The sequence below is a fragment of the Bubalus kerabau genome, chromosome 1 (genome assembly GCF_029407905.1).
Source record: "Bubalus kerabau isolate K-KA32 ecotype Philippines breed swamp buffalo chromosome 1, PCC_UOA_SB_1v2, whole genome shotgun sequence".
NCBI lineage: Eukaryota > Metazoa > Chordata > Mammalia > Artiodactyla > Bovidae > Bubalus > Bubalus kerabau.
The window spans coordinates 48,843,823-48,915,911 of NC_073624.1; the positions used below are offsets into that span (position 1 = coordinate 48,843,823).

At 43.9% G+C, this 72,089-nt stretch overlaps 1 non-coding gene across 1 annotated transcript; it reads left to right on the forward strand.

The window, feature by feature from the left end:
* Positions 1–34,753: 34,753 nt before the first annotated feature.
* TRNAR-CCU (transfer RNA arginine (anticodon CCU)) lies at positions 34,754–34,826 on the forward strand. The gene has a single exon. It is a non-coding gene; the product is annotated as a tRNA-Arg (tRNA).
* Positions 34,827–72,089: the final 37,263 nt, after the last annotated feature.

Here is a 72,089-nt window from a genome sequence, read left to right on the forward strand (position 1 = left end):
GAAATTCCTGTGGTTTGAAGCCAAGGAGGTGTGTGGGAATTTGTTCTAGAAGCCACAGCAACTGCATACAAGGTATTAAGACAGAAGCCAGCGTGGAAGAGGCTACTCGGTGCCAGGCATTTTGCTGGGTGCATTCACAATTGTCTTCTCACTTTGCCATGGTCTCATAAGCCTGGTTATTATCAATGCCCCCACTGTGCAGGGTCAGGCAGCCAGGAAGTGGTAGAGCCAAGTCCAAGCTCAGGTTAGCCTGGAGACCCAGCAGGCGATCCAGCAGCTTCCCTTCCTTGGGTTCCATGGCCCTGCAGTTTCCAGGCTCTTTTCTTGAGAAATGAGACCAAGGACATAGAAATTTGCTGGGTGGGTGATCCAGGCTGATCCCACACACAGCCCTTCTTAATGAGACCTAGACAGATCACCTTATTTATTTACTTATTATTTTTTAAAGTTTGTAGAAATTTTTTTTCCCTGTACTTAAAGATTTATTTATTTGGCTATACTGGGTACAACTTAGTTGTAGCATGCTAGATCTTCCATTTTGTTGCAACTCTTTAGTTGTAGCATGCAGAGTCTAGTTCCCTGACCAGGGATCGAACCCAGACCTCCTGCACTGGGAGCTCGGAGTCTTAGCCACTGGACTATCAAGGAAGTCCCAACCACCTTATTTATTTATTTTTTTAATTTATTTTTTTATTGAAGGATAATTGCTTTACAGAATTTTGTTGTTTTCTGTCAAACCTCAACATGAATCAGCCATAAGTATACATATATCCCCTCCCTCCCATCTCCCTCCCCATCCCCCCTTGCCCCCCCAGGTTGATACAGAGCCCCTGTTTGAGTTTCCTGAGCCATACAGTAAATCCTCATTGGCTACCTATTTTACATATGGTAATGTAAGTTTCCATGTTACTCTTTCCATACATCTCACCCTCTCCTCCCCTCTCCCCACGTCCATAAGTCTTTTCTCTATGTCTGTTTCTCCATTGCTGCCCTGTAAATAAATTCTTCAGAACCATTTTTCTAGATTCCATATATGTGCGTTAGAATACGATATTTATCTTTCTCTTTTTTACTCATTTCAGTCTGTATAATAGGTTCTAGGTTCATCCACCTCATCAGAACTGACTCAAATGCGTTCCTTTCTTTGACTGAGTAACATTCCATCGTGTATATGTACCACAACTTCTTTATCCATTCATCTGTTGATAGGCATTTAGGTTGCTTCCATGTTCTAGCTATTGTAAATAGTGCCGCAATGAACAATGGGATACACGTGTCTTTTTCAACTCTGGTTTCCTCAGGGTATATGCCTAGGAGTGGGATTTGAAAGGTTGTTGTTGAATGAAAAGATGCAGGGATTCTTGGCCCCCAGAAGAGAAGAATTCAATCCGGGGCCAGAGACAAGGGTTGATCGCTCAGAGCTTTTGTGTAATAAAGTTTTATTAAAGTATAAAGGAGATAGAGAAAGCTTCTGACATAGGCATCAGAAGAGGGCAGAAAGAGTATTCCCCTGCTAGTCTTCAGCTGGATGTTATACAGTCACTAGCAGTCTGTTAATGAAAGAAAGGAATGTCTTAAAACTCAGAATGGCACCAGGCCCCTCACCCATAAGATGCATTTTGGGATAATCTTGGCACCAAATGGTTCATCCTGGGCCATAAAATGATTAACTTGAATCTTGTAAAAGGGCAGGTTACCATACAAACAGTTTCATTTACATAGATTAGGGGAACAATATCTGAGTATAACATACTGGTTTGTCAAGTAGGTTCTGAGCCATTAGGTGGAACCGACTTGAAGAGTTTGGGGTAAATGCATAGTACATTAGCATAGGTTAAGACAAATATTTCCATAAGAAAAATGCATTGGTTATCTCAAGGTTTGAGAATAGTTAACTTCAGGTGAAACCAGGTGTCATTATGGCAACACAGTATTTTAAGAAAAACCTCCTTTTAAATTTGTATAGAGAAGGAAAAAAATATTGCTAGTTTGTTTCCTCCTGCCGCTTAAGAGAGATAAAAATGTCTGACACTTGCAGGCTATTTCCTCGGTTTGGAGACCCCTGGCCTTCCTGCCTGTTACCCTCTCAGATTGCTGGGTCATATGGTGGTTTTATTCTTAGTTTTTTTTTTTAAGGAATCTCCATACTGTCTTCCATAGTGACTGTATCAATTTATATTCCCACCAACAGTGCAAGAGTGTTCCCTTTACTCCACACCCTCTCCAGCATTTATTGTTTGTAGACTTTTTGGTGATGGCCATTCTGACCGGTGTGAGGTGACATTTCATTGTGGTTTTGATTTGCATTTCTCTGATAATGAGCGATGTTGAGCATCTTTTCATGTGTTTGTTAGTAATCTGTGTGTCTTCTTTGGCAAAATATCTGTTTAGGTCTTTTTCCCACGTTTGGATTGGGTTGTTTGTTTTCCTGGTATTGAGTTGTATGAGCTGCTTGTATATTTTGGAAATTAATCTTTTGTCAGTTGTTTCATTTGCTATTATTTTCTCCCATCCCGAGGGTTGTCTTTTTACCTTACTTATAATTTCCTTTGCTGTGCAAAAGCTTTTAAGTTTAATTAGGTCCCACTTGTTTACTTTTGGTTTTATTTCCATTACTCTAGGAAGTGGGTCATAGAGGGTCTTGCTTTGATTTATGTCATCGAGTGTTCTGCCTATTTTCCTCTAAGAGTTTTATATTTTCTGGTCTTACATTTAGTAAGACTATTTTGAGTTTAATCCATTTTGAGTTTATCTTTGTGTATGGTGTTAGGAAGTGTTCTAATTTCATTCTTTTACATGTAGCTGTCCAGTTTTCCCAGCACCATTTATAGAAGAGGCTGTCTTTGCCCCATTGTATATTCTTGCCTCCTTTGTCAAAAATAAGGTACCCATAGGAGCATGGGTTTATTTCTGGGCTTTCTATCTTGTTCCATTGGTCTATGTTTCTATTTTTATGCCAGTACCATGTTGTTTTGATGACTGTAGCTTTGTAGTATAATCTGAAGTCAGGAATTTTGATTCCTCCAGCTCCATTCTTCTTTCTCAAGACTGCTTTGGCTATTTGGGGTCTTTTGTGTTTCCATATGAATTGCGAAATTTTTTGTTCTATTTCTGTGAAAAATGCCATTGGTAATTTGATAGGGATCACATTCAATCTGTAGATTGCATTTGGTAGTATAGTCATTTTCACAGTATTGATTCTTCCTACCCAGGAACATGGAATATCTCTCCATCTGTTTATGTCATCTTTGATTTATTTCATCAGTGTTTTATAATTTTCTGTGTACAGTTCTTTTGTCTCCTTAGGTAAGTTTATTCCTAGACATTTAATTCTTTTTGTTGCAATGGTGAATGGGATTGATTCCTTACTTTCTCTTTCTGATTTTTCATTGTTAGTATATAGAAATGCAAGTGATTTCTGCGTATTGATTTTGTATCCTGCAATTTTGCTAAATTCACTAATTAGCTCTAGTAATTTTCTGATACTATCTTTAGGGTTTTCTATGTACAGTATCATGTCATCTGCAAACAGTGAGAGCTTTACTTCTCCTTTTCCAATCTTGATTGCTTTTATTTCTTTTTCTTCTCTGATTGCTGTAGTTAGGACTTCCAGAACTATGTTGAATAATAGTGGCAAAAGTGGACACCCTGTCTTGTTCCTGATCTTAGGGGGAATGCTTTCATTTTCTCACCATTGAGAATAATGTTTGCTGCAGGCTTATCATATATGGCCTTTACTATGTTGAGGTAGGTTCCTTCTATGCCCATTTTTTGAAGAGTTTTAATCATAAATCCCAACTACCTTATTTAAAGTTGCATCCCTGTCCCTCTTCCATGGCCTTTCTAATCCCTCTTATCTTGCATTTTTTTTTTTTTTACTCATATCACATACCACCTTGTAGCATCATATGTATGTTAATTACATATGATTAACATATGTATGTTAATTATATGTATGTTAATGTTAATTATTTCCTATGTTTCTTGTTTGTTGTCCATCTCTTTTTTGGTTTATTATAATGAGTGCTATATTCTTCTCCAGTACTCTTGCCTGGAAAATCCCATGGATGGAGGAGCTTGGTGGGCTACAGTCCATGGGGTCGCTAAGAGTCAGACACGGTTGAGTGACTTCATTTTCACTTTTCACTTTCATGCATTGGAGAAGGAAATGGCAACCCACTCCAGTGTCCTTGCCTGGAGAATCCCAGGGATGGGGGAGCCTGTTGGGCTGCCGTCTATGGGGTCGCACAGAGTCAGACATGACTGAAGCAACTTAGCAGCAGCAGCATCTGTATTCTTGGTGTTTAAAGGATGCTTGATACTTGATAGATGCTCAGTAAATATTAATTGAATCAAACGATGCCTCTTAAGTAGATTTCTAATGCACACTCAAGGCCCTAAGAAGTCTGACAGCAGAGAAGCCAGTGTCTGTTTACCTTACCCAGAGCGTCTCATCTTGCTTGACCATGGAATCTGCTTCCTCTCTCCCTTCATCCCCCGTCAACTAAGCCCATCATGCGAAAGTCACTGTAACAACCACTTGTCTGTTCCAGTCTCCTCTGGGGGCTATTTGAGGCCAAATATTCTGAAGAGAAGAGTTGGGGAGACTTAGAACAAAGTAGTGGGGGCAGAAATACCCCCAGAGCAGCTCCATGGGGGACAGAGGCACCAGGGCCTGGCCCAGATGGGCAGTACTGGGCCTGTAGCCTGAACACCTACTGGCTGGGAGTAGAAGCTCAATTGGACAGTGCCTCCCTTGCACCTGTGTAAATATTCTGTCCTGTAAGCCCTGGAAAGAGCAAGACAGCATATGTCCAGGGACATTCTTTGGAAGAGCTGGGAAAATGAGCTCTTGCTTAATTTGCCTGACCTAACAGAAACCTGGCAGGAGGTCTGTGACACATCAGAGTGTGCATCTGGAAGACACTGACCAGCCAGTGTCTCTTTCAAGGCTCTGTGTGCTACAAAGTGCTGTCTGGGGAACCAGGACCAGATGAATTGGATGGGATGCTGGCATTCCAGTCTTCATCCAGAGGAGGGGGATGAGCTTGAAGGGCACGCCAAGGTCAAGAGGGAGTGCTGAGAATGGAGACAGCAATCATGGAGTGGACAGCAGACTTGATCACCATGGCCATACTGGCCAGAGGTAGGACCAGTGAGGGACACTAATAAGGGGAGGCAGGCTTTAGCCTGAGATAAACCAGAAACTTCCAAGCACTAGCACACCTCCCAGAGGACTGGGCAACCTAATGAAGCTGACCAGCGTTCTCCCCAGACAGGTCTGAGCGGGGCCCTGGTGGCCAGCTGGCTCTGTGTCCACACAGATCTGTACTCAGGACATCACTGATCCCCAGTGCAGGAGTGGAAAGTGGGGTCAGACCCAAGTTCACATCCTGGCTCCACATTGACTTGCTGTGTGATCTTGAGCAAGTTGGTTAACTTCTCTGTGTTTTAGTTTCCTCATTACTAAGACCAAATAATGGGCTTCCCTTGTGGCTCAGCTGGTAAAGAATCCACCTGCAATGTGGGAGACCTGGGTTGGATCCCTGGGTTGGGAAGATCCCCTGGAGAAGGGAAAGGCTACCAAATCCAGTATTCTGGCCTAGAGAATTCCATGGATTGTATAGTCCATAGTCCATGGAATTCTCTAGGCCTCTTGATGAAAGTGAAAGAGGAGAGTGAAAAAGTTGGCTTAAAACTCAGCATTCAAAACACTAAGATCATGGCATCTGGTCCCATCACTTCATGGCAAATAGATGGGGAAACAGTGAAAACAGTGACAGACTTTAGTTTCTTGGGCTCCAAAATCACTGCAGATGGTGACTGCAGACATGAAATTAAGACGCTTGCTCCTTGCAAGAAAAGCTATGACCAACCTAGACAGTACATTAAAAAGCAGAGACGTTACTCTGTCAACAAAGGTCTGTGTAGTCAAAGCTATAGTTTTTCCAGTAGTCATGTATGGATGTGAGAATTGGACTATAAAGAAAGCTGAGTGCTGAAGAATTGATGCTTTTGAACTGTGGTGTTGGAGAAGGGTCTTGAGAGTCCCTTGAACTGCAAGGAGATCCAACCAGTCCATCCTAAAGAAAATCACTCCTGAATATTCTTTGGAAGGACTGGTGCTGAAGCTGAAACTCCAATACTTTGGCCACCTGTTGCAAAGAACTGACTCATTGGAAAAGACCCTGATGCTGGGAAAGATTGAAGACGGGAGGAGAAGGGGACAACAGAGGATGAGATGGTTGGATGGCATCACCAACTCAATGGACATGAGTTTGAGTAAGCTCTGGGAGTTGATGATGGACACGGAAGCCTGGTGTGTTGCAGTCTATGGGGTTGCAAAGAGTCGGACACGACTGAGTGCCTAAACTGAACTGAAGACTGAATAATACTGTTTCTCCCTCATACAGCTATTGTGAAGATTAAATGAATTAGTATGTGGTAAGAGTCTGGACTGTCTGGCACATAAAAAGTACTACATGAACACCATTGCTGTTATTTCTGTTTTCCATTTGTACCCCCTCCCCCACTATCCTTCCTAGCCCTCGAGCCCTTGGCCTTGCCCCTGCTCTAACCTTTGGTTCAGGTTTCCTAGGGTTTGTTCCCTGGCTCCATGGACTTTGGTTCCCCATGCCTGGGTCTCCATTTCTAATTTTGGCTTACCTTGTTTCTCATGTTGGGTCTATAGTGGGTGCTGGTCACTAGCATAATACATTATTAGTATATTATCAGATGGTAAAGAATCTGCCTGCAATGCAGGAGACCTGGGTTTGATCTCTGGGTCAGGAAGAGACCCTGGTGAAGGGAATGGCAACCCACTCCAGTGTTCTTGCCTGGAGAATTCCATGGACAGAGGAGTTTGGCAGGCTACAGTCCATGGGGTCGCAAAGAGTTGGACACGACTGAACAACTAACACTTTCATTTTCACTTCTTTCATATTATCAATTAAGAGCCTGGGGTCTGTTGTGGACACAGTGAGGGAAGGAGCGTGTGTGCATGTATGCTCAGTTGCTTCAGTCATGCCCTACTCTTTGTGACCCTATGGACTGTAGCCTACCAGGCTCTTCTGTCTGTGGGATTCTCCAAGCAAGAATACTGGAGTGGGTTGCCATGCCCTCCTCCAGGGCATCTTTCTGACCTAGGGATTGAACCTGTGTCTCCTGCATTGCAGGTGGATTCTTTACCACTGAGCCACCAGAGAAGCCTGAGGGAAGGAGAGGGTGGGACAAATGAGAAAGTAGCACTGATGTATATATAGCACTATGTGTAAAATAGTTACCTGGTGGGAAGCAGCTGTATAGCGCAGGGAACACAGTTCAGTGCTCTGTGGTGACCTAAAGGGCTGGGTTGATGGGGTGGAGTGGGAGCGAGTATCAAGAGGGAGGAGATATATGTATACTTATAGCTGACTCACATTGATATACAGCAGAAAGCAACACATCATTGTAAAGCAATTATCCTCCAATTAAAAAAAAGCAAACAGCCTGGGATCTGGAGTCAGAAACAGGCTCAATTCTAGTTCTGTCACTTAGTGTCTGTGTGATTTTGGATCAATTCTGTAAACGTTGGGGCCTCAGTTCCCTTATCTACGAAATGGAAATGCAACACAATACTTACCTATAGGCTTAGGATGGGGTTTATATGAGAACAGTCCTGGAAAGTGCTTGCAGTAGTGCCTGGCACACGGTAAGAGGCCAGGAAGGGGTACCCATTACTACTCTTATCATCACCATTGCTGTTCCCAGCGGGCTGTTTGCACCGGGCTAGGAGAGGAGAATCCTGGATTCAAGTCCTCTCTTTACCACTTCCTCCCTGTGTGACTTGGGGTAAGTTGCTGCCCTTCTCTGGGTCTCAGAATCACCATCTGTTCCCTGGAGAAGCCCTTTCCTTGGCTGCTTTTCTGTTTTCGAAGCTCTAATATCTTGATCTCCCAACTGCCTTTTGACCCAGGTCTCCTGAGTAACCCAACTTGACCTGGGTGTCTGATCTCCCGACTTTAAGCCCTCGGTTCCTGAGTGTAGGTACTGCTGCTCTGTGTCTCAGGATCTGCCTTGCTCAAGCACCTCCTTGCATTGCCCAGTGGGGTTCTCTAGGGAGGACAGAAGGAGTCTTTCATTGTGAGAGAGGCTGGAGTGGTGGTCTTTATGTTTCCTTCTGGCTGTAGGCATCTAAGGCTGCTGTCAGTTTCATTGCCTTTTTTTCCAGCTCTGGGAGCTGAATCTTTGGGTATATCAGATGCCATTGAGCCCATCTTACCTGGGACTGCATCAGCCCCAGCACGCAGGGCCTTAGTTAAGTCAAGCCATCAACCTTGGGTTCTGAACCTCTATCCATCCAACAAATATTAATTGAGCACCTGGAAAAGGTCAGTTTTCATTCCAATCCCAAAGAAAGGCAATGCCAAAGAATGCTCAAACTACCACACAATTGTACTCATCTCACATGCTAGTAAAGTGATGCTTAAAATTCTCCAAGCCAGGCTTCAGCAATACATGAACTGTGAACTTCCAGATGGTCAAGTTGGTTTTAGAAAAGGCAGAGGAACCAGAGATCAAATTGCCAACATCCACTGGATCATCGAAAAAGCAAGAGAGTTCCAGAAAAACATCTATTTCTGCTTTATTGACTATGCCAAAGCCTTTGTGTGGATCACAATAAACTGTAGAAAATTCTTAAAGAGATGGGAATACCAGACCACCTGACCTGCCTCTTGAGAAACCTATATGCAGGTCAGGAAGCAACAGTTAGAACTGGACATGGAACAACAGACTGGTTCCAAATTGGGAAAGGAGTGTGTCAAAGCTGTATATTGTCACCCTGTTTATTTAACTTATATGCAGAGTACATCATGAGAAATGTGGGGCTGGAAGAAGCACAAGCTGGAATCAAGATTGCCGGGAGAAATATCAATAACCTCAGATATGTAGATGACACCACCCTTATGGCAGAAAGTGAAGAGGAACTAAAAAGTCTCTTGATGAAAGTGAAAGAGGAGAGTGAAAATTTTGGCTTAAAGCTCAACATTCAGAAAACTAAGATCATGGCATCTCATCCCATCACTTCATGGCAAATAGATGGGGAAACAGTGGAAACAATGTCAGACTTTATTTTTCTGGGCTCCAAAATCATTGCAGATGGTGACTGCAGCCATGAAATTAAAAGATGCTTATTCCTTGGAAGGAAAGTTATGACCAACCTAGACAGCATATTAAAAAGCAGAGATATTATTTTGTCCACAAAGGTCCATCTAGTCAAGGCTATGGTTTTTCCAGTGGTCGTGTATGGATGTGAGAGTTGGACTATAAAGAAAGCTGAGCAGTGAAGAATTGATGCTTTTGAACTGTGGTGTTGGAGAAGACTCTTGAGAGTCCCTTGGACTGCAAGGAGATCCAACCAGTCCAACCTAAAGGAGATCAGTCCTGGGTGTTCATTGGAAGGGCTGATATTGAAGCTGAAACTCCAATATTTTGGCCACCTGATGTGAAGAACTGACTCATTGGAAAAGACCCTGATGCTGGGAAAGCTTGAGGGCAGGAGGAGAAGGGGACAACAGAGGAGGAGATGGCTGGATGGCATCACTGACTCAATGGACATGAGTTTGGGTGAACTCTGGAAGTTGGTGATGGACAGGGAGGCCTGGCGTGCTGAGGTTTATAGGGCCACAAAGAGTTGGACACGACTGATTGACTGAACTGAACTGAATCATACTGGGCACTATTTTGGACACAGAGACAGAGGAATAGATAAAACAACATTCCTAGCCTCTGGCAGACTGGTTACTATTCCCCAAGCTCTACTTCCTTTCCTGGAGAAGGACTGTACTTCCCTATTCCACTGAATCAGCCTTGGCCAGTGGAATCTGAATGAGATGATGTGTACCAGCCAGGTCACCCTTGGCACATTCTCTTTTCCATCTGGCAAGTCACCTGCAATATTCCAGATAGTGGTTTGTCCATTAGCCTAGGTCTTCAAATGAGGATGATGGTAACATGGGTGCAGAACCCACAGCTGATCCATGTTGGACAGGGTGGGAGAAATAAACTCTCATGCTTCAAAGCTGCTGAGCTTCTGAAGTTGTTTGTGCAGCAGAATTTGCCTTTTACTGACTGAAACACTGTTCTATGAAGATTCTATTCTAGTGGAGAAAAGCAGTGATCCATGATAAATAAATGTGATGTAATATTAGATACTTTGAGGAAATAGGAAGTAAGACAAAAGATAGGAAGTGATGGAGGTGCTTTTGTAGATGGGGTGAACAGGGAAAGCCTTGTGGAGTAGGTGACCATGAGCTGAAGGAAGTGAGGGGTGGGTGAGCCAAGTGGGTAGTCGAGGGAAGGGCTTCCAGGCAGAGGTGCCAGGAGATGCTAACAGCTTGAGGTCAGCACCTGGTCCATGTGCTCAAGGAACAGCAGGGGGAAGGATGCCTGGTGCACAGAGGTGAGGGGAGAGTGGACCCTTTGTGGAGGCCAGGTCATGGAGACCCCAGTGGACCATGGTAAGGATGTGGGGTTGGGTTCCAAGTGTGCTGGGAAGCTGATAGAGTGGGGAAGTGACATGATGCAACTTACTTGACAAGATGGGCTCTCTGGATGTTCTGTGGGGAGGAGATTGTGGCGGATGAGGGACAAAGTAGGGCCACTAGTCAGGAGGCTACTGTGGTCACTCAGAGCTCTTCCTCTAGGGAGATGGAGAATGGATGGTGATAAAGGTGCCCCATTAGGTGCATCTTGTTTAATGGTGGGTATTGAGGGATATTCTGGCTTTGGTTGGCATTTATATTCTCCAGGTGAGCATGCATTTACATTTATCTTTGGATGTGATCTTTTTATGGTTCTCCGTGGTTTTCAGACTTACCCAGAACATGTAAAATGTGAAGGTAAATGACACCCTATTCTGTAGGTTTTGAGGGCAGTTCAAGCATTTGAAATAAGAAGCCTAGGACATCCTATTGCATCTGACTTGGAGATCATACCATCAGAGACAAACTCCTAGATGATAAAGAGAAATCATATAATCCAGGGAGCTGTCTGATCCATTGGGGTTGGACCTGGCAGGGGCATAAGTAATCTCCTCTATGTCAAGAAGTTGAGTGAATGATTGATTACTTGGAAATTATTCAGAGCTCACAGTGGTAGCATATAATAGGTTTATTTTTCCCCCCAAATAAGAACCCTGAGAGGGTGACTTGGGGTGAAGATTGTTGCTACCTGATATACCCCCTCATCATTTCTAGGATGCAACTTGCTTCAGAGAATCAAGATAGGGGAAGGGGCTGGAACTGTGTGAGGACTGTGAAATGTTTGCAAGGAGAGAAGTTTAAAAAAAGTTTTATTTTAACTGACATAGAAATTTTGGTCCACCTTGGTTTACTGAGAGATAGCCATGCCTTCTTCCCATCATGCCAATAGGCTTTAAGAAATCAGAAAATCTTCTAAGATCCTATTAGTCAAGACATCTTTCTCATTTCCATTCATCCCAGGATCCCAAAGACTGCTGTTACTCAGAGGGCAGTCCTGGTACCAGGGAAAAAGCACCCATTCCAAATTCACATCATCACTTGCAGTAAAAGCTGATTTGGACCCAAAACATAAGAGGTCCAGGCTAAAAGCCTCCCCACTTCTTGGGCAGAGAACAAAATCTGAAGTGTAAGAAGGAGAAAATTCAGAGAGAGTCAGCCCCAGATGATGGATCAGACCTATGCTTTCTGGGCTCTTAGTTCTCGGGGATTTGAGACAGAGATCTATTGCTGTCTTGCCTGTCTCGGAAGACTCCTGCCTCATCTATCAGGCAGTCAGCTTCCATTTTTCAAAACCCTCTGAAGTTATCCCTTCCACATTTGCTTGGGTTTGGGCTTCCCTGGTGGCTCAGCAGTAAAGAATCCACCTCCAGTGCAGGAGACGCAGGAGGCGATGGTTCAATCCTTGGGTCAGGAAGATCCCCTGGAGGAGGGCATGGCAACCCACTCCAGTATTCTTGCCTGGGAAATTCCATGGACAGAGGATCCTGGTGGGCTACAGTCCTTGGGGTTGCAAAGAGTTGGACAAGACTGAAGCGACTGAGCATGCACAGTCTTACTATTGCTTATTTATTTATTTGCCTGCACCAAGTCTTAGTTGTGGCACGCAGGATCTTCTATCTTCCTTGCGGCATGTGAGATCTAGTTCCCTGACCAGAGATCGAACCCAGGGCCTCTGCATTGGGAGTGCCGAGTCTTAGTCACTGGACCACTAGGGAAGTTGCTCTAATTGCTTTTTGAAGTCACCGACATCAAGATTGTGGCGTCAGGGCACGGGGGTGGAAAGGCGGAGGGATATGGTGTAATACCACAATAACAGGGAACCACACACCGAGCTCATGCTACACGACGAATTACACGTCTTCCCTCCCCATTTGCCCTTCCCTCTGCAGTATCTTACATGCTATGCCTGCTGCCACACCCACAGCCTTACTTTCCAGGTAAAGCCAATCTGGAGGCAGAAGGCCCTTAAGCAACCTCACCGTCTGTCAACTCACATCTCCCCATCTTTAACCAGATTCTGGTGGCGCCTCTGGCTCTATGCTGCCTTTGACGGTGCCTCCAGCTGGTCTCCCCAGTGAGGCAGCCAATTGGAATTCTATTTCAGGGTCACTCCTGGGTATCTGCTCTTGCCCATTCCTGCCCTCTGCTGTGTTGTAACAACACGCAGCCCCCACATTGTTCTCCACTCTCATCCACAGGTACCAGACCCTAAAGTGAAAGTCACTCAGTCGTGTCCGACTCTTTGCGACCACATGGATTATACAGTCCATGCAATTCTCCAGGCCAGAATACTGGAGTGGGTAGCCTTTTCCTTCTCCAGGGGATCCTCCCAACCCAGAGATCGAGCCCAAGTCTCCCACATTCAGGTGGATTCTTTACCAGCTGAGCCACAAGGGAAGCCCAAGAATACTGGAATGGGTAATCTATCCCTTCTCCAGTGGGTCTTTCTGATGCAGGAATTGAACTCGGGTCTCCTGCATTGCAGGCGGATTGTTTACCAACGAAGCTACCAGACCCTAGGTTATCCCCAATTTATGTAACTGGGATTTTCTCCTTGACTTCTGTGCTTCTGTTCTCTTTGAGTCAGTGGGAGGCTGGGCCCTGGGGCGGGAGGTGGAGGGGGCACAGGAATGAGACAGGTGATAGCGAGACATTCAGGTTGACTCAGTTCATTCACTGAAAGCTTACTCTGTGCCACATCCTGGGGTAGCTGCTGGAAGACACCGATAAACAAGACCTTGTCAAAACAATCACACCCAGGACAAGTCCTTGCCTGTAGGAAATATGAACCAGTTGGGGAGAAAAACTAGGACAAAGAGAATTCTAGTCTGGGAAGATCATAGCCATAAGAGAGAAAAATCTGGCTATGGTGGAGGCTAGGAGAAGCCCCGAATCTGGTCTGGGGATAGAGGAGGGGAGGATGATGAGGCAGACAACCTACAGGAGATACTTGAGCAAATTATCTGTGAAGTCTGTAGTCACGTGGTTGGAAAGGTTTGGAGATGAGAAATTTTGAGCAAACCCAAGAGCAGGGACTCAGGTGAGTCCCCGAGGCCTTAGTAGGCTGGATCTAGGAGGGGACTGATGCTGAAGCTGAAGCTCCAATACTTTGGCTGCCTGATGTGAAGAGTTGCATCATTGGAGAATACAGTTATGCTGGGAAAGATTGAGGGCAGGGGGAGAAGGTGGTAACAGAGGATGAGATGGTTAGATAGCATCACCAATTCAATGGACAAGAATTTGAGCAAACTCTGGGAGATAGTGGAGGATGTGGGAGATGGTGGTCTGCAATTCATGAGGTAAAAAAGAGTTGGATCTGACTTAGTGACTGCACAACAACGAGGGGACTATGTGTGATTTGGTGTAGCCAGATGGAGGAGCCTGGTGGGCTGCAGTCCATGGGGTCGCTAAGAGTCGGACATTACTGAGCGACTTCACTTTCACTTTTCACTTTCCTGCATTGGAGAAGGAAATGGCAACCCATTCCAGTGTTCTTGTCTGGAGAATACCAGGGACGGGGGAGCCTGTTGGGCTGCCGTCTGTGGGGTCGCACAGAGTCGGACATGACTGAAGTGACTTAGCAGTAGCAGTAGCAGAACACAGAACATTCTGAGTGGAAAGATGTGTGTTGGACAGGGCTGTAGGCTCCTCTAAGAAGTTTGAGCTTTATTTCATAGACCAGGGTCGTCAAAACTTTTTTTTTTTTTTTTGGCAAAGGATCAGACAGTATTATTTTTTGGCTTTGTGGGTCATATTGCTTTTTCCTATTGTAGTGTGGAAGCAGCCATTGGTGACATGTAAACAAATGAGTGTGGCTGTGTTCCAATAAAACTTTATTTACAAAAACAGGTGATGGGTTGGGTTTGGCCCATGGGCTGCAGTTTGCTGGCCCTGTTGCAGACAATGGGGGTGGTGCAGAGGACATTTGAGAGTTTTAAGTATGAGAAACAGTCTTGGTTTTAGTGTTGATTGAGTCATTGATTCAATAGCTTAGCAAGCATGTATTATGCTCCTACTGTGTGCCAGGTGTTGTGTTAAGTCCTGGGGATCAGGGATGAAGACATAGATTCCTTCTTCCAGAAACCCACCATTCAGTGAGGGTGTGGACAGACTCATACATGAGCAACTAGATGATTGGCTCTGTAGGGTTCATGCCTGTTTTGGTGAGTATTATGTCTATAGAACATAGTGCATAATATGTGCTTAATAAATATCTGTTGAGTGAATGGGAAAATCAATGAATAAATGAGTTCCCTAATCCAGGCTGACTCTGACTGGTGCTGTGATAGAAATGCAAGACATTTGGAGGAATGAGAGATTCATTGCCACTGGGATGTCCGTGCCTTAGTATACGTGCGTGCATGTGTGTGTGTGTTGTGGGGATGAAATCTGACTTGGACTCTGCAGGATGGATGGGATTGACATGTCCAGGGGAGGAGTGGGTGGAGGGAAGGGGATTAGCTAATTTCTCTCACCATATCTCTCCTGGTTTTTTTTAGTTCTTTTGTTAGAATTCTTGCCACCAAAGCAGGTGGATTGTTAAACACTAGAGGGATGGAAATCCTTGGGAAGTATTTATGATCTGAAGAAAAAGTACCCTCATTCCCAGCTGCCTGGACACTATTAATTGGGATCCTCCCCCTGCCCCCCGCCATGTCATTTGGAATCATCTTGGCCAGCTGTCCCTGCACTAGGGGAGGCCAGGTCACAGAGTGGTGGGTGGGCTGAGTCTGTCAAATGAAATGATTTACTACAGCCACCTTAAGCCTGAGCAGACTGCTCTGTAATAATGATGCCATCAATGTGAAAGCAAATATTATTAAATTTTAGAATTGAGATTTATGGTGCTGATTTCTGAGCCATGGAGAGACTGTAGTTTCTTGCTTTTAGGTTTTCTAGGCATAAACCATGAAGTTCAGCAGCTGGAGCCTAGAGTAGGGCAGGGGAAAATTCCCAGCTCTGACATGGCTCTAACCCTGATGCTCGGAGGGGAGTGAAGTCCAAGAACAACAAGCCTTGGAGTAAAATAAAGTTGGATGTACAGACTTTGCCTCTTTTGGCTTCAAATTCCTAATATGCAAAGAGGATTAATTGATCCAGTTAATGCATATTTACTGAGAACCTGCAATGTGCCAAGTAGTGTGTGATACACTCCTCATGGCGCAGCTGAAGGGACTGGAAGAGATGTGGGAACAGCCAGTTGGAAGACAGGTGTCCCATTAGTTCCTGAACCCAGACTTTTTATTCATCACTCACTCAATAAATTAAAAACATAAACTTTTAACTTTAGAATCATTTTGGGTTTACAGAAAAGTTGCAAAGATAGTATAGAGAGATCCCATGAACTCTTCCTCCATTTTCTCCCATTGTTAATGTCTTGCTTTGTCAAAGCTAAGAAACTGACATTGTAAATTACTTTTAACCAAAGTCCAGACTTTATTTGGAGTTCATCAGTTTTCCACTAATGTCCTCTTTCTGTTGCAGTATCCAATCCTGGCTACCATACTGCTTTTAGCTGTTGTGTCTCCTTCCCCCTCTGATCCATGGCAGTTTCTCAGAATATGCTTTTACTGAGTTCATTCTACACCTGTTTTTAAAAAACAAAACTTAAAAAAATTGAAGTACAGTTGATTTACAATGTTGTGCTCGTCTCAGGTATACAGTAAAGTGACACAGTTAGACATGTGTATAGCTTCTCTGTCTCAGGTTCCTTTCCATTATAGATTATTGTGAGGCATTGAATACAGTTCCCTGTGCTATAGAGCAGGTCCTTGTTGTTTATGCATTTTACATGTAGTAGTGTGTATCTGTTAATTTACATGTAGTAGTGTGTATCTGATATATGCTTGGAGCTTCTGCTTTTGCTGTCTTAAAGCATCTCACAATCTGTGTCTTAAGGGTCCCCTGTGTCTCAGGTGTGACTTGAGCTGACACGTCTGTGACTTGGGCTCACACAGCACTTTTCCCGCAGCACAATGTCTCAGCACAGTGATTCGTGACAAGCACGGGGCGTACATATCTGACACCAGGTTTTAACCCTTCCACTTGCTATTGAGAACTTCAGGACAAATTACTCAAATTGGCTTGAATTCAAGAGACAAAACTCAGATGATGTAAGCAATGAAGAAAATTTGAAACCTCACCCAATGAGAAGTCTTGAGGTTGGAGGAGCCAAGGCTGGTTCATTTACAGTCCATGAGCTGATTGGTGCTCAGGTTCTCTCTGTCTGGAATTTTTCTCTATTTAGCTTGTCTCGGCTCCCTTCAGAGCCACAAGATGCCCTCCTGCCCATTTGGATTTCCTCCTGCCTGCTTGGATTTCCTCCCTCTGCACCTGGGAATCTGGTGGTCTCACCTGTTCTTGGGGTCACCTTGGGAGGTTTCTGGGCTGGCTCTCTCCCTGTGGCCCAGACCTGGCCCAGCCTTGCCCACACCTGTGTAGTGAGATCCTGATGAAGTACATCTTCCATTCCTGCCTCCCTGTCCAGGCCCATAGCTTCAGCCTCTCACTCCTAGACTCCTTAGACAACCATCACACAGAAGGTATGGACCAATCCAGGGGGTGGTCTCCATTGGCCTCCCTGAAGCCCATCTCTCTGGCTTGAGGGGAGAAGGAAGTATCTCACCTCCATTCCATCATCTTGGGTATCTGTCAGTTCACAGCTCCACAAGCACTCCGAAAATGTTATTTAATATTCATATGGAGCTTCCCAGATGGCGCTAGTAAAGAATCTGCCTACAAATGCAGGAGCCACAGGAGATCTCAGTTCTATCCCTGGGTCAGGAAGATCCCCTGGAGTAGGAAGTGGCCACCACTTCTGTATTCTTGGCCTGGAAAATTCCATGGACAAAGGAGCTTGGTGGGCTACAGTTCATGGTGGTCTCAAAGAGTTGGGCATGATTGAGCGATTGAACATACACTCTCCATATAACTGAATCACTTTGCTGTACAACGGAAATTAGCACAACATTGTAAATCAACTATACTTCAATAAAATAAATTTTTAAAAAGTAACCAATAACTAGGCTTTCCCAAGGCTCCTCCATCATTGAACATGTCAGCAGGGGGTGGTCAACCAAGTATGGCAAAGCTGATGCTCAGCTACCTCCTGGAGGGGTGGTCGAACACTCACTTAAAAATGTAGAATGCCTTGGGGCCGGAAATTGAAATTGAGCTAGAAAAAACCCATTTTAGCTCCTGTCGTACTGTTACTGATTCTGTTGCTATTGACTATAATTGAAGGTGCCGTGTGGACCAGAGTCCAAGTCTCCTGACTCAAAGGGAGATCTCTTTAGCTCACCCTACACTGCTTTTGGGGATTGGGGTCGTGGACAGGCGTTCCAAGGGACAGGTCCATCTTCTGAAATCAGCTTCTTTTCTGCCCAAGCCATTGAGTGAGCCTTTCCCAGGGAACACAGGCACACACACATACAGATGCTCTCACGCAGGGAAGGCAATTAAAGGAACACAGAGGCAGTCTGTCAACTGTGCCAAGTTGACAAATTTTGCATTGTAAAAGCAAAAACAGGAGCTTAACCCCCTCCCTCCTCCTGCTAAGAGTGGAGCAGAAAAAGCGAGTCTCTGCTTTCACAGAGCAGAGGCGGTGAGGTCTGGCAGAGGACTGTGGGGTCCCTACTGGGATATGCAGCCATCACTCCATCAGGAAGGTCAGGAGATGCACGAGGTGGGGGAGGCTCTGCTGGGACCCTGATGGGGGAGACTGAAATTTACTAGTACCTGCAGACACTAGGCAGGTGATCCCTTCTGTCCCCCGCCAATACCCCTCCACACAGGATGAGAGCCCTCCACTTCTCAGGTGAGGAAGCAGGCTCCCGTACGTAAAGGTCAGTACAGTGGCCCACCTCCAGAACACAACAGTTTGAGGGCTCAGGCCCAGTTTTATCTGACCCCAAAACCTAGGTTTTTGGGTCACGGATGTCTGCACCTCACACTTTGACAATCTCTTCATATTTCTTCCTAGTAGACAAATTCCTTTGCTTCTACTGCCTTCCCAATCCTTTTGCCTCTGCCATGTTTTTTGCCTGGCAGAGTTTGTGTTCAAAAAATATTCTACAAGTTGGCCTCAGATCAGTGGAAGGAACTATTCTAGATGTTAAGGATCCAGTGATGAACAAAATACAATCCCTGTCCTTGAGGAGGAGAGGTTCTGTGCCAGGGGAAACACAGAAAGTAGCATATAAGAATCGAAGTGGGGGCAAGGGGGGACTTGCCTGGCGGTCCAGAGGTTAAGAATCTACCTTGCAATACAGGGGAGGTGGGTTCGACCCCTGGTTGGGGAACTAAGATCCCACATGCTGTGGAGCAACTAAGCCTGCCCACTGCAAATAGAGTCCATGCACCACAGCAAAAGATCCCGCAAGCCAAAACTAAGACCTGACATCGCCAAATAAGTAAGTAATTAAAAAAATAAAATCAATTAAAAAAAAAGAATCTAAAGGGGACCAACTCTTGCTGTGTGCCAGGCGTCATTCTGTCTTTACATCTTTACTCATGTTATCTTCATGACAGCCCTGTGGGGCAGGTGCTCTGATTTTCTCCATGTTACCAAGGGTGTCGAGGCTCAGGGATATAGGGAACCATCCAGCCAGCTGGAAACAACTGGGACTGGGCCACGAATCATGTGGTCCTGGACCCCTTGCCCTTGACACCTGGGTTCTCTTTCCCTGCAATGGAAGGTGCTCTAAGGAGAAAGCAGGTCTAATCCTCACTCTACTCCATGCTAACATGTGAGTCCTTCCATGCCTCGGTTTCCCTACCTGTAAAGTGGAACTGTAAGAGTGGAAACATCTAATGTGCACCTGGGAATGGTGTTGGGGGAGAAGAGCTGCCTTGAGACAGATTTTTGGGAGTCATTGGTGCAGAGGAGGAAGTTTGGGGAGCAAAAGAGAGTCCTCTGTGAGTATGTCCAGCAAGGAGGAGAACTAAATAGTCCAAGGAGGGGACCTTAATAAATAGGAGGAGAAGTGGAGAAATAGGACTTGCAGAGGGTGTGGAAAGAGACACCCAGTCATTAGAAGAAGCAGAGGAGTGATATTTCATTATGTTGTAAGTCTTATTTACATGCATGTCTCCTTCATTAGATTTCATTTTTGAAAGAAAGCATTATCTTCAAAAAAATGAATTTTATTGAAGTATAGATTTACAATGTTGTGTTAATTTCTGCCTTACAGCAAAGTGACTTAGTTGTGTATATATATATATATATATATATATAATACATTTTTTCATATTCTTTTCTACTATGGTTCATCATGGAACATTGAATATGATTCCCTGTGCTATACAGTAAGGCCTTGTTGTTTTTCCTTTCTATATATATTAGTTTGAGTCAGCTAACCCCAAACTCCCACTCCATCCTCTTTTCCCTTCGGCAACTGCAAGTCTGTTCTCTGTGTCTGTGAGTCTGTCTCTGTTTTGTAGGTGAGTTCTTTTGTGTTGTATTTTAGATTTCACATATAAGTGGTATCGTATGTCATTTGTCTAAGAAAGCATTATCTTAATCATTTCTGTATTCCTCAGATTTAACAGCTTGTCCAATACCTAGACAGCATATTAAAAAGCAGATACATTACTTTGCCAACAGAGGTCCATATAGTCAAAGATATGGCTTTTCTGGTAGTCATGTACAATGTGAGAGTTGGACCATAAAGAAGGGTGAGTGCTGAAGAATTGATGCTTTTGAACTGTGGTGCTGGAGAAGACTCTTGAAAGTCCCTTGGACAGCAAGGAGATCAAACCAATCAATCCTAAAGGAAATCAACCCTGAATATCCATTGGAAGGACTGATGCTGAAGCTGAGGTTTCAATAATTTGGCCACCTGATGAGAAGAGCCGACTCATTGGAAAAGTCCCTGATATTGGGAAAGATTGAAGGCAGGAGGACAAGGGGGAGGATAGAGGACAAGATGGTTGGATGGCATCACCAACTCGACTGAATTGAGTTTGAGCAAACTCTAGAAGATGGTGAAGGACAGGGAAGCCTGGCGTGCTGCAGTCCATGGGGTTGCAAAGAGTTGGACATGACTGAGTGACTAAACAAGGACAACCAACAGAGTAGATGCTCAAAAAAATGTTGGTATTCAGTCATGTCCTCTGTCACTCCATTCTTGGAGTGCCTCTCAACTGCTTGGCTGCTCTGCAGTTTTATTCCCATTTCCCATTCTCAACCCTGCCTGCCTCACTATGCCTCGAAAGCCCTGTTGTAAAGCTATAATCCAGAATATGAAGCATGACTCTTCTTAAAACAGCATGACAGACATCACTTCTCCTAGGTACCCTCTCCCATGGCAGACATTGCTAATTGATCACGGCACTGTCCTCTGAGTCTGGTCTCGGATCTCAGATCCTGGATTTCAAATTCTTAACTTCATGTCCCAGTAACATCCAGTACCAGTCAATAAACACTGAATTCGAGGTGAATCTACTTGGCATTCTTGCTCCAACAGTGTTGTTTCAGAGAAGCCAGAACCGGTTTAGTCTCACCCTGGCTCCTGAGCCTGCACTGAGCTGGGCCTTAGGGAGTCCATCGTGGCTCTGGCCATAGGCAGAGTCTGCACTCTATCTGGAGTTTTCTGGCCCAGTTTTTTTTCAAACCATGGTGGCTCTTAACAATACTTTCCTGGCAGCAAATGGGTGTCTTCCTGCTGGGAGGAAAAGGGAAGAAGAATTAGCAGCTTCCCATCTGAAAACTTCCACTGGAATTGATTTATCCCAGCAGAAAGAGCCCCGCATTTTCCTTCCAAATTAATATGCAAATAAGCGTTAAGCAACACCTCCCACGGGCAGGTTCAGAACACAGCGGTATTATCCTGGAACATTTATTAGCACTATTAATAGAGTTCACTGCCTTACTCCTCCTCCCTGCCTTTAATACCATTCTAATTATGGACCATTTGGCTTCATTTAATTTTTTCCTGTTTCTGGTGAAGGCCCGTTGTCCTGGGTGGGGAAGGATGCTCTGTCATGAGAGTGGGCTTTGAGGGTGGGGGCCCAGATTCCTGGCGGGTCCCGCTCTCAGGACATCCCTCTTCTCACCTGGTGCCCTGAATTTTCAGAGGATGCTTTCTCCATACCTCTGAGACCCTAGTAAGATGGAGACAATGGTACTGAGCTTGGGGAAACTGCCATGTGGAGTGCTGTTTAAACCAAGCAGGCTAAGAAAAGGCTTTTGGGGTGTTTTTAGGGAAAGAAGCATTCGGTGGAGATGAAATCCGCTGGGAATGTCAGACCCTGGGAGTGCCAGACCCTTGGGGCTCTTCGCCATGGATGAGGTAGTATTCCAGGTGTCCTGTGTGTATGAACTCATTTCATTCCCACCACAATTCAGTGAATCAAGGACCCATTAGCATTCCCATTCCCACAGGAGGAAACTGAAGCACAGAGAAGTGAAGTGACTTGCTCTGGGTTACTTGAGTCTGGGTCCAGACCCTGTGTCTCCAGTTACCTGTCCTGTCCCAGATGTCCTCCTGGGGCCTCACTGCCTCCTTCCTATTCCTTGGCAAAGCAGTTAAGCTCAGCCTGGGCTCCTCCTAGGAGGCAATTGCTCTCCTGCTCAAAACCAGAAGACCCTTGGGGTCACTAGGATTCACCTCTTCAGGGGATACAGGGAGTTGTAAACAACAGATCAATTACTTTGCCACTGTTGTGGGAAAACTGCTTTTGCTCCAAGCTGCAGTGCCCCAAATTCTTCCTGCGTTGTAACCTGTTCACACCCTCCCCGATTCATCCTGTCCCATCTCCTGTGACTGTCATAGCCACATCCCATAAGAGGCAGCCTGGTTATATTCGGGATGGTACCTGGACCCTTCCCCAAAGCCCAGGGTCACAGAATTTCAGACTCAGCTGGAGTCAGGTGCTTTACTCTATTCACACACACACACACACACACACACCCCTCAGAACAGTTTGTTTTGCTGTTGTTGTTGTTGTTGTCCCCAGAGGAGGAAACTGAGTCATCAGGCAGTTAAATACCTTGCCCAGGTTTACACAGAGGGAGTGGCAGATTGGCTGCAGGGCCTCTGGTCTCAATGAAACAAGATTTATGTTGCCTCTGTTTCCCTGATCTAATTGGGATTTGGAAGCTGATGAAATGGTTTTGAGGTTCCAGACTTTGATAGGGGCTTATGACCTTTGACTTGGCTCCAATGGAAGAGCCCATAGTGGGGGGCCTGCATGCTCCTCCCGTCAGGCAGGGAACAGCCCCATGCCTGGAACCCCCTCCTCCCTGACCTCCTATTTGCAGGGAAGGGATGGAGATGTGGATGTAGAGAATGACCTTGTACACATGGGGGAGGGAAAAAGTGGGACAAATTAAGAGAGTAACATCAGCAAATTAAGAGACTAACATCAACTATCAGGTGTAAATAAGATGGATAGCTGGTGGGAAGTTGCTGTGTAGCACGGGGAGTCCAGTTCAGTGCCCTGTGATGACCTGGAGGGGTAGGATGTGGGGAGGGGAGGGAGGCTAGAGAGGGAGGGGATGTATGTATAATTATGTATGTGCAATTTGCATTGTTTGTATGGCAGAAATCAACCAACATTGTAAAAATTTTTTTTAATTAATAATAGAAAAAAATACATAGTTTTTTCTGTTCATCCATCTGCCACCCACCCATCCATCCAGGAGTCCACTTGCGTGGAGGCTTTAGAGCTATCAGTACCCATTCACAGGTTATTTTCCCTACCCCCACTTGATGGGGGCCATATAAGGATGTAGTCAGGTGCACAGGATTGACCTTGGGCAGGTTTCTCATTCTGCAACTGGGAAGCTGATGACCTTTGACAGGCTGTTGAACTAGCCCTGGTGCCTCAGTGTCCTTGTCTGTAAAACAAGGCTGTGGATGGGATCTTCTTTATGGAGTGATTGTGAGGAGTAAGTGAGCACTTAGAGTTTGAAACGGTGCTGTATATTTGATGGCTGCTTATCCTTTGTTACGCGGAGAAGGCAATGGCACCCCACTCCAGTACTCTTGCCTGGAAAATCCCATGGACGGAGGAGCCTGGTGGGCTGCAGTCCATGGGGTTGCTAGGAGTCGGACACGACTGAGCGACTTCACTTTCACTTTTCACTTTCATGCATTGGAGAAGGAAATGGCAACCCATTCCAGTGTTCTTGCCTGGAGAATCCCAGGGATGGGGGAGCCTGTTGGGCTGCCATCTCTGGGGTCGCACAGAGTCGGACATGACTGAAGCGACTTAGCAGAAGCAGCAGCAGCATCCTTTGTTACAAATCAGTCTCAGAGAACTTAGCCTGAGTTCCCAGAGTTTGTACATTGTAAGTGGCAGAGCAAGAATTTTAATCCAGATCTTTCTGACACGGCATCCATTGCCCCTTTTCATGATACCACACAGTCTCATGCAGAGAGCGGCAGTGGGAGATGACCCTAGAAAGTCATGCAGGGGGACAGACAGATCTTCAGTTCAGTTCAGTTGCTCAGTTGTGTCCAACTCTTTTTGACCCCATGAACCGCAGCACACCAGGCCTCCCTGTCCATCTCCAACTTCTGGAGTCCATCCAAACCCATGTCCATTGAGTCGGTGATGCATCCAACCATCTCATCCTCTATTGTCCCCTTCTCCTCCTGCCCTCAATCTTTCCAGCATCAGGGTCTTTTCAAATGAGTCAGCTCTTCACATCAGGTGGGCAAAGTATTGGAGTTTCAGCTTTAACATCAGTCTTTCCAAAGAACACCCAGGACTGATCTCCTTTAGGATGGACTGGTTGGATCTCCTTGCAGTCCAAGGGACTCTCAAGAGTCTTCTCCAACACCACAGTTCAAAAGCATCAGTTCTTTGGGTGCTCAGCTTTCTTTATAGTCTAACTCTCACATCCATACCTGACCACTGGAAAAAACCATAGCTTGACTAGATGGACATTTGTGGACAAAGTAATATCTGTGCTTTTTAATATGCTGTCTAGGTTGGTCATAACTTTCCTTCCCAAGGAGTAAGCGTCTTTTAATTTCATGGCTGCAGTCACCATCTGCAGTGATTTTGGAGGCCAGAAAAATAAAGTCAGCCACTGTTTCCACTGTTTCCCCATCTATTTGCAATGAAGTGATCTTGGATGGCCTTGATGCCAGCTGGGGCCCTGGAGGTGTCCAACCGGGAGCTGGGTGGTAGTCTGCAGTCTGACTTTAGTCAATGCAGAATTTCAGCAGCTACTGGGAATTAAAAGACTGAACAGTTCCATATTGGTGGTCCATAAACAACCAGTGACATTCTAAGCTCCATATTGCCCTCTCTCACAGCGTGGTCACCCTGGACCCTTCCTCCAAGACCGCCTAGATCACTGCAAGATCAACTAGAGGGACAAATTCCTGCTCTAGTCCTCTGGCTCGTGGACAGGGTGATGGCCAGGGTCAGTACTGTGCCTGTTATTGAAGAGTTTTAGATGTCCAGCTCTGGACCCAGCTCCTTCTGATTTACCCAGTGTCCCTTTTAGGAGGCTACGACGTGGCAAACAACGGTGAGAGGGAGGAAAGATAATGGAAGATATTCAGCTGAAAAGGAGGGGAGGGTAGCCAGCTCCAAGGAGCACCATGCCAACCCCCGGCCGGGCTGGAAGACTCAAGCTGAGGTCCAGCTTGCCAGCATTCAAATCTCCCCATTGCTTGTCAGTTTGTTCCAAGGACTGATGTCCTGGGCTGCTCCCGGCAACAGGAAATTCCATTTCCTCTTCTCTTCGCATCATTTCCCTCCCTGGCTTATGGAGGTCATAAATGCTTTTTTTTTTTTTTTTTTTTTGTGATTCTTTTATTCCCTGCATCAAAAACAGCAAAGTCCTGCTCTCAGCCCTGCTAGGAGCTGGTTATATGATCTTGGGGCTGTGTAATCAGTTTCCTCCCTGAGTCTCAGTTCCTTCCTGTATAAAACGGTTGGGTTGGACTGGAAGTGGTTGTTTCCATGCTGGGCTCCACTGTGAGGATGGGGAGAGAGAAAGGAGTGAGGAGGAGGACTTCTTCCAGCTCCCTTATGTGATTCTATGGCTTAAAGCATGATGGATAGCCTTGGAAGAGACAGAACATCCTAGGGAAAGTTGGGTGGCTCCAAGCCCATCTTTAGGACAGGACTCCTCTGGTTTTCTTAGAGTATGTGTTTCCCCATCTAGAGGACAACAGAAATAATAAATAATATTCATGGAGAACTTACTTTGTGCCAAGTGCTGTGCTCCAGCAGTGTGACACATGGCGCGGCACCAGATTTGTTTAGTGAGTACTTACTATGGTTTTCACACTGTTCATGGGGTTCTCAAGGCAAGAATACTGAAGTGGTTTGCTGTTCCCTTCTCAGTGGACCACATTTTGTCAGAACTCTCCACCATGGTCTGTCATCTTGGGTGGCCCCACACAGCATGGCTCATAGTTTCATTCAGTTAAACAAGGCTGTGGTCCATGTGATCAGTTTGATTAGTTTTCTGTGATTGTGGTTTTCATTCTGTCTGCCCTCTGAGGGATAAAGATAAGAGGCTTATCCATTTGAATGCAGAGTTCCAAAGAACAGCAAGGAGAGATAAGAAACATTCTCTGGGATCAATGCAAAGAAATAGAGGAAAACAACAGAATGGGAAAGACTAGAGATCTCTTGAAGAAAACTTGAGATACCAAGGGAACATTTCATGCAGAGATGGGCACAATAAAGGACAGAAATGGTATGGACTTAACAGAAGCAGAAGATATTAAGAAAAGGTGGCAAGAATACACAGAAAAACTGTACAAAAAAGAGCTTCATGACCCAGATAACCACAATGGTGTGATCACTCACCTAGAGCCAGACATCCTGGAATGTGAAGTCATGTGGGCATTAGGAAGCATCAATACGCACAAAGCTAGTGGGCGTGATGAAATTCCAGTTGAGCTATGTCAAATCCTAAAAGGTGATGCTGTCAAAGTTCTGCACCCAATATGCCAGCAAATTTGGAAAACTCAGCCATTGCCACAGGACTAGAAAAGGTCAGTTTCATTCTAATCCCAAAGAAAGGCAATGCCAAATAATGCTCAAACTACCGCACAGTTGCACTCATCTCACACACTAGCAAAATAATGCTCAAAATTCTCCAAGCCAGGCTTCAACAGTACATGAACTTTGAACTTCCAAATGTTCCATCTGGATTTAGAAAAGGAGGAGGAACCAGAGATCAAGTTGCCAGCATCTGTTGGATCATCGAAAAAGCAAGAGAGTTCCAGAAAACATCTACTTCTGCTTTATTGACTAAGTCAAAGCCTTTGACTGTGTGGATCACAAACAAAACTGGAAGATTCTTCAAGAGAAGGGAATACCAGACCATCTGACCTGCCTCTTGAGAATCTGTATGCAGGTCAAGAAGCAACAGTTAGAACTAAACATGGAACAACAGACTGGTTCCAAATTGGGGAAAAGAGTACATCAAGGCTGTATCGTTACCCTGCTTATTTAACTTATATGCAGAATTCATCATGCAAAATGTTGGGCTGGATGAAGCACAAGCTGGAATCAAGATTGCTGGGAGAAATATCAATAACCTCTGTTATGCAGATGACACCACCCTTATGGCAGAAAGTGAAAAAGAATAAAGAGCCTCTTGATGAAAGTGAAAGGAGAGTGAAAAAGTTGTCTTAAAACTCAACATTCAGAAAACTAAGATCATGGCATCTGGTCCCATGACTTCATGATAAATAGATGGAGAAACAATGGAAACAGTGGCTGACTTTGTTTTTTTTGGCTCCAAAATTACTGCAGGTGGTGACTGCAGTTATGGAATTAAAAGACGCTTGCTCCTTGAAAGAAAAACTATGACCAACCTAGACAGCATATTAAAAAGCAGAGATATTGCTTGCCAACAAAGGATTATCTAATCAAAGCTATGGTTTTTCCAGTAGTCATGTATGGATGACCCACTCCAGTTACTGTTGCCTGGAAAATCCAATGGATGGAGGGGACTGGTAGGCTACAGTCCATGTGGTCGCTAGGAGTCGAACATGACTGAGCAACTTCACTTTCACTTTCACTTTCATGCATTGGAGAAGGAAATGGCAACCCACTCCAGTGTTCTTGCCTGGAGAATCCCAGGATGAGGGAGCCTGGTGGGCTGCTGGCTATGGGGTTGCACAGGATCAGACACAACTGAAGTGACTTAGCAGCAGCAGCAAGCAGCATGTATGGATGTGAGAGTTGGACTGTAAAGAAAGCTGAGTGCTGAAGAATTGTTGCTTTAAACAGTGGTGTTAGAAGAGACTCTTGAGAGTCCTTGACTGCAAGGAGATCCAACAAGTCCATCCTAAAGGAAATCAGTGCTGAACATTCATTGGAAGGACTGATGTTGAAGCTGAAACTCCATACTTTGGCTACCTGACGCAAGAGACTCGACTCATTTGAAAAGACCCTGATGCTGGGAAGATTTGAGGGCAGGAGGAGAAGGACGACAAAGGATGAGATTATTGGATGGCATCACCGACTCAATGGACATGGGTTTGGGTGGACTCCTGGAGTTGGTGATGGACAGGGAAGCCTGGTGTGCTGCAGTCCATGGGATCGCAGAGGTTGGACATGACTGAGCAACTGAACTGAACTACTATAGTTTAGGCCTTGTGGTATTTATCTGAAATACTTCATTAAAGTTTTACAGTATTTCTAAGGAGGAATGGATACATGGGAGGAACCAGAGGGAAGACTGATTAGGGGGTTCTTCTAAGATCCTTTTGCTGGTAAACGAATTCACTCCTTCATTCAATCAGCAAATATTTACTGAGTATCACTATGTCTTAGGCTTGATGCTAGGGGATCCAAAGGTGCCAGGTTAGGCATGGTCCCTGCCTTCATGGAGACAGAGGCCAGCAGTGGGAAAGAATTCCAACTCTTGTCTGACTTACAAAACCCAGACTTTAAAAAAATTGAAGTATAGGTGATTTGCAATGTTGAGTTAGTTTCAGATATTCAGCAAAGTGATTCAGTTATACGTATATATCTATTCTTTTCCATTATAGGTTATTACAAGATATTGACTATAGTTTCTTATGCTATACAGTAGGTCCTATCTGTTTATCTATTTTATATGTAGTAGTGTATATCTGTATGTATAGAAGTATGTATATACAGTATATTAATATATAGTAATGTGTATCTATTAACCTCTAACTCTTAATTTATCCTCCCTCTTTCCTCTTTGGTAACCATCAGTTTGCTTTAGATTCCACCTATAGTGGCCCAGACAATAAAAAATATACCTGTAATGCAGGAGACTGGGGTTTGATCTCTGGGTTGGGAAGATCCCCTGGAGAAGGGAATGGCTACCTACTTCAATATTCCTGCCTGGAGAATTCCATGGGTAGAGGAGCCTGGCAGGCTATAGTCCATGGGGTTGTGATGAGTCAGACATGACTGAATGACTAACACTCATTTTTTATAAGTGATATCATATAATATTTGTCTGATTTATCTGACTTACTTCATTTAGTGTGATAACCTCTGGGTCCATTCATGTTGCTGCAAATGACATTATTTTATTCTTGTTTATAACTAATATTCCATTCTGTGTATATATGTGTGTGTGCATATATATATGTATGTGTGTATATATATATATTATTCCTTTATCTATCTTTATCAATCTTCCTTTGTCTATCTATGCCTTCATCTTCCTTTATCCATCTATTCCTCTTTCCACGGACACTTAGGTTGCCTCCATGTCTTGACTCTTCTAAATAGTGCTGCTATGAACATTGGGTTGCACGTATCTTTTTGAATTAAAGTTTTCATCTTTTCCATATATACATCCAAGAGTGGGATTGCTAGATCACATGTAAAACTCAGGCTTTTATCACCTATTTTAGAGTGACTTTTATGAGAGCAGAGCAATTTTCAGGTATTCATTTTCACTTTCATCTACAGGAGTGACATTGCAGAGTGATTAAGAGCATAGACTCTGAGCATTGATGCTGTAGGTTCAAATCTCAGCTCTGTTATTTACTAATTGGGTGACCTTGGGCAAGTGACTTAGCCTCTCTGAGCTTCAGTTCATCATCTGTAACATAGGGGTGCTGATAGCTCTACCACCTCATAGGATTTTTGAGAGTATTAAGGGACATCATTTAAGTAGAGTTTAAATTGGGTGGATATGAGAACCAGGAGAGAGGTCTTTATCTCAGGTCCCTAGAATGCTCAGAAAATATCTGCTGAATGAAAGATTCCACACATTACCCGAGTGGGTACTGAATTTAACGTTCTTAAACTAAACACTTAAATCAAGGGAATGGCATCTCCTTATCTGGCTCCAGGGACTGCCTGCCCCCTCAGTCTTCTGTTCTCTTGCATGGTGGGAGGACAACAGAAGAGCTGGGTTGAGTCTCAGGGTTTCTTCTAACAGGATGGATTTTTCTGTGCTAACCTCTGCAGTCCTAATCTTTCACCTGAGGGTCAGATCTTTCGTCACCATCTCCCTTGCCCCCGCTCTATTCCACGGAGCACGAATTGATCTCTGCTCTCTCCCATGCGATGGTTTTATCAGGAAGTGGGCTTTTTGCTTCTTAATAGAATCTCTTACTTCTGAGACAGACCCAGAGGAAAGAGGGCTTAATTACTACTGACTCAGTACTTTATTTTACTTTGTACTTTTATTTTACTTTGGCAGACAAAGTTTAATAACGTTTAAGAATTAGAACAATTTTTTTCCTCAAGTCATGTTCTGCTGACCAGCACAAAGTTTTCTCTGATTCATCACATCTTCTAAATCAAAATGACTTAATATGGTTTTTGTTGTCTTCTTTTTCTAAGAAGAGATGTTTATAACCAACGTGTATCACCCAAGCTCTCCTACTTCCATCAGATAACTCCCTGAAAGAAAGGAATGGCTACTTACTCCAGTATTCTTGCCTGGAGAATTCCATGGACAGAGGAGACTGGAGGGCTACAGTCCATGGGGTTGCATAGAGTCAGTCAGTGACTAACACTTTATTAAACACAGATAAATCCTGGGATTCCATGTGGCTCAGGCTCAAGGCAGTGTCTCACTCAGAGACATCCTCAGTCAATTTTTAAATTAATTAAGCAATTAATTAATTGTTAAATTAATCAGGTGGCTCTAATTCCATGGCCACCTCTGTAAGCAAACCAAAATCTAACCCTGTGCTTGCTTCGGTTACAGAATTGAAACCAAAGGACAACAAATCACAAAATGTCAACTGTGCTTTAAAACCACAGCGAATCAGCAATTTCTTACTTTGCTTCTGCTCTTTTCTTTATTTATTTCCTTATCTTATGGATTTATTGAGAGGATTAAATGAGGTATTAAATGAGGAATATAAAGCACCTAGCGCCTGACCAGCACAGAGAAGCACTCAATAAAAGCTGTTTTTATTAACATAGCTTTTTCTAAACTTTCTGAACTGAGCCTGTTTTTGAAAAAAATTTTGTTTGTTGGAGCATAGTTACTTACGATGTTGTGTCAGTTTAAAATGGGGGATGTAAGAACCAGGAGAGACGTCTCTATCTGTACTCTATCTGTATAGAGTTCTGCTGTACAGAAAAGTGAATTAGTTATAAATATACATGCACCCTCTCATTTTTGGATTTCCTTCCCATTTAGGTCACCACAGAGCACAAGGGCTTCCCTTGTGGCTCAGCTGGTAAAGAATCTGCCTGCAATGAGAGAGACCTGAGTTCAATCCCTGCATTGGGAAGATCCCCTGGAGAAGGTAAAGGCCTACCCACTCCAGTATTCTGGCCTGGAGAATTCAAAGGACTGCATAGTCCATGGGGTCGCAAAGAGTCAGACACTGAATGACTTTCACTTCACTTTCAGAGCACTGACTAGTTCTCTCTGCTGTCCAGTAGGTTCTCATTAATTGTCTATTTTATGTGTAGCATCAGTAGTGTGTATATGTCCATTGTGATCTCCCAACCCTTCTTTTCCCCCTTTGGTGTCCATGCATGTGTTTTCTACGTCTGTGTCTCTATTTCTGCTTAACAAGTAAGGTCATACGTACCATTTTTCTAGATTCCACGTGCATGTGTACTCAGTTGCTCAGTCATGTCCGACTCTGTGACTGCATGGCCTGTAGCCCACTAGGGTCCTCTGTCCATGGGATTTCCCAGGCCAGAATACTGGAGTGCGTTGTCATTTCCTCCTCTAGCAGATCTTTCTGACTCAGGGATCGAACCTACGTCTCCTGTATTGACCAGCGTGTTCTTTACTGCTGAGCCACCAGGAAAGGCCCCTAGATTACACATATATGTGTTAATATATATTTGTTAAAACTTCCTCCAAGCTTCTATCCCACCGATGTCTACTCCTCACCATTTCTTGTTTCTGGCTGCCCATTTGAATTGCTTTTGCTCAAATAAACTCTTAAAGTTTTCAACACAACCTGAAGGTAATGAACAATGCTTCATTTTTTCTCTTGATCTCTTGATGGGATGCCAGAAAAAGAGAATCCTCTTTATTTGTCCCTTTGAAAGAAAATGTAAGATAACTATTGATTGTAAGATGAATCACTATTTTTTTTCTAACATCAAGAAAAGAAAAACTCTGACAAGTGTGTTTTATAATCAATGGTAAAATGCATCCTTATTTTAGAGATGCTAACGTGAAAAAAAAATGCACGTCTTAGATTCAGGGCAAAGTGATAGTACATACTATAGTACTATGCTGCTGCTGCAAAGTCGCTTCAGTCGTGTCCGACTCTGTGCGACCCCATAGACGGCAGCCCACCAGGCTCCGCCGTCCCTGGGATTCTTCAGGCAAGAACATGGAGTGGGTTGCCATTTCCTTCTCCAATGCATGAAAGTGAAAGTGAAAGTGAAGTCACTGAGTCATGTCTGACTGTTCGCGACCCCATGGACTGTAGCCCACCAAGCTCCTCCGTCATGGGATTTTCCAGGCAAGAGTACTGAGTGGGGTGCCATTGCCTTCTCCACTATAGTACTATAGTAGCCAGAAAAAAACCAACAGTGTGTAGAAGAACTTAGCTTGGCCTTTTATATTCCTCGTCCTCCACTCCAGAGGCAACTTAAAAATAAAAACAATCAATTCTTTGGTTTTAATCTCTACCACTAAACAATCTTTTCATCTTTTATTACATATCGGCTTATTTTCTTTAGATAGATAAATTTTTAAAACTGTAACAAATCATGTATTACTGCTACAGTTCCATCTCCCCTTTCCTCTTATTTCCCCCGTTCATTTTGTCTTGAATTTGGTGCATATTACTCTCAGATATGGGCTTACCTAGTGGCTCAGTGGAGGAGACTCAGAGGCACGGGTTTGATCTCTGGGTCAAGAAGATCCCCTAGAGGAGAGCAAGGCAACCCATTCCAGTATTCTTGCCTGGGGAATCCCTGGACAGAGGAACATGGGGGCTATAGTCCATGCAGTCACAAAAAGTTGAACACAACTGAGCAACTAAACAACAACTCTCATATATGCTTTTAAAAATATTTATTTGGCTGCACTGGGTCTTAGTTATGCATGCAGAATCTTTTGTTGAGTCATGCAAACTCTTGGTTGTGTTGTGTGGGATCTAGTTCCTTGATCAGGGGTTGAACCTGGGCACCCTGCATTAGAGGCACAGTCTTAGCCACTGGACCATCAGGAAAGTCCCTCTCTTATATGTTTTAATATTTTTACTATATATGTTTGTAATCATAAGAAAAAAGATTACTGACTTCTGATCAGAACTATTTTCAAAAAGGGGTTTCCTTGGTGGCTCAGTGGCAAAGAATCCACCAGCAATGCAGGAGATCCCTTGGTGGGGAAGATCCCCTGGAGAAAAAAAGGCAACTCACTCCAATATTCTTGTCTGGGAAATCCCTTGGAGAGGGGAGCCTGGCAAGCTACAGTCCATGGTGTCACAAAGAGTCCAGTGGCTAAACAAATAACATTCTCAAACACTAAAACATTCTGCAGACCCTCTGAAATGCTCTCAATATTATTATAGTGGTAGTGGCTGATTCCCCTCACCTCTGAATATCTTTGCTTTCCCTTAAGTTCCCCCAACCCCCCACATTCATCTTGACACTCAACTTGTCTGAATTCTGTACTACCTCTCTCTTAGCTTATCATATTAGCTCAGATGGTGAAAAATCTGCCTGCATTTTGGGATACCTGGATTCGATCCCTGATTGGAAAGATCCCTGGGAAGGGAATGGCTACCTGCTCCAGTACTCTTGCCTGGGAAATCCCATGGACAGAGGAGTCTGGTGGGCTACAGTCCTCGGGGTTGCAAAGAGTTGGACACGACTGAGTGACTAACACTTTTTCTCTCCTAGCTTATCATGTAGATCAGGGTTGGCAAACTTCTGTAAAGAGCTAGACTGGAAATAGTTCCAGCTTTGCAGACCACACAGTTTTGATTCCAGCTACTCAGCTCTGACACTATCTCTGCAGCAGCTTTGGACAAGAAGGAAATGCGTGAGCATGGCTGTGTTTCAGTGCAACTCTGTGGACACTGAAAATTTAATTTCATGTCGTTTTCATGGATCATGAATGATTATTATTTTTTATTTTTGTCTCAACCATTTAAAGTCAGAGAAGGCAATGGCACCCCACTCCAGTACTCTTGCCTGGAAAATCCCTGGACGGAGGAGCCTGGTGGGCTGCAGTCCATGGCGTTGCGAAGAGTCAGGCACGACTGAGCGACTTCACTTTCACTTTTCACTTTCCATGCATTGGAGGAGGAAATGGCAACCCACTCCAGTGTTCTTGCCTGGAGAATCCCAGGGACGGGGGAGCCTGGTAGGAGGCCGTCTATGGGGTCACACAGAGTCGGACACGACTGAAGCGACTTAGCTTAGCAACCATTTAAACATTTAAAAACTAGTCTTAGCTCATGGAATGTATGAAAAACAGGAAAAGGGTTGTAATGGGCCCAGTTTGGAGACCCCTGATGTGGATGATTTTAGCTTCTCAGATATCATTAGTATTCCTTCTGCTTCTCTCCAGTGAAGGAGGGTTGTAGTAGCTGAGGTTGCAGGCGAGATTCCCCCAACTCAGCATCAAGATGGAGCGGGGACCCTGGGAATACTCATATATTTATCATGTTGTATCTGCTACACCAAAAGGGTATTGTGTACTCACACACACACTGACACACACACACACACTTTAAAAGATTACCTTAAAAAAATCTGCTTTAATAAAGATGCTGACAGAGAGAGCAGACTTGTGGACACAGCGGGGGATGGAAAGGGTGGGAGGAATTGAGAATAACATTGACATATATACACTACCACGTGTAAATGTCCCAATGGCCTAATGGATAAGGCACTGGCCTCCTAAGCCAGGGATTGTGGGTTCAAGTCCCACCTGGGGTGGTGTCAGGGCAGGAGAGCTTGCCCCAAATTAACTTTTGGGCTTCCCAGGTGGTGCTAGTGGTAAAGAACTCACCTGCCAATGTAGGAGACATAAGAGATGCGGGTTCTATCCCTGGGTTGAGAAGATCTCCTGGAGGAGGAAATGGCAACCCCCTGCAGTATTCTTGCCTGGAGAATCCCATGGACAGAGAGGCCTGGCGGCCATAGTCTATGGGGTTGCAGAGTCGGACACAAATGAGCACACACACTACTGCCATGTGTAAAACAGATAGCTAGTGAGAAGCTGCTCACAGGGAGCTCAGTCCAGTGCTCTGTGATGACCTACAGGGGTGGGACGGGGGCAGATTAAGAGGGAGGCTCAAGAGGGAAGGGATATATACACACACACACAGAGCTGATTCACATGGTTGTTCAGCAGAAACCAATGTAACATTGTAAAGCAATTATACTCCAATAAATAAATAAATAAAATAAAACTACTCAGGAAAAAAAATCTGCTGTGCTACCACCTGAATTTGACTTGGGAGGCGGCTCCCCTTTCTTCTCTTGTTTCCCTCAATCCCACTCTCCTTCACTGGCAAGCCCTGGGATTCCATTCAGAGCAATAGGTAGGGATTGATTCTAGGAGAAAAGGGTTCTGACTCAGCATTATCCGCTCAGCACCCTTTAAGGGCCCAGGGCTTGACTAGTTCATTTCTCGTATTGTCTCCATAATCAGGCCAGGAAACCAGGCTCAGTGAGGATGACCAACCAGTGAAAGCAAAGGCAACAAAAGCCATACCCCTTTTCCTCCTGGGAACTCTGAACATGGAGTTCCTCTGAGAACAAGTAGAACATGTGCATGCTCAGTCATGTCTGACTCTTCGCAACTCTATGGACTGTAGCCCACCAGTATCCTCTGCCCATGGAATTTTCTAGGCAAGAATACTGGAATGGGTTGCTATTTCCTCCACCAGGGGATGTTCCCAGACTAGGGATTGAACTCGTGTCCCTTGTGTCTTCTTTATTGGCAGGTGGATTCTTTACTGCTGAACCACCTGGGAAGCCCAGGAGCTCTGAAGGCCTCCACAAATTCCTAGGAGAGTTGAGCACAAGAATTCATAGGATTTGTACACATAACGAGGCATAGAAGTAGTAGTAAGAGTCCTGAGGTTGGAGAGGAGGCCCCTACAGTCTATTTCTGTCACCTGTTCTGTGAGTCAGTGTCACCTGGGGCAGGTCTCCTGGCTTCTCTGGGAGTTTAAGCCATGAAATGGGATGATGTGACATCACCCACCTTAAGACCGGGAGTAGAACTTTCTCTTCTACACCATACCACCCTCTGGGTGTCAAGAACCTCAGCTGTGTTTTGAAGGTGTTTAAAAAACACAGGGCCATTGAACAGAGGGATTTCCATGCAGGAAGCTCTAGATGGGCACAGCCAAGCCTCTGGGCCTGGGCTGTTGTCCTGCTGCTGGACAGATCACAGCGCCCTGTGTATGCTGTGTGGGGAATCTGTGTGCTGTCCTTGTCTGAACAATGAAGGGTGGTTTGAGGTACTGACTTCATCCCCTCACCACCCCCCCCTACAGCTCCATGCACTACACACAGTGAGAGCGTGGCGGCCGTCTCAGTGCTGCCTGGGTGTCCTCAGCGTGGTCCGGGCCCCTTGACTTTCTCCTCGGTCACTCTTCACCTCTTTCTCTTCTACGCCAAGCCCTGTGTTGCTGCTGCTAAGTCACTTTAGTCGTGTCCAACTCCGTGCGACCCCAGAGACAGCAGCCCACCAGGCCCTGCTGTCTCTGGGATTCTGCAGGCAAGAACACAGGAGTGGGTTGCCATTTCCTTCTCCAATGCATGAAAGTGAAAAGTGAAAGTGAAGTTGCTCAGTTGTGTCCGACTCTTAGCAACCCCATGGACTGCAGCCTACCAGGCTCCTCCGTCCATGGGATTTTCCAGGCAAGAGTACTGGAGTGGGTTGCCATTGCCTTCTCCAGTTTACTAAAGGGAACTTAAAAAAAGTTATTTATTTAGCTGTGCCAGGTCTTAGTTGTGGCACATGAGGTCTTCAGTCGTAGCATGCAGGATCTTTAGTTGCAACATGCAGGATCTAGTTCCTTGATCAGGGATTGAACCCAGGCCTCCTGCATTGAGAATGAGGAGTTCTAGCCACTGGACCACCAGGAAGGTCCCTAAAGGGTAAGTTTTTAAAAGTTAAAAATACAACACTTGTACAGATATAATATGAACAAAGATTTTATTTGACTCATTAAATAATATAGGGCCAGTAAGATATTAAAACCACACACACATCTCAAACAAGAATGCTGAGATGAAATTTCTCATAGAGGCAAAATTAGTTAGTATAATGCAAAATTAGTTAATATTCTGTAGGGTAGCAGTTCTCAGAAGTTTCCATCTCAAGATCCCTTTACACTCTTAAAGCTTATGCAACACCTCAAGGAGCTTTTGTTTATGTGCGTTAGATCTACCAACATTTGCCACGTTAGAAATTAAAACTGAGGACATTTAAAAACACAGGAGCATACCAACAAGCACTCATTCCATAAGCCATCAGAGCAATGACAGTAACATTGCAAGTCATGTAGCCCCCCAAAAGGCTCTGTATACCTGTGAGGAAATGAGAGAAAAACAGGCAAATAATATTAATATGAAAATGGTTTTGATCTAACAGACTCCCTGAAAGCATCTTGGGCAACTCCTAGATGGACACAGATGATGCATGGGTGAGCTCCACTGCTACTGGGCAATAAAATGGAATGTCTGAGGTTAGATTTTCCTTATTGGGTAGAAATCAATTATATTTCTACCAGATAAAATTCATTTCCATTATCATGGACAAGGATCATTTGCATCACTATGAGTTTCCTACAACTTCTATAAAGCTGGAAAATAACTTTGTTGATTGAGATCTGTTTAAGGTGTTCATCCTGGTAGAAGAAGATAATCCCTTTGAGATCTACTAGGTAAAACCCAGAACTCCACTGGCAAGACACTTGATTTTGCCCATTTCCGAGTCTTTGCAAAATTTTCCCTGACATGAGGGAGCCATCCTCTGGTGTCCCAGGTGACGCGGTGTTTTGGCTCTCTGTTCTTTTTCTGGCTTGCTGTTATGGCATAAGCAGCATCACCAGCTTCCCTTGGGTCTGTCTCTTTGGTTCTAAAGAGCTTACTGAGGAAGTAAAAAGACTGCAGTAGAAAGATCATCATAATTCTAATTATTCTCCAGGCAATGCAAAGAGAAAAAGCATGAAGATAAACATATTGACATTTGTTCCTGCTACAGCGTGATTCCAGGAAAGGCCTCACTGGAGCTTGATCTTCCAGGTGGTGTAGTGTTTTCAACGTGGACAGAGTTGTCAGGAGGCAGCACTAGATGGAGCTGCAAAATCTGGGTCACTACAGTGTGTAAGCCATCTCTTCCTCGAGTCTCACCCTGATAAGGACATTATTTCTTGTGCCCTAGTCAGAAGGCCAAAGGGACTATCTTGGTCACTAGGCCAGGATGATGGTTTGGAACTGAAGTCTAAATCTTGTGGGAGCAGACGGGGGGCATCTTGAGGACTCCAGTTGTAAACGTCTAGAAGATTGGTCTAAGGAGAAGAAGAGGCAGGGAAATCAGCAAAGATCTGGCCAGAGCAGGGCAACTTAGATAGGATGACTGGCCAGTTTTTGTGTGTACTGGGCTTGCTTTTGGCTACAAAGGATACAAAACCCTCCATCATGACTTAAAGGATTATTTGTCAGAGAGAGCAAGCACTCCACCTTGCCTACCACGTGGTGCTACACCTTAATGCTTATCACTTCATAGCTGCACAGTGGCTGCTGCATCCCCAGAAGTCTCCTAGTAGGTTAAAAGGGGAAAGAGGCAAATGAAAAAGAGATACATACAATTGCATGTGCACACATACATGTATACACACAACTTTTCTTAGAAAAGATCCCTTGGGGCTTCTGTTACTTTTCGCTGGCCAGAACCATTTAAAAAACTCTCCAGGCAGATGGCAAATAGATTGTTTTAGCTTTTCAACCTTTCTAATAGAGGAAGTCAAGGAGAAATTATAAATAGGTTATAAATATCCTTTAGTGGACAACACACAGTGTCCACCCCAGCAGCCTTGCGAGAAATGTGAGAGTGGGCAGATAGGACACTCAACTCCAGGTAAGGAGCCAGGTAGGAAAAGGCAGATCCTTGGTATGGTCCATCCTGCCTGACACCCCATCCTCTGTTGATGACCCTGCCTACCTTCCCCCATGAACCTTCTTAGAGGCAAACATGACTGCTGCGTATTTTGTTTCCAGTTTTATGAGTGTTGATAACTCCATGACTTTTCTCATGCTTTCCTCTGTGCCTGGAGCCTGCCTGTCCCACCCTCCTCTTCCACATGGTGCCCATGCCATGTGCCAGCCATGAGGAGCACCACAATAGACAAGAGCTTGGAGTACTTGCCCTCATGGAACACAGACTTCAGACTCCTTTGCCTTACACACCTTGGGAAGGGGCAAGACTAAGGATGAAGCCCACTTCTGATTGGCTGTGAGCAATCTATGGAGGGCTTATCATGTCCATTTTAGAGAAAAGGAAACAGACTTGGAGACATTAAATGAATTCCTCAAGATCACAAAGCTTGAAAGTGGTGGCGGTGGGTTTGAACCTGGCTTTGCCTGACTTTAAAGTCCACGTGTTGTGTGTTGTGCTACCTTATTGTGTTGCCTTCCCTTTTCAAATGACAGTCCTACATCTATTTGTGAAGACTGTAAGGTTCCCCAAGAGTCCTTCTTTGCAGGAAATACATCTTCATTCTAATCACCCAATCCTCCCTAGGCTGTGTGTCTTCAGAGGAAAGGCTTGAGCCCTATTTCGTTTCGCATCTTTGGAGTTAAACACATTGTTTAACACAGACTGAGAACCCAAGAACCGAAGAAAGTTGGGTTTGAATCCCAGCTCCATCTAGACTGTTGACTTTGGGCAATTTGCTTAACCTCTATCTGGTGAGTGACCCCTATCTAAAAAGTAAGCATCATATGGAAAGCATCTGATCAGCCTCCCAAATGCTTTATTCATAAGCACAGGGTATGAGCTTGCGAGATTTTTGTCGTGGACGGCCAAGGCTCAAGCTTAGTTCTGACTTCTTGCTATGTGATTTCCCCTGACTTTCAGCTCTATAAAGTGAGAACAGAATACCTGCTTCAGGGAGAGTCAGAAATAACATCTGTTATAATAATGAGACTTGCTACCTATCACTGAATGCATTCCATAGGCTGAGATCTCTGCTCAGTCCCTTTCACACGTTACTGCATAAAGACTTTCAGAAACATAGGAAGAAGTGCATCACTATTGTTCCCATTTTTCTGATGGAAAAAGAGAGGTTAAACAACTTGCCTTAGTTACATCGATGGTCAGGTTTGATTTCAACTCATAGTTGGCTCACAGCAAGTAAGCCAACTCACTTGCCTCATAGTTGGCTCAGTCAACTCACAGTAAGAAGATCTTGCTTTTAAAAGGCTGCTATTTCAGATATGCAGATGACACCACCCTTATGGCAGAAAGTGAAGAACTAAAGAGCCTCTTGAGGAAAGTGAAAGTGGAGAGTGAAAAAGTTGGCTTAAAGCTCAACATTCAGAAAAAAAGATCATGGCATCCAGTTCCATCACTTCATGGCAAATAGATGGGGAAACACTGGAAACAGTGAGAGACTATTTTTTTGGGCTCCAAAATCACTGCAGATGGTGACTGCAGCCATGAAATTAAAAGATGCTTACTCCTTGGAAGGAAAGTTATGACTAACCTAGACAGCATATTAAAAGGCAGAGACATTACTTTGCCAACAAAGGTCCGTCTAGTCAAGGCTATGGTTTTTCCAGTGGTCATGTATGGGGTGTGAGAGTTGGACTATAAAGAAAGCTGAGTGCCAAGGAATTGATGCTTTTGAACTGTGGTGTTGGAGAAGGTTCTTGAGAGTCCCTCGGACTGCAAGGAGTACCAACCAGTCCATCCTAAAGGAGACCAGTCCTGGGTGTTCATTGGAAGGACTGATGCTAAAGCTGAAACTCCAATCCTTTGGCCACCTGATGTGAAGAGCTGACTCATTGGAAAAGACCTTGATGCTGGGAAAGATTGAAGGCAGGAGGAGAAGGGGATGACAAAGGATGAGATGGTTGGATGGCATCACTGACAATGGACATGAGTTTGGGTGAACTCCGGGAGTTGATGATGGACAGGGAGGCCTGGCGTCTTGCGGCTCATGGGGTCGCAAAGAGTCAGACACGACTGAGTGACTGAACTGAACTGATTGATATAAAATGAAACCATGGAAATACAACGTGATGTGAAACACTAATCCAGGTCCCCAACACAGGTGAGTGAGTGCATGAATCAACAAACAAATCTGTCTTTTCCATCTTTTATCTCCTCCCCACTCATATCTAGCAGAATGCTAGACAGATGTCAGGCATGCAGTGTTTATTGATAAATAACAACTAAATGAATGAATAGGCACATGCACTTTTGCATTCTTCTCTTACTGCGTTTACCCTGCTCATTCATTCCACTGATACTTACTAGGTGCCTACTGGGTACAGAATCTATTTTAGAGGGGAAGGATGAACCCAGAGTGAGGGATAAAATAATTGCTCAGGAAGTAGTTTGTTGAACTATTAATGAGATGGAGAGACCACAGGGACTTCCCTGGTGGCCCAATGGTTAAGACTTTCAATGCAGGGAGTGTGGGTTCCATCCCTGGTCAGGAAACTAAGATCTCACATGGCACAGCTGAAAACAAACAAACTAACAAACAGACCACAGAGGACTTTACTCAACAGACATCACACACTGGAATCCCAAGCCAGCTCCTGAGATCAGCTGATGCTTTTGGGAAAACAAACTAGCCGCCTACCCTGTTGATCATGTCATTTGATATGCCATTTCCATCTCCGCTGTTCTCTGGACATTTGAAAGCAGAGAGGTGCTCCCCTGTTCAGAGAGCATCTCCCTTCCTTTCTGGTAGTCTGGCCTCAGTTCAGATGATCATCTCCATCTGGTGATGCTGCAGTCAGCTCTGTGGGAGTTGACTGTGATGTTCCTCTGGGAATATTATGATCCTGAGTGGGACTGAATGGGAGGGAGAGGTGCAGTGAAGGCTGCTCTCTGACAAAGACCTTGGGACACCATTTACTACATCACGATCCATTTGGAGATGCCTGTTTAATAAATGCCACTCAAAAATTTCCCTGAGATCTTAGCCAAGTTGCTCCAACTTACCAGGCCTCAGTTTGCTCATCTTTCAAATGGGATAACAATTCTTGCCCTAGCTTCCTGTTGGTCTTCCACTCCTGCACTCAAACTTTCCTGGCTTGGAGGCTTTGGCTTCCCTTGTGGTGCTATTCTCTCTTCTGTTTATACAAATGGCTCCACTCCATCCTTAAGGTCTTGGATGAAAAGTCACCTGCTTAGAGAGGTCTGTCTAAACTAGTAGGCTAGCCCTCCTTAATCTCCTAGTTCCTTTCTGTCAGAGGACCCTCATTATTATATGTGTCACATTTGAAATTATTTTCATTTGTTTATAAACATGTTCATTATTTATCCTCCGTGAACTGTCTTATCCCTGCTGTGTCCCCAGGATGTGGCTCAGTGCCCAGAACATAGTAAACACTCAATAAATATTTGTTGGGTGAATCAATAGTAGGCAGTTGGGAAATTAGATTGTTTTCAGTGCCGCCGACATCATCATTATAGAGGGTTGGAGATCTGGCTTGAGAGATAGTGGACATCTGGTACCTGAGTGCTTCCTCAGCTGCCACAGAATGACATTCTCTGCTAGTGCATCAGCGGATGTGTCTTCATTCTCTGAGCAGCGGGAGAAACAGAGATGAAACAGCACAGGCCAAGGGAATAAGTCATGTTATCAGGAGACAGGGTCTGATGTAGCTGAGTTGCCCTCTCAATCCACGTGGAAGACTGGAATGTCTGATCGCAAGACAAGGAGATAGATTTGCTTCTAGATGGATTTGTGTGGAGGAATGGAAAGTGGGCTCAGCTGGTACAGAGGTCTGACTTGAGTCTTAACTTCATCACTTAGGAGTTGTACGATCTTAGGCATTAGCTTACTTCCTTGAACCTCATTTTTTCGTTCTTTATGAAAATGAGGATACAGTGAGAGGTAAATATAATAACAGTATATATAAATGTGTTTGTAAAATGTCAAATATGATGCATACACAAAAGATTCCTTCCTCTCCCATTTCTTCCTCCACATCCTCCTCTTCTTCCTGCTTATCCTTCCTCCATCTCATCTGCTCCCTGATTCTCATGTATTACTATCTCCTAAGTCTGGACTTTCATTATGGGAATGCAGATAGCAGTTTTATGAACAGTAAAGGAGAGAAGGGATAGCAGGATTGCCTGTCTCTCAGTTATCTGGCATAGAGGTGATTAAACATCAGACTGGACACCTGGATGTTATTGGATTCTCATACTATATGGCTTGGCTAGAGGATTTAAAGGGATACAGAAAAGATGGAAGTGGGAGGGTGGAGCAAACATCTTGAACTAATCTCTCCTACTCTCTGGGCCTTGTTTTCACCTTCTGTGAAGAGATGAGGGTCTATTGAGGATGGCCAAGGAGTGACTCTGCTAGGAAAGAGTCTGGGGCCATCATGGTACCCAGCAGCAAATAGTGCTGTGATGGACTAGTAATATCTGCTGTGAACCCATCAAGAGGAGTCATGGCACAGGTGCCTTGGACTGGTCCTTCCTGGTTCAAAGTGTCTTCCTATAGTGATTCTCTAACTGCATTGTCACAGGGAATCAACTTGGAGATATATCAGATCAGATCAGTTGCTCAGTCGTGTCCGACTCTTTGCGACCCCATGAATCACAGCACGCCAGGCCTCCCTGTCCCTCACCAACTCCCGGAGTTCACTCAGACTCACATCCATCAAGTCAGTGATGCCATCCAGCCAACTCATCCTCTGTTGTCCCCTTCTCCTCCTGCCCCCAATTCCTCCCAGCATCAGAGTCTTTTCCAATGAGTCAACTCTTCGCATGAGGTGGCCAAAGTACTGGAGTTTCAGTTTAGCATCATTCCTTCCAAAGAAATCCCAGGGCTGATCTCCTTCAGAATGGACTGGTTGGATCTCCTTGCAGTCCAAGGGACTCTCAAGAGTCTTCTCCAACACCACAGTTCAAAAGCATCAATTCTTTGGCACTCAGCCTTCTTCACAGTCCAACTCTCACATCCATACATGACCACAGGAAAAACCATAGCCTTGACTAGACGGACCTTTGTTGGCAAAGTAATGTCTCTGCTTTTGAATATGCTATCTAGGTTGGTCATAACTTTCCCTCCAAGGAGTAAGCATCTTTTAATTTCATGGCTGCAGTCACCATCTGTAGTGATTTTGGAGCCCAGAAAAATAAAGTCTGACACTGTTTCCACTGTTTCCACATCTATTTCCCATGAAATGGTGGGACCGCATGCCATGATCTTCGTTTTCTGAATGTTGAGCTTTAAGCCAACTTTTTCACTCTCCACTTTCACTTTCATCAAGAGGCTTTTGAGTTCCTCTTCACGTTCTGCCATAAGAGTGGTGTCATCTGCATATCTGAGGTTATTGATATTTCTCCCGGCAATCTTGATTCCAGCTTGTGTTTCTTCCAGTCCAGCGTTTCTCATGATGTACTCTGCATAGAAGTTAAATAAGCAGGGTGACAATATACAGCCTTGACGAACTCCTTTTCCTGTTTGGAACCAGTCTGTTGTTCCATGTCCAGTTCTAACTGTTGCTTCCTGACCTGCATACAAATTTCTCAAGAGGCAGATCAGGTGGTCTGGTATTCCCTTCTCTTTCAGAATTTTCCACAGTTTATTGTGATCCACACAGTCAAAGGCTTTGGCATAGTCACTAAAGCAGAAATAGATGTTTTTCTGGAACTCTCTTGCTTTTTCGATGATCCAGCGGATGTTGGCAATTTGATCTCTGGTTCCTCTACCTTTTCTAAAACCAGCTTGAACATCAGGAAGTTCACGGTTCACATATTGCTGAAGCCTGGCTTGGAGAATTTTGAGCATTACTTTACTAGCAACCTCATAATTTTGCCTATGACAGAGGTGCAGACAGAAGTATTATAAAAAGGACCCCTGTTTTCTAAGATTTCAGCCTTAAAGTTTAAGGAGTTGCTTCCTAACAGGCTTTGACAATCCTTTAGGACTCAATCACTCATGAACTTAACTAAGCCTTTTGGGAAATGATTGAAAATTTCCACCTCAGCAGCCTCCTGGGGAAATGAATTCCATAAGTTATGTGCTGCATCACCTGATGCTTCTTTGTAAATTTCTGCTAAAATCGTCCAAGCTACTGAAAAGATGGAAGTGGAAAGGTCCCAGTCTCTAATCAGGAGCTGGTGAATGTGCTCACTGTCACCTCTCGGCCTGTCCTGAATTCTGTGGATTTCCTCCCTCTGCTCTCATTTGGTACCTATCCAGGAAGAAACCTTTTGGTTTTTAAGTAACAGCCCATGGAGTGAAGATGGCTCTGATCCTTCAAAGCTTGGATTAAATGCTGTCTCCTCCAGAGGACCCAGGGGAAGACTCTGAGACCCAGGGGATGCCACAAGATAGCAATAGCCTGGGTCCCTGAATGACTAAGTGAAGCAGAGGTCCCTTCCTTTCCTGCTACTCTACAGATTGCACTGGACTCTGCTGGGAGTGAAAAGTCAACCTTTACTGTGGTCATCCTCATTAAGGGTTTGGGTTGTTAGTTACAGCAGTTGGCCTACCCATATGAATAAGTCATCTCCACCATCTCTCAGAATAATTAGATAGAATCTGCATAAACAGAGCTTAAAATAGATATATGTGTGTTGAATCTGTCTTGGTCTGTCCCTTTTCTGATTAGAAATTTTCTCTAATTTCCCATTCATTGAGTCATTATCATTTAATACTTAGCATATATATCAGCTATCTACCACTGCATAAGAGTAGTACTATAAAGTTGTGATTTAAAACAACTTGAATTTGTTATGTCACAGTTTCTGTGGGTTAGAAGTCTTGAATTTGTTATGTCACAGTTTCTGTGGATTAGAAGGACATTGCTGTTCAGTCACTCAGTCGTGTCCGACTCTGAGACCCTATGGACTGAGGCACGCCTGGCTTCCCTGTCCTTGGCCATCTCCTGGAGTTTGCTGAAATTCATGTTCATTAAGCCAGTGATGCCATCCCACCATGACATGGTTGGACATGACATAGGTGTGTCTTTATGAGATTATAACTGAGGGGTTAGGGCTGGGGTCTCATCTGGTTGCTTGACTGAGGAAGGGTCTGCTTCCAACTCAGTTCTTGGCAGGTTTCAATTTTTGAGCTATAGGACTGGGAGCTTTAGTTTCATGATGGCTGTTAGTGAAGGTTGCCCTCAGCTCCTAGAGGTTGCCTGCAGTTCTTTGATGCATGACATGCCCTAAGGTGGCTGTTTGTTTGTTCAGAAATAGGAAGAGACTAAGAGATTCCACTAAGAAGGGTGCTGTAATCCAGTGTAACTCAATCACATAATCACTTATATGTAATCATTTATATCCAAACACTCTTGCCATATTCTATGGGTTAGAAGAATTGATGCATTTGACTAATTGGTGCTGGAGAAGGCTCTTGAGAGTCCCTTGGACTGCAAGAAGATCAAACCAGTCGATCCTAAAGGAAATCAACCTGAATATTCATTAGAAGGACTGTTGCTGAAGCTGAAGCTCCAATACTTTGGCCACCTGATGCAAAGAACTGACTCATTGGAAAAGACCCTCATGATGGGAAAGATTGATGGCAAAAGGAGAAAGGGGCAGCAGAGAATAAGATGGTTAGATAGCATCACTGACTCAATGGACATGAATTTGAGCAAACTCTGGGAGACAGAGGAGCCTGGGGTGCTGCAGTCCATGTGGTTGCAAGGTTAGACACAACTTATCTACTGAATAACAACAATAACATTGGTTAGAAGCAAGTCACAGGTTATAGGCACACTCGAGTTATTTTTTATTATTTCCCTCATAGTTTGTAATCCCTAGCTGTAGTAGGATGACAAGCGAAGTCGATCAGTCATGTCCGACTCTTTGCGACCCCATGGACTGCAGCCTACCAGGCTCCTCCGTCCATGGGATTCTCCAGGCAAGAATACTGGAGTGGGTTGCCTTTTCCTTCTCCAAGTAGGATGACAAGCCCTGAGTAAATACTATGTGAGAGAATTAATGGGCGGTGGGAGCTTCATGTTTCTGGGGAACGACAGTAATTTCCTAACGTCTAGGGGGTCTAACCAATGCCCCAGCAGTTAAAGAGGTAAGTCTAACTTCTATAAGTGCCATTTGCTTCTTCTTATCCCCTCCTAACTGAACTCATGGCCCAGTAGGGCCTAACCAGTAGCCGGAGGCTTCCCAACAGCTGTGGTGTCCTGCGAGGAGGCTTGAAACAGTTAGTAATTGTCACTGGAGCCAAATGTAATGAATTAGACAGCTTGATTATTTGCATTTAATTTATCACAGTTGCATCACAAAACTGGGGCATGATGAAGGATTCTGTCAAAAAGGAAAATAGGTGTAAAGAGGTCCTTAGGATTGGGAGGAAAATGGAACTCCTCTCCATTGAGCTCCCTCTGTGTGCCAAATGCTGTCCCCACCTTCACAAGCACAGTCATTTAAATCTCACAAGTGCTCTGTGAGCTAATGTAATATATTTTTTCAAATGAGGAAATGGAAGTTCAGAGAGGTTAAGTAACTTGCTCAAGGACACACAGCTAATAAGTGGCAGGGCAGGAATATAACCTGGCTCTATTTGACTCTGGGGCACTGTGCATACCCTAGGTGGTGCCAGCATGAGTTCTCTACACTTAGCTTTATTATCCACACAAATTTATGCAACTCATCTACATATAGATTTCACAGCAGGGGCCCATTGCTGGGAGAAGCTTGGCTGGAGTGATGGTAGGGGAGCAAAGGGGAAGGGGAGGAGGTGAGTACAATATCGCTTTCCTATTGTGGCTTTTTGCAACCCATGGTGGAAGAGCAGAGAAGCAGCAGACAGCTTGGAGATCTTCCTGGTGAAGGCTTGAAAAGCTATCGATAAATCCTGGTCTGTTTTGAGAATGCTTGGATTATGCCTACAAATTGTCAAATACTTTTAATTTTTCCACCCCCACTGTCACCTTCATAGACCTCCATCGTGTCTCTCCTAGGGACAATTGTAATACCTCATGGGTGGCCAGCTCCAGTCCTATTGCTCTCTGGTCCATTCTAAATAAGGTAGTTAATAGGAGTTCTTTAAATCAGGTTAGCCATTTAAATCTCTTGCTTGGAATGTTTCAAGGGCTTCCCTTTGCTTTTAGGACTACATCCAAATTTGTAGACATGATGTATAAGGCTCACAAGGTTTGGCCTCTGTTTACTGTCCCATTTCTCATCACTCCTTTCTTGTTCTTTCCAACTGAGTAGAAATTCTTTTTTTTAATACTCTTTCTGGCCTCAAGCACTTTCTTAGGACAACTCTCACTTTCCATGTCTCTGCATTCCAGATGCTTACATAAATAAACATATATGTTTTTTTAATTCTGTGTAGCATTCCCTCTTCTAGAAATTGCACCTTGATTTTCCCTTGAGGAAACCCCACTCTCAGACCATGTGGTTTACTGGAGTGAATATGCATTCCAATGCCAAGAATGGTGACATGACCCAGACCTGACCAATCAGTGCTCTGCATCTTCCTGGTCACAGTGAATCCATCCAGGAATTGGCTGTGAGCCTGGCCAATGAGCATAGCATGATCTGGAGTGCCTAAGCTGAAGGGACACAAAGCTAAAAATTCAGGATCCTTCTTAACTAACCCCTGGAGAAAGCCTGCTTGAGAATGAAGCTCATGCAGATACTAGAACCCAGAGAAAAAGAGAGAACATTTCTTGAAGTATATTTTCAGCAACTAGATCTAGACGTAGCCTGAAGCATGAAGCCTTACACTTTTCAGTTATGTAAACCTATACATTATCTGTTTTTCTTATGCTAAGTCACTTCAGTCGTGTCTGACTCTGTGCGACCCCATAGATGGCAGCCCACCAGGCTCCCCCGTCCCTGGGATTCTCCAGGCAAGAACACTGGAGTGGGTTGCCATTTCCTTCTCCAATGCATGAAAGTGAAAAGTGAAAGTGAAGTCGCTGAGTTGTGTCCGACTCCCAGCGACCCCATGGACTGCAGCCCACCAGGCTCCTCCATCCATGGGATTCTCCAGGCAAGAGTACTGGAGTGGGGTGCCATTGCCTTCTGTTTTTCTTAGGCCATTTAAATTTCACCTGTACTCAAAGGAGACCTGCCTGATGTACTCATCTTTCCAATTAGAGCCAAAAGCTCTTTATTCATGCCTGTCTCTACTTTTTAAGAAATTCTCCTTTACTTGCAGACAAACTTCACAAGCCTGTTTCTCCAAGGTGACCTGCACCAAGATCACGTGACTGTGAGTGATGAAATCAGAACTTGAGCTAGATGGTTAACCTCGGGTCCCCCTTCCATCATACCCAGAGATCTCCTCCTTCTCTGGCCTGACCCTCCATGTTCCCTGATGCCCATACAGATCCTCACTCTCCTCTCTTACTTCAGGAGACTCTCTGCTCTTCAAATGTATTTCATGGAGATATCTTGGAAGTGGAAGTTCTGATGATAAATCATGAGGATCACTGGTCATGCCCGCCTTTACTTAAAAAAAAAATGTTATTTATTTGGCTGTGCCGGGTCTTAGTTGCAGCATGTGGGATCTAGTTCTCTGACCAAGGACTGAACCTGGGCCCCTTGCTGGGCCACCAGGAAGCCCCACCTTGCTTTACTTTTGAGTAGGTTTAAATCTCACTATTTGTTAATCAGTGATATTTATTGACAGCATTATGTTTTCAGTAGAGTTGTCAGTGAACAAATTGGTAAAAAAAAAAATTAAAATTTCCTCCCAGCAAGGAATGTACATTCTAGCAGAGGGGAGAAGTAATCAAAAAAGAAATGGGAGTTTCCTGGTGGTCCAGTGGTTAGGATTCAGTGCTTTTGCTGCCTTGAACTGGGTTCAATCTCTTGTTGGGGAACTAAGATCTTGCCCTAGACTGAGATCTTGTCCCTAGATCGTTAGCTCTTACGCTACGAATCTCTCCATCTCCCTCTCCTCTCTCTCTCTCTCCTTACTCTTTTCTCTCTCTCCATGTTTTATTTTCTCAGTGTTTCAGTTTTGGGTATTTTATACTGATGGCTCTTTGAGTTCACTGATCTTACAAGCCGTGTGGCATGGCAAAAAAAAAAAAGTATATAGTTTATTAATAATAAGAGGTAAGGAAAATATAAGGCACATGGTGAGAAGAAATTCCAGCTATGAGTGGGACAATGGAAATTTTGTATAGTGTGGTCAGGGATGACCTCACTGAGAGGGAGAGCTTTGAGCAAAACTTTGAAGGATGTGGGGGAATGATCCCTGTGACTCTGAGATCCAGGCACAAGGAACAGCATTTTTAAAGACCCGAGAGGAAAATACACGGATGGGTTACATACCCATATAGTTATTATACTTTACTTTTTCAATTATAAGTATGTTAGATCATTAGCTTTTTAAAAAAGTCTTCAACGAATTTGTTACAATATTGTTTTTGTTATATGTTTTATTTTTTTAGCCATAAGGCATGTAGGATCTTAGCTCCTAGACCAGGGACTGAGCCTGCACCCCTTGCATTGGAAGATGAAATCTTAACCATTGGACCACCAAGGAAGTCCCTAGATTGTTAGCTCTTATGCTACAAATCTCTCCATCTCCCTCTCCTTCTCTCTCTGTCCCCTACTCCTTTTTCTCTCTCCATGTTTTATTTTCTTAGTGTTTCAGTTTTGGGTATTTTATACTGATGGCTCTTTGAGTTCACTGATTTGTTCTTCTATTGAATCTATTGTTATTAAGTCCTGAATTCTTCATTTCAAATATTGTATTTTCAAGTTCTAGAATTTACAATTAGTTCTTTTTCTCATCTTTCCTTTATTTTCTAAAATTCCCTGTCTGTCCACTTATTCTGCATATGTTTTCTTCCAAAATTCTTTTTTTTTTTTTTAATTTTATTTTATTTTTAAACTTAACATAACTGTATTAGATTTGCCAAATATCAAAATGAATCTGCCACAGGTATACATGTGTTCCCCATCCTGAACCCTCCTCCCTCCTCCCTCCCCATTCCATCCCTCTGGGTCGTCCCAGTGCACCAGCCCCAAGCATCCAGTATCGTGCATCGAACCTGGACTGGCAACTCATTTCATACATGATATTTTACATGTTTCAATGCCATTCTCCCAAATCTTCCCACCCTCTCCCTCTCCCACAGAGTCCATAAGACTGTTCTATACATCAGTGTCTCTTTTGCTGTCTCGTACACAGGGTTATTGTTACCATCTTTCTAAATTCCATATATATGCGTTAGTATACTGTATTGGTGTTTTTCTTTCTGGCTTACTTCACTCTGTATAATAGGCTCCAGTTTCATCCACCTCATTAGAACTGATTGAAATGTATTCTTTTTAATGGCTGAATAATACTCCATTGTGTAAATGTACCACAGCTTTCTTATCCATTCATCTGCTGATGGACATCTAGGTTGCTTCCATGTCCTGGCTATTATAAACAGTGCTGCGATGAACATTGGGGTACACGTGTCTCTTTCCCTTCTGGTTTTCTCAGTGTGTATGCCCAGCAGTGGGATTGCTGGATCATAAGGCATGTCTATTTCCAGTTTTTTAAGGAACCTCCACACTGTTCTCCATAGTGGCTGTACTAGTTTGCATTCCCACCAACAGTGTAAGAGGGTTCCCTTTTCTCCACACCCTCTCCAGCATTTATTACTTGTAGACTTTTGGATCACAGCCATTCTGACTGGTGTGAAATGGTACCTCATAGTGGTTTTGATTTGCATTTCTCTGATAATGAGTGATGTTGAGCATCTTTTCATGTGTTTGTTAGCCATCTGGATGTCTTCTTTGGAGAAATGTCTATTTAGTTCTTTGGCCCATTTTTTGATTGGGTCATTTATTTTTCTGGAGTTGAGCTGTAGGAGTTGCTTGTATATTCTCGAGATTAGTTGTTTGTCAGTTGCTTCATTTGCTATTATCTTCTCCCATTCTGAAGGCTGTCTTTTCACCTTGCTAATAGTTTCCTTTGATGTGCAGAAGCTTTTAAGGTTAATTAGGTCCCATTTGTTTATTTTTGCTTTTATTCCCAATATTCTGGGAGGTGGGTCATAGAGGATCCTGCTGTGATGTATGTCAGAGAGTGTTTTGCCTATGTTCTCCTCTAGGAGTTTTATAGTTTCTGGTCTTACGTTTAGATCTTTAATCCATTTTGAGTTTATTTTTGTGTATGGTGTTAGAAAGTGTTCTAGTTTCATTCTTTTACAAGTGGTTGACCAGAGTTCCCAGCACCACTTGTTAAAGAGATTGTCTTTAATCCATTGTATATTCTTGCCTCCTTTGTCGAAGATAAGGTGTCCATATGTGCATGGATTTATCTCTGGGCTTTCTATTTTGTTCCATTGATCTATATTTCTGTCTTTGTGCCAGTACCATACTGTCTTGATAACTGTGGCTTTGTAGTAGAGCCTGAAGTCAGGTAGGTTGATTCCTCCAGTTCCATTCTTCTTTCTCAAGATCGCTTTGGCTATTCGAGGTTTTTTGTTTTTCCATACAAATTGTGAAATTATTTGTTCTAGCTCTGTGAAGAATGCTGTTGGTAGCTTGATAGGGATTGCATTGAATCTATAGATTGCTTTGGGTAGTATACTCATTTTCACTACATTGATTCTTCCAATCCATGAACATGGTATATTTCTCCATCTGTTAGTGTCCTCTTTGATTTCTTTCACCAGTGTTTTATAGTTTTCTATATATAGGTCTTTAGATTCTTTAGGTAGATATATTCCTAAGTATTTTATTCTTTCTGTTGCAATGGTGAATGGAATTGTTTCCTTAATTTCTCTTTCTGTTTTCTCATTATTAGTGTATAGGAATGCAAGGGATTTCTGTGTGTTGATTCTATATCCTGCAACTTTACTATAGTCATTGATTAGTTCTGGTAATTTTCTGGTGGAGTCTTTAGGGTTTTCTATGTAGAGGATCATGTCATCTGCAAACAGTGAGAGCTTTACTTCTTCTTTTCCAATTTGGATTCCTTTTATTTCTTTTTCTGTTCTGATTGCTGTGGCCAAAACTTCCAAAACTATGTTGAATAGTAATGGTGAAAGTGGGCACCCTTGTCTTGTTCCTGACTTTAGAGGAAATGCTTTCAATTTTTCACCATTGAGGATAATGTTTGCTGTGGGTTTGTCATATATAGCTTTGATTATGTTGAGGTATGTTCCTTCTATTCCTGCTTTCTGGAGAGTTTTGATCATAAATGGATGTTGAATTTTGTCAAAGGCTTTCTCTGCATCTATTGAGATAATCATATGGTTTTTATTTTTCAATTTGTTAATGTGGTGTATTACATTGATTGATTTGCGGATATTGAAGAATCCTTGCATCCCTGGGATAAAGCCCACTTGGTCATGGTGTATGATCTTTTTAATGTGTTGTTGGATTCTGATTGCTAGAATTTTGTTAAGGATATTTGCATCTATGTTCATCAGTGATATTGGCCTGTAGTTTTCTTTTTTTGTGGGATCTTTGTCAGGTTTTGGTATTAGGCTGATGGTGGCCTCATAGAATGAGTTTGGAAGTTTACCATCCTCTGCAATTTTCTGGAAGAGTTTGAGCAGGATAGGTGTTAGCTCTTCTCTAAATTTTTGGTAGAATTCAGCTGTGAAGCCATCTGGACCTGGGCTTTTGTTTGCTGGAAGATTTTTTATTACAGTTTCAATTTCTGTGCTTGTGATGGGTCTGTTAAGATTTTCTATTTCTTCCTGGTCGAGTTTTGGAAAGTTGTACTTTTCTAAGAATTTGTCCATTTCTTCCTCGTTTTCCATTTTATTGGCATATAATTGTTGATAGTAGTCTCTTATGATCCTTTGTATTTCTGTGTTGTCTGTTGTGATCTCTCCATTTTCATTTCTAATTTTATTGATTTGATTTTTCTCCCTTTGTTTCTTGATGAGTCTGGCTAATGGTTTGTCAATTTTATTTATCCTTTCAAAGAACCAGCTTTTGGTTTTGTTGATTTTTGCTATGGTCTCTTTTGTTTCTTTTGCATTTATTTCTGCCCTAATTTTTAAGATTTCTTTCCTTCTACTAACCCTGGGGTTCTTCATTTCTTCCTTTTCTAGTTGCTTTAGGTGTAGAGTTAGGTTATTTATTTGACTTTTTTCTTGTTTCTTGAGGTGTGCCTGTATTGCTATGAACTTTCCCCTTAGGACTGCTTTTACCGTGTCCCACAGGTTTTGGGTTGTTGTGTTTTCATTTTCATTCGTTTCTATGCAAATTTTGATTTCTTTTTTGATTTCTTCTGTGATTTGTTGGTTATTCAGCAGCGTATTGTTCAGCCTCCATATGTTGGATTTTTTAATAGTTTTTCTCCTGTAATTGAGATCTAATCTTACTGCATTGTGGTCAGAAAAGATGCTTGGAATGATTTCTATTTTTTTTGAATTTACCAAGGCTAGCTTTATGGCCCAGGATGTGATCTATCCTGGAGAAGGTTCCATGTGCGCTTGAGAAGAAGGTGAAATTCATTGTTTTGGGATGAAATGTCCTATAGATATCAATTAGGTCTAACTGGTCTATTGTATCGTTTAAAGTTTGTGTTTCCTTGTTAATTTTCTGTTTAGTTGATCTATCCATAGGTGTGAGTGGGGTATTAAAGTCTCCCACTATTATTGTGTTATTGTTAATTTCTTCTTTCATACTTGTTAGCATTTGTCTTACATACTGCGGTGCTCCCGTGTTGGGTGCATATATATTTATTATTGTTATATCTTCTTCTTGGATTGATCCTTTGATCATTATGTAGTGACCATCTTTGTCTCTTTTCACAGTCTTTGTTTTAAAGTCTATTTTATCTGATATGAGTATTGCTACTCCTGCTTTCTTTTGGTCCCTATTCGCATGGAAAATCTTTTTCCAGCCCTTCACTTTCAGTCTGTATGTGTCCCCTGTTTTGAGGTGGGTCTCTTGTAGACAACATATGCAGGGGTCTTGTTTTTGTATCCATTCAGCCAGTCTTTGTCTTTTGGTTGGGGCATTCAACCCATTTACGTTTAAGGTAATTACTGATAAGTATGACCCCGTTGCCATTTACTTTATTGTTTTGGGTTCGAATTTATACACAATTTTTGTGTTTCCTGTCTAGAGAATATCCTTTAGTATTTGTTGGAGAGCTGGTTTGGTGGTGCAGAATTCTCTCAGCTTTTGCTTGTCTGAAAAGCTTTTGATTTCTCCTTCATACTTGAATGAGATCCTTGCTGGGTACAATAATCTGGGCTGTAGGTTATTTTCTTTCATCATTTTAAGTATGTCTTGCCATTCCCTCCTGGCTTGAAGAGTTTCTATTGAAAGATCAGCCGTTATCCTTATGGGAATTCCCTTGTGTGTTATTTGTTGTTTTTCCCTTGCTGCTTTTAATATTTGTTCTTTGTGTTTGATCTTTGTTAATTTGATTACTATGTGTCTTGGGGTGTTTCGCCTTGGGTTTATCCTGTTTGGGACTCTCTGGGTTTCTTGGACTTGGGTGATTATTTCCTTCCCCATTTTAGGGAAGTTTTCAACTATTATCTCCTCAAGTATTTTCTCATGGTCTTTCTTTTTGTCTTCTTCTTCTGGGATCCCTATGATTCGAATGTTGTAGCGTTTAATATTGTCCTGGAGGTCTCTGAGATTGTCCTCATTTCTTTTAATTCGTTTTTCTTTTATCCTCTCTGATTCATTTATTTCTACCATTCTATCTTCTAATTCACTAATCCTATCTTCTGCCTCTGTTATTCTACTATTTGTTGCCTCCAGAGTGTTTTTAATTTCACTTATTGCATTATTCATTATATATTGACTCTTTTTTATTTCTTCTAAGTCCTTGTTAAACCTTTCTTGCATCTTCTCAATCCTTGCCTCCAGGCTATTTATCTGTGATTCCATTTTAATTTCAAGATTTTGGATCAATTTCACTATCATTATTCGGAATTCTTTATCAGGTAGATTCCCTATCTCTTCCTCTTTTGTTTGGTTTGGTGGGCATTTATCCTGTTCCTTTATCTGCTGGGTATTCCTCTGTCTCTTCATCTTGTTTAAATTGCTGAGTTTGGGGTGTCCTTTCTGTATTCTGGCAGTTTGTGGAGTTCTCTTTATTGTGGTGTTTCCTCACTGTGTGTGGGTTTGTACAGGTGGCTTGTCAAGGTTTCCTGGTTAGGGAAGCTTGTGTCGATGTTCTGGTGGATGGAGCTGTATTTCTTCTCTCTGGAGTGTAATGAAATGTCCATTAATGAGTTATGAGATGTCTACGGTTTTGGGGTGACTTTGGGCAGCCTGTATCTTGAAGCTCAGGGCTGTGTTCCTTTGTTGCTGGAGAATTTGCTTGTTATGTCTTTCCCTGGAACTTGTTGGCCCTTGTGTGGTGCTTGGTTTCAGTGTCGGTATGGAGGCGTTTGATGAGCTCCTGTCAATTAATGTTCCTTGGAGTCAGGAGTTCCCTGGAGTCAGGGTTTGGACTTAAGCTTCCTACTTCCAGTTATCGGTCTTTATTTTACAGTAGTTTCAAAACTTCTCCTTCTATACAGCACCACTGATAAAACATCTACGTTAAAGATGAAAAGTTTCTCTACTGTGAGGGTCACTCAGAGAGGTTCACAGCGTTACATGGAGAAGAGAAGAGGGAGGAGGGAGTTAGAGGTGACCCAAATGAGATGAGGTGGAATCAATAGTGGAGAGAGTGGGCTAGCCAGTAGTCACTTCCTTATGTGCACTCCACAACTGGACCGCTCAGAGATGTTCACGGAGTTATACAGGGAAGAGAAGAAGGAGGCAGGAGACAGAGGTGGCCAGAAGGATAAAAGGTGGAAATGAAAAGGAGGGAGACAGATCCAGCCAGTAATCAGTTCCTTAAGTGTTCTCCACTGTCTGGAACACACAGAAATTCACAGAGTTGGGTAGAGTAGAGAGGGGTTAGGGAGGAGATACAGGTGACCTGGTGGAGAAAATGGAGAGTCCAAAGGGAGAGAGAGCAGTCAAGCCAGTAATCTCGTACACTAGTGAAAAATGGGTCCTGAAGATTGGGTTCTTAAAGGTATAAAATTGGTAACAAATACATAAAAACAAAAATTAGAAATCTAGAGTAGGGTTTGGAATTTCAAAAATGCGATGTTAATGAAAAGAAGAAGGAAAAGAAAGAGAGAAAAAACAAACAAAGAAAAACAAACAAGGTCGTGAAAGTAATAAAGAAACTACAGGTACAAAATTGATAACTAATACCAAAAAGCAAAAATTAAAAATCTAGAGTAGAGTTTGGAATTTCAAAAATACAACGTTAAAAAAAAAAAAAAAAGAAGAAGAAGAAGAAAAATAAAGAGAGAAAACAAACAAACCAGCAAAAACAATGTCACAAAAATTATAAAGAAAATACAGGTACAAAATTGATATCAAATACCAAAAAGCAGAAATTAAAAATCTTGAGTAGAGTTTGTAATTGCAGATATACGATGTTATATAAAAGAAGAAGAGAAAGAAACAGAGGGAAAAAAAAAGTCACAGAAATTATGAAAAAAACTATAGGTACAAAATTGATAACATATATCAAAAGGCTAAAATTAAAAATCTAGAGTAGAGTTTGGAATTTCAAAAATACAATGTTAAAGAAAAGAAGAAAAAGAAAAAAGAAAGAAAAAAAAAAAAAAACCACGGTCAAAGAATTATAAAATATATATATGAAGTTTGCTGAAGAAGAAAAAAAAAATAGGGTCTTTTTTTTTTTTTTTTTGCAAAGTAATAGTTATAAAAGTGAAAATTAAAGGATAATAGAGGACTTAAAAAAATTTTTTTTAATTAAAAAAAAAAAGAAAGAAAGATTGATCGTAAAAATAGTAAAAATATATCTAGGTCTTTCTCTAGTTTTGTTGTGAGTATTGTGGGTTCAGTTCATTTTTGGCAGTTCCTTAGTCCAACTTATATTTCTCAAGATCTATAGGCCCCTTCTTATGTAATCCGTAGTAACCACAGGGTTTTAATCTATGGCCTGTAGCTTCCAAGGCGTTTCCCTCTGTTATAGCTTCTTCTGTTTGCTGGTCTCTTCAGTGTCTGGTTCCCGCCCTGACACAAAGGGGATGGTTGAGGACACTATTTTTTTTTTTTTTTTTTTTTTAGGCTCACTTGTTCAGCCGCGCTGTGGGGAGGGAGGGAGGGAGGGATGCTGCAAACAGATAACACTGGCGTGCGCTCGCAGTGCCTCAGCCACACTGGGTCTGCCCCTGCTCACGGCGCGTGTAGCCTCTCTGCCCACACTGCTTGGGCTCTAGGTTGTTCCGCCGGGAACGATCAGAGGCCTGCCCTGGGCTGAGCTCCCAGGTCCAAGCCGCTCAGGTTCAGGGACTCGGGTAGTCCTCAGAGGCGCAGACTCGGTTGGGCCTGCGTTTTGTGTTCTTCCCAGATCCGAGCAGCTCAGGTGATGAGGTGTTTGGCGGGCGCCAATGCTGCGACTTATCGCCTCCCCGCCACTCGGTTATCTGGGTGTAAAACCGGCGCACCTTCTCAGGCAGATGTTGACCGTCCAGACCCCCAAGAAGTTTTAGTTAGCAAAGAAGCCTGCTTACAGTTTTATAGATAGTGTCTCTCTGGGGCTGCGATTGCCCCCTTCCGGCTCTGGTTGCCTGTCACCGGAGGGGGAAGGTCTGCAGCCGGCTATCTCTGTTCAGTCCTTTGTTCTGTGCGCGGGCCTGGCGGTGTCTTAGGTTAGGGCTGGCTTTTCGCGTGGTAGATATCCCACAGTCTGGTTTGCTAGCCCAAATTATTTCGCTCAGATAGCGCTCAGGACATTCGGCCGGATTCTTACTCTAAGGGACACAGCCCGCGCCGCACTTCCCTGCCCAGCCCCCGCTTGCTAATGGCGTGTGCAGGCGTCTGCGCTGCTTCTCCGCTGGGGGAGTTACCGTAGGGCTCACAATCCGCGATTTTTAATTGTTTATTTTTTTTCCCCTCCCTTTTATGTTGCCCTCTGTGCTTCCAAAGCTCAGCACAGATTCAGCAGTGAGAGGGTTTCCTGGTGTTTGGAAACTTCTCTCTTTTTAAGACTCCCTTCCCGGGACGGAACTCCGTCCCTCCCTCTTTTGTCTCTTTTTTTGTCTTTTATATTTTTTCCTACCTCCTTTCGAAGAGTTGGGCTGCTTTTCTGGGTGCCTGATGTCCTCTGCCGGCATTCAGAAGTTGTTTAGTGGAATTTACTCGACGTTTAAATGCTCTTTTGATGAATTTGTGGGGGAGAAAGTGTTCTCCCCGTCCTACTCCTCCGCCATCTTGGCTCCTCCCCCCAAAATTCTTTCATATGTTTATACTAATTATTTCAAAGCCCTGGTTTGCTCATTCTCATGCCTTGGCCATCTGTAGGTCTATCTATATTGGCTATCTTTTCTCTTCATTATGGGTCATATTTTCTTGCTTCTTTGCATATCTTCTAATTTTTAATTGTATGTTGGATATTTTGATTAAAAGAACAGTAGAGACTGAACTAGAATCTATCTATCTGTCTGTCTGTCTGTCTACCCATCTATCATCTATCTACTCCCCTACTCAAGAGAGGACAGCTTTTTCTCTAACAGAAGGCTAGGATGAGAGGCTAATCATTGAGATTCCACCATGAGCAAGCTGAGCTGGGCTAACATGAAGTTTGAATTAGTTTTAAGTTTACCTCTGGTTTTAAATGAGATAACAGAGATATCTCTTTGTCCTTCATCCCTAAATCCAACTTCCTATGCTGCCACTGCTGATGGACTGGTCCTTTGATATTATCAAAATGTGAGCTAGGATGGAATTGGTTTGCAGCTTTCGTTAGTTTTAATTCACCTCTGGATTCAACCTAAGCACTGCACAAAACTGCAAGATCCATCTCTGTTTCAAGCTCCACCTCCACAACTGCTTACTCAGCACAGTTCCTATGAGGGACAACTGCTTGGCCAAGAGATTTATTATTGCATTTGGACCCTTCTAGATTCCAATCTGCCTTGCCAGCCCACATTGTCAGTAAAAGTTTCCTGGTTTATCCTTGTTTCAGCAACATTCCTCTGCCTGTGGCAGGCCTACTCTTCTGCCTGCACAATCCCAGGCCCGGTAATTTATCCCAGGTACTTTTCTTCACAATACAGGGCTGTTCTACCTGCGTCCACCACTAGATGCTGTACTGCATCTAGCACTCTTTGGTGACTTTATTTTATCTGATGTTTTCTTCTGCTAATGAGGGAAACAATTCTTTGTAACTCTGTGCATCCTAGCTGGCAGTGAATCTCCTATGCTACTTTTCATAACAGCGATAACATTTGTGATTACTTATAAAATTCCTTGCCTGGTGGCTCAGATGGTAAAGATTCTGCCTGCAATGTGGGAGACCTGGGTTTGATCCCTAGGTCAAGAAGATCCCTTGGAGAAGAAAATGGCAACCCACTCCAGTATTCTTACCTGGAGAATTCCATGGACAGAGGAGCCTGGTGGGCTGCAGTCCATGGGGTTGCAAAGAGTTAGACACGGCTGAGTGACTAACACAAACTAACATAAAATTCCTGACTTCCCTGCCAGTCTGTAAGCATCACAAGGGCATAAGCTGTATTTTCTTTGTTTAGTGAAATACACCTAGTGCCTGGCATATGGTGGGCCTCAGGTATATCACTGTGACAGATTCTGGGGCAGTAAGTTGCTTAAGAACATCCTGATCCTCTAGGTGCTCATGGTTGAGTGTGGGCCTGGGTCAGAGCACACCCATTTCTTCACCTGGAAAAGGATCATCAAAGCCCAGGATTTCTGGGCAGTGTCTCCAACTTCATTATGATTTAGGGAAATCATCACCTTTGTCATTGGACACAGAGGGACCAAACTTTCTTTCATCCAACTGGGCCTCCTTCTGTGATTCATCAAGTAAGGGCTGGTCTTCTCTCTCGATGGAGGAATAGCCCAATTGTGGTGGGAGGGAGCCAAGTCTCTGGGAAGATAGATGACCTGTTTTTCCTAGAACTTGTGCATCTGAACTTGGAGAGAATCATAAGCATAGAAGAGGCTCTGCTGAGTGGTGACCACTGAAATTCAAGTTCAAGAGCCCCTACTAGGGGAAACAAAGTCAAGATGAGGGAGACACAAACCTTCAGGCATGCAGGAGAGATACTTTCTACCCAATCTCTAATGAGGACTATTTATTGATGCGCTCTGTGCTATCACTATGCTAAACACTTTACATATATTATTTATATTTATTCTATTTATTTGGCTGCATCAGGTCTTAATTGCAGCTCAAGGGCTTCTCTCTAGTTGTGGCATTTGGGCTTAGTTGCCCTACTGCATGTGGGATCTTTGTTCCCCAACCAGGGATCAAACCCATGTGCCCTGCATTAGAAGGCAGATTCTTAACCACAGGATCACCAGGGAAGTCCCCATACACACTTTATACTGTTGTTAATATCAGTCTGAATCAGGTGTTCTTACAATATCTATGTGGTAGGTGACAAGCTTGGGTTCAAATCAGTTAAACTGCTTGCCAAAATCACACCATTAAGGGGTGATGGAGCCAGGATAGGAAACCTAGGCATTTGATTCCAAAGCCTGTGATATTTTAGCCACCTCCATGTCGTCAATTATTGACTTCATCTGTGCCAGTCCCCTATACATGATCTTTACAAACATTAGTTCTAGTTTTTGAAACTGGATAATATACCATTATTGACAAGGATACCAAGGTTCAGAAAAGGTAAGGAATTTGTCATCACTTGTATCATATGTGCAAGAGTTGAGATCTAATCCCAAGTCAGTATTACCAATACCAAAAACTTTTTCCTCTGACCTGGATATCTCTTATTGCCCCATATCCATCTTCATCCCTTCCTTGGCTGGCTCCATGCTCCGGGAGCCTGCTTCTCTGGACTGCACCTGCAAGGCTCTTGACCTTTAACTTCTGGTTGGGTTCAGCTGGTAGAGGAGTAGGAATCTGAAGCCTCCTGCTCCTCTCTGCTTGACTGTGGGTTTCCAGTGGCTGTAAGTAGCCTCCTTTCCAGGCTCCAGCTCTCAAATGGACTCTGATAGTAACTTTCTCTCCCCTTGAACTTTTGCTGGTCCCTGGGTGCTCATACTCCCTGTGGACTCTCTGAATCCTGCCCATCCTTGGGTGCCCACCTGAGTTCCTTCATTAAAAGTCTCTTCAGTATACCAGCTGAGTGAGCTTCTGTTTCCTGCCAAGACCTTGACTGATATAATTTCTCATGAGAGATCCAAAATTCAGGAATAAGATTTCAAAACCTAGCTTGGCTCAGAGCCTATTTTGAGAAAATGTTCACTTCCCTCCAGAAACCCAGTTCCCATCCTGGTCTCATCTCATGGTGCCCTCTGTAAGACTCTGTGGTTGTACTCCAGTCCCTTGACATCAGCCAAGCACCCATGCCTGGGGTTGGCAAACGTGTGGCATTTCGGGCATCTGTGCCTGGAGGCATCATGTTGCTGCACTTTGGTGGCACTGATCATCAAGGCAGCTGAAAGAAGAGACAATCTAATTAGGCTCATTCTGGGGGTTGGTGGGAAGGAAAGGGACAGATGTCTCTTCCTTGTCACTGTGGGAGCTGTTCCTACTTGGAGGATGATGTCTGAGTGGGATTTTTGGGCGGACCCTTCAGGAGAGCAACTTTCCAGACTGCCTGAGCTGAGACATGGGAAGATTTGGCCAAGGATCCCATCCTGGGGAGGCCTCCTCGCTGCCCATCATGGAGACGTGTTTCTTTTCTTGTCTCTGTCTCCTGACTCACCAAGTGGGTTTGACACATTTTGGGCATTCAGGAAGGCTTGAAAGTGCAGGTCGGGGATGGAGAGCATGGTGGAGTGGGAACCTGCAGTAAATCCAACCAGTGATGGGGACTTCTTGGCAGAGAGTGGGTGCTCTGTATCAGTTGACTGACAAAGGGCAGGCAAAGGAAGTGATGTTTACGGCACAAGCGTCACTGATGGATTCTTCTTGGTTGTCTCAGGTGGTCTTCATTACAGCCTCTGAGATGAGTGGCAGCGCTATTTTACAGTTGACAGGCTCAGAAAGAGAGGTTATGTGACCTGCTCACAACCACACAGCTTCAAGTGGCAGGGCCAGGATGGTGAACCCAGGTCTTTGTCCTGTCCCTTCCACACACACCGCTGCAGTTTGGGTGACTCTACAGATGATGAGGACCAACTGGCAAAACTTACAGCCCTGACTTCTTCTCCCCGTATCTCCCTGATGCACTGAGCCAGGCACGTGGCATGCAGAAAGCACTTCATCAGTTCCTCAAGTCCTAGGTGCCTGAGTCCTCAGAGATCATCTGGTGTTTCCCAGCTGGGATGTCTAGAGAAGGTGACCAAGGCCAGAGAGACAGAGATCATGCAGAGCACTGAATTTGATCAGAGCCCCACAAAGGGCACCTTTAATACCAAGAGTGATGTCCTCCCTTCTTCCCTCTGTTGAGCCAGGCTCCATCTGCTCTTCATCCAGACCTGGAACGCTTCTCTCCACTTTGTACTTTTATTAAATATCTCCAGGCCACAAAGGTATAGACAGCTCACCTATCGACAATGATCACAACTGCAGGTTTCCATCAGTACCAAGTTTGAGAGAATAGGCCGATTGGCTTTGAGCCCCACTGTCTGGGTTGGAATTTCTCTTTGTTTTAGAAGTCATCTGAAACTTCAATTTCTTGAGCCATGAAATAGGAATAAGGGTACTTGCTTCAGTGCCCGGTTGTGAGGATCAAAGAGAATGGTTTTGTTAAAATTGAAAAAATTTTAAAATGTTGAACCAATATGAGAAGCTGTAGTGACACCAAAATACTTGAATAAGAAGAGGTAGGGACACAATGTAATTATACAAGCCAAGTAAATGGTTACATTTTTTTTTTAATTAAACTTGCTCAGTAGAATTGCTTTACAATGCTATATTAATTTCTGCTGTACAATGAAGTGAATCAGCCATATGTATGCACATCTCTCTCTTTTGATCCTCTCTTCCATCATTCCCATCCCACCCATCTAGGTCTGAAATTGGATCATTTGCAGTGATATAAATGGACCTAGAGTCTGTCATACAGAGTGAAGTTAAGTCAGAAAGAGAAAAACAAATATTGTATATTAAAGAATATGTATGGAATCTAGAAAGCAAATAGTTTTGAGACTTGTTTGCAGAGGAAATATTTTTTTCCAGAAAATTTATATCTTTTTTCCTGATGTCATTGCTGGGTGGCTGATGGAGGTTGTGACGGGGTTAAAGCCTCTCAAGCCACCCTGTGGGTACCCTATGGGTTGTTATAGTGATGTTACTCATAATATGGAATGGGCTTCCATATCTCGTGAGACCCAGCGGTTATCTTAATATCAGTTCTAGAATGGCAGAGCCCAGAATGATAGCCACTAGCCACAGTGAAAATCTGTTAGAAATCTATCAGACTTAGAAGGAATTAACAATTCTGTTCCTTTATCACATCTGGCAACATTTCAAGTGTTAACAGCCACATGTGGCTCAGGCTGCCATACTGGACAGCTCAGATTTAGAACACTATCATTGCAGAAACTTCTGTTGAACAGTGCCGTTCTAGAAGACCCAGCAATGTCAAACTGCCAGAATTATCAGAATCCATGTAGTCTGATTCCCAGTTTCACCGAGAAAGGAGGTCCAGAGAAATACAGTTGTCTTGGGATTCAGTGTGGTAAAGTGCCCGAGCAGTGACCTAGGGATCCTAAATAGTCAACAGAAGCTGGGTGATGGATTCAACAGCCCAAGTTGTTTCTGAAAGGTAGAGACGTTCCTTCCTGCTGAATCCTTCGAGAGTCAGAGCAGGTGTAGCTGGTGCTGCGAGAGGTAGACACTTCTTGGGTGATAGGGAGGAGGTGGGCTGTTTGCTGAGACTACTGGTTGTACATGGCTCCCCTCAGGAGGGGGGATGCCATCTGCTTTCTTGGAGCTTGCCAAGAAGCCCTGGTATAGTTCTGTGATTCTGGGATTCCTGGCTTTTAAGCTCCTACCAGTCAGATGACTGGCCAGCCAAAGGTGGGCTTGGCTCTTACTCTGGCAGAAGAACACGGAGACACAGGGGTCACACAGACCTGGGGTCAGATCTGTGACCCATCACCTGTGGATAGGAAACTATGTGCCAGCCATTCGAATCTTGGTTTTCTCACCTAAAGACTGAGAGTAGTACTGACAGTTGTTTCCTCTTTGGGTTGTTGAAAGCTTCCTATATCAGATTATGCCTGTGAAGTGTTTAGCACAGAGCCTAACTCCAATGAGTGCCCAATAAATATGAACCCTTATTAGGTGTGATTTAATTGGCAAGACTTCCCAAGATGTCAAAATCTGATTGTTTTCCTAGTTAATGTCATCTCTATATGAAATGAATGCATAAATCTGTTGCAGGGCTTAGCATATTATGCCTTCATCTTTTTGACTTTTTCATCTTGAAATGATTTCTGTGGCTGTAGCCGGCACCTGCAAGAAGGCACTTCTTCTGCCCTCCTGGGGTAATTGTCACAAGCTTTGGGGAAGGGGCAAATTGGGGAAACCCTGAAGGGTGGACCTGAGAAGGGGCTGTCTGTTAGGGGCCAGGATTCCTGCAAGTCTTTGAAGCTCACTCACCTCTTATCTCTGGTGTGTAACTAGCAACAATATCACCTAACGGTGGTTTTGAGACTGAGCCCAGAAGCTCTTATCCTCACACCCCAGCCACGAATCTGCCATAATCACTGTTTCCCAGCCCCCGGCTTCAAAGAGAAGCTGCGAAAGAGCAAATCCATTTCAATCTGTGAGGACACTGGTCACAGCATTCCTGTTGAAGGCTCTTGCTAACCAAGGTCAGAGAGGAGATGCGTGTGCATTAACACCCACAGATGGACAGATCATCATGCCCCGAGAAATGCGAATTGCAGACAAATCCATCCACAAGCAGGGTGGAGAATTAGGCAGGTGGCCTGGTGGAGTGCGGGGGCACATTATGGAAGGAAAGACATTCCAGAACCAGCAGCCCTCCAAGAGGTGATGATCTGCCCACAGGCTGAGATTTCTAGGGCCTGTGTTCCATTCTAGGGGGCCTATCTAGGACATGATTTTTTATAACCAAGTCTTTTTATTCTATACTTCCTATTCAACCTTGCTTTCGGGTTGTTCTAGTGGTAAAGAACCCATCTTGCAGGAGATGCAAGAGACACAGGTTTGATCCCTGGGTCGAGAAGATACCCTGGATGAGAAAATGACAACCCACTCCAGTATTCTTGTCTGGAGAATCCCATGGACAGAGGAGCCTGATGGGCTACTGTCCATGGGGTTGCCAAGAGTTGGACACAACTGAGCAACTGAGCACACATTCTGGATTCTAAGGACTGGATGTTGAGCTCTTCAGTCTAAGAGCATGTCCCAGGGATCATTTCCCTAGATGGCAAAGGCAGCTAAAATAGAAAAATGACTTTATTTCTTAGTTCTGTCTCTCAGTCACTTCCTCATTTGCCCCTTTATTGAATGCACACGCATCAGACATGTAGTGGATTCTACTTCCATCATTCAGTTTTCTCAGCTGCAATATGGGATCCTATTAGAACCCAGCTTGTGGGCTGTTGTAAGGATTCAATTAAATGATGTACATAAAGCTCTTAGCACAGAGCCTGGAAACAGAGTGTGTGCTTAGTCAATGGTGGTTATTATTAGTATAGCACATAGGAGCTCTTATGATGGGCATTGGAGCTACAGAGAGACCAGGCCACCTCTGTTCTAGGAAAGTTCTAGCTAAACAGAGAAGATGATAGAGTATTGTGTGAGTACAGAAGAGGGGGTGACTAATTTTGCATGGAGGGACAAAGCAGTTTTCAGAGACGGGGAGCATTTCAATGGGGTTTTGAAGGATGGGTAGGAATTCACCATGTAAAGGGCAGGAAAGTCTTTTCCTGAAGAGGGATCAGCATGTATGAAAAAGCAAAGGTCCATAAGAAACCTCTCTTGCCCTCTCTCTTTGTCTTAGGCTGAGGCCCCAGACAAAATTGCCAAGCAGCTAACTCACTAACCCTTGTGTATTTTGGGCCACATACCAATCTCAATGCTCCACTGGGCTAGAAGGAACTCAGGAATCCAGAGGCTGTGACCCTGAATCAGAACCAAGCACTACCGAGCTTTGAGCTTATAACTCGTCGTGATTTTGATCATACGATGTTGGCTCCTAGATCTGATCTCCCTAGAGGACCCACAGAGCTGCCTCCCTCTTTCCAAGGCCTGTTAAAAACAGAACCCTTGTACTTGTTCTGAAATTTGATCTGCAAAAGGCTGCCTAACAAGGGGGATGGGGAATCTAGGAGCCTGAGTGGGGTTGGAAATTGCTTTTCCATATGGGTTCAGTCATTCAGTCATGTCTGACTCTTTGCAACCTCATGTACTGTAGCCTACCAAGCTCCTTTGTCCATGGAATTTTCCAGGCAAGAATACTGGAACTGGTTGCTATTTCCTCCTCTAGGGGATCTTCCAGACCCAGGGATTGAATTCGCATCTCCGGTGTCTCCTGCATTGGCAGATGGATTCCTTACCACTAGTGCTACCTGGGAAGCCTGATTTTCTGTAGTCCCTGATTAAGGAACAGAGGCAAGATGGGAACTCAGATGGGGCTTGTTCTAAAGCCACAGGACTCCTAGGACTTGCTCCTGGTGCCCACCTTACTTCCCAGCCCCTCATTCCTCCTGTTGGGGTCCCTTGCCTGCATTTATTCTGTATGCATGCTCTAGGTGCCAGAGACTCCTATAGGTGCTTGGTGCCACAGGAACCAAATGAAGTCCTGGTCCCCATGCAGATTTCATTTTCATGGGGATGGCTGAGAATAGCAAAGTCCTTACCTCCATGGACCTATTGTGAATAGAGATGACAGACAGTGAGCAAGTTGGTCCTGTCAGTGCTAAGCTCCATGAGGGAGATAAACATGGAGTGGTAGCAAAGGAGGGACCACTCCAGTCAGCAGGGAAGGCCTTTGCGAACATCTGACCTTGACTGGAGTCTGAAGGATGGGGCAGGGAAGCACCTTCTGGTCAAGTGATACTGCTGGTACCTCTGGGTAGAACAGCCTGGACTCTGCATCTTAAGAAACTGGCTCTGCACACAGGATGCAGGAAAAGCTTGTCCCCACACTTAGTGACTTTGATTATCTTTAGTGCCTTCCTGTCCCAGCCTGCAAGGCTCTCTTGGGGACAATTCGTGGGTCACTGTTCCTGGGAAGATTTCTTAGACCACTGCCACTCCATCAGGTAGAGTTTGTCCCTTTCTCACACTGAATGACCTTTCTCAAACACACCTAAGTTATGTGAATGCTGTTGCTTAGTCGCTATGTCAGAAGATGCAAGAGACGCAGGTTTGATCCCTGGGTCAGGAAGATCCCCTGGAATAGGTAATGGCAACTCGCTGCAGTATCCTGGCTTGGAAAACTCCATGGAAAGAGGAGCCTGATGGGCTACAGTCCATGGGATTGCAAAGAGTCGGACAGGACTAGCATGTATGTGGGTGTGCACGCGTGTGTGCACACATACACACACACACATGCACACACACACACACACGCAAACTGTGTGATGTGGGGTGCTTGTTGCTGGTCTCCCTGCCAGTCAGTCTGTGAGCATCTTGAGGGCAGGAATGGTGCTGGGTTCGCCCTTATTGCCTGGCAGTTAGTTGGACACAGTAGGCTCCTGAAAAGCATCTGTTGCTGAAAGCATAAGATATTTCGCTTGCTGAGGGCGGAACCCCATCTTCTAATTCTGAACTCCACCATTGTCCCTCCACCTCCACTTAACAGTGCCTGCTGCAAACTGAGCCCTGATAAATGCTTATGGAATAAGTGACTATTTTATTTACTTGTTGAGTCACCACAGGTTTCCTTTAAATAGCATGTATCCTGGTGCATTTAACTGTTCATTTGTAAATAATTAACGATGCTACCAGGAAGCTTGGAGAAAGGAGATACATGTGATAAGGAGGGGCTGGCAGAAAATGACTACATGAGAAGATTAGCAGGAAGAGCGGAGAGGAAAGGATGACAGACCTGGACTTGATGTCCTGTGTGCCAGCCCCTATCTAGCTGCATGACTTCAAACTCTTACAGCTGTCTGCAAATGGAGATCATCTTTTTGCTTTAACTGTTTCTCAGGGCAGTCACGGGATCAGATGTATTCACCAGTCTCCTACAACTTGGGGTAAAACAATGCATGGGGTAGACGAGTTGTCTTCAAGGGCCTTATAATCAAGTAAGCTTATAGACTGTGATGGATTTTACACTGGTGGCTCCCCACGTGACACTTCCTAATGTTCATGCCCTATGTAGACTGTGTCGCTGTGACTTGCTTGGGTCAATGGGCCATCAGCGATTGTAATGTGAGTAAAGGACTGACAAACAAACGTGTGTGGCGGGGCTTCTCTCAGATCCTCACTCTGAGGAGGGAGCCATCGGGCTGTGAAAGAAGCTCAGTTAGACTAATGGATGACAAGAAGCTCCATGGACAGAGTCCTGGAGGCAGAGAGTGGTGGGAATGATGTCCAGCTCAGCATCACTCCCTGCTAAGCTCCTACTGAATACAGAGAGACCTCAGCTCCTTCATGTGGAGCAGAAGTGCCCAGCTGAGCTTAATCAAACACAGAATTGTAAAAGTAATAAATCATGGTGGTTTTAAGCATGAAGTTTCCTGGTGGCTCAGATGGTAAAGAATCTTCCTGTAATGCAGGAGACATGGGTTTGATCCCTGGGTCAGAATATATAACATATAACAACTTTTATATTTTATTCACTTATCTTTCGGAGAAGGCAATGGCAACCCACTCCAGTGTTCCTGCCTGGAGAATCCCAGGGATGGGGCAGCCCGATGGGCCGCCGTCTATGGGGTCGCACAGAGTCGGACACAACTGAAGTGACTTAGCAGTAGCAACGGCATTTATCTTTATTTTTAATTTTTTGAATTGAAGTGTAGTTGAGTTACAAAGTTGTGTTAGTTTCAGATGTATAGTAAGTGATTCAGTTATACATCTGTATCTATTCTTTGTCAGATTCTTTTCCATTATAGGCTATTACTAGATACTGAGTATAGTTCCGTGTGCTATACAGGAAGACCTTGTTGTCTATCTATTTTATATATAATAGTGTGTATCTGTGAATCCCAGACTCCTAATTTATCCTCTTCCTTCATTCCCTTTTTGTAACCATAAATTCATTTTCTATGTCTGTGAGTCTAAATCTGTCTCATAAATAAGTTCATTTGTATCATTGTTTTAGATTCCACATATGTGCTATCATATATTTGTCTCTTACTTCACTTGGTATGATAATCTCTAGGTTCATCCATGCTGCTGCAAATGGCATTATTTCATTTACTTTATGGCCCAGCAATATTCCATTGTATATATGTTTCACATCTTTATCCATTCATCTGCTGATGGACATTTAGGTTGCTTACATGTCCTGGTTATTGTAGATAGTGCCACTATGAACATTATTTTTTGAAGCTTATAATGTATGACAAAACTCACTAATAATAATTTATTGAGATTTTTCTATGCACCAGGCACTGTGCTGACTTGCATGCATCATCTCCCTTCACCCTAAAAATAACTCTGCCAAGTAGCACTGTACTGATACATGTCTTTGTTTTTGTTTTTACATATAAAGCAATGGAGGCACAGAGAGGCTGAGTAGCTTGCCAGGTCTTGTGCAACTAGTCGTGGTGATGCTGGGATTCAAGCACTGGAAGACTCACTGTCACCCTTGTGACTTCAAAGTGTGATCCATGGACCAGTATCATCAGCATCACCCGGGAGTGTGTTAGAAATTCAGGGTTTCACCCTCACTCCCGAGTCATTGCATCAGCACCTGTGCTTAAAAGGCTCTCCAGATGATTCTGTGCATGTGAAAGAGCTGGTCTGGACCATGATGGAGCTTATGTTTGGCATTGTTAAAGACCTCCTGGGTGATGCTTGTGCTCATTAAATTTTGCAACCACAGGTCCCTGGGAACAGCTTTGCTTCCAAAGGGCTCAAACTAATTCTCTCAACACTGGAGTAAGCCAAGAGAGGCTTTCAGATAAGAACACATGTGACATAAGGCCAATAATACATCTTTCAGTGCTTGGCAGACTTGGATTTGCAGCTAGCTCTGCCACCTGTTGGGCTTCCTGGTGGCTCAGACGGTAAGAATCTGCTTGACAATGCAAGAGATCCAGTTTCTATCCCTGGGTCTGGAAGATTCCCTGGAGAAGAGAATGGCTACTCCCTCCAGTATTCTTGCCTGAAGAATTCCATGGACAAAGAAGCCTGCTGGGCTGCATTTCACAGGGTCTCAAAGAATCAGACATGACTGAGTGATTAACACTTTCACTGACTGCCACCTGTTGGCCATGGTAATGAGCAAGTCACTTCTCACCACCCCAGCTTCCTCATTTGTAAAATGGGCATGGCAATACCAAGGGAAGGCTCACTTTTACCCTCCCATGTGGTCCATCCACGGAGAAGGCAATGGCACCCCACTCCAGTACGCTTGCCTGGAAAATCCCATCGAAGGAGGAGCATGGAGGGCTGCAGTCCTGGAGGGCTGCAGTCCATGGGGACGCTGAGGGTCGGACACGACTGAGCGACTTCACTTTCACTTTTCACTTTCATGCATTGGAGAAGGAAATGGCAAACCACTCCAGTGTTCTTGCCTGGAGAATCCCAGGGACGGGGGAGCCTGGTGGGCTGCTGTCTATGGGGTCACACAGTCAGACACGACTGAAGTGACTTAGCAGCAGCAGCAGCAGTGGTCCATCCAAGAAGACAGTTGTTCTTGTGTTTTGGCTACCAAGTTTGTCATGAACTTCTCTAAAGTATGAACCCATTTAGAAGACTTGGTACAGACTAGGCCACTTGGTCACTGCCCCTCCCTGATGTACAAAATTAGAATATTAGCTGCTATCATCTCAAATGAATGGACCTTGATAGCTTCAAGACAGATTTCTGTGATTTCTGTGTGTGTTGGGGAGAGAAAGGAGTTGAGGATTCTGTACACTGTATTACCTTTCTTCTCAGTTTCCAGAGTTGAAGTCACCTCCCAACCCCCAGCTTTCCCCTTAGGTTTGCTGGCTTAACTCAG